The sequence below is a fragment of the Protopterus annectens genome, chromosome 5.part0 (genome assembly GCF_019279795.1).
Source record: "Protopterus annectens isolate FY-2018-M chromosome 5.part0, PAN1.0, whole genome shotgun sequence".
Lineage (NCBI taxonomy): Eukaryota > Metazoa > Chordata > Ceratodontiformes > Protopteridae > Protopterus > Protopterus annectens.
The window spans coordinates 1,726,540,940-1,726,613,028 of NC_056735.1; positions in this window are offsets into that span (position 1 = coordinate 1,726,540,940).

The following is a 72,089-nucleotide window of genomic DNA, read 5'->3' on the forward strand; positions in this document are numbered from 1 at the left end:
TCAGTTTAAACCTAGAACCTAAAAACTACTACCACTGTAAAAATAGTTTGTGCTGAAGAGTTTGCCATTTATACTTCTTTCATAACCTCTGTGGTTCCAGAAATATGAACATTTGTTTGAAATTTGAGGACATAATTTGATTCTGTCAAAAGGCTTAGGCTCCGGCCATTGGAAACTACAGTGCAACCTTCCTGAGCTCCATTGGAGTGAATGAATTAAGGCACACAAAGTGCAGGGTAACGATATATACCTTGCATTCCTTAACGACTTTCTAATGGATTTATTTCATCTTTCTTACATAGAGTTTGATGGCAGGAAAAGATGATTAGGACCCTTGCAGCTACTGCTTGGTTTATCTAATAGACTTTAGAATCAAGATAAACAGCAGTTTAGTGTTGTTAGCTTTCACAACAATGCTCTTGTTTCTGACTGTTCCATGTGTTGTTGGCTAATGTCCCTGTTCTGACAACAGTACCTTTTCAGCAAGGTTCTTTTAGATGTCTGCCATTGTTTCTTTAAAATAAAACTTCATTGTAGCCACATTAGATATCCACATGACTTTCAACTTCCCATTTCCAAAATGAGGAATGTCACCTTCATAATGTCGAAAAAATGGGCAAAATGTGGAACACTTTCTAACAGCTTACAAACAACTTCAACTAGGAAGCTCACAGAATGATCAAAACTGTTACTTTATACTTTATTATTTTAATGAAATAATATGATTCAGTGTTATTTACCACAGAAAGTTTAAAAAAAATCTAACACTGAATAAATGTCATAACTTTTCAATATGGAACTGTGAGGGGCATCCACTTTTTAGGATTCAAATTGAGGAACATTCCTCTTAATGAGGTACACTTGAGATGTTTGTCCGTCCACCTTATAGCTTCAAATTATGTACTTCTTTTCTTGAAAAATAGTCCTCACTTGGATATTACATTCTCATGAGTTACCTAAAAGTGGTTTCTGGTTCATGCCTTAACACAATGACAAAAACTCATTGGTACTCACTTTTAATCTCACATCGGAAAAAGACAAACCCCTGGATTCTCAAAAGCTTGCATGGCATGCATGATTAGTGTAAGAGGTAATGTTAGCAATATGGCGGCCGAGCGATCCACGTACGTGCTCGTTTGACATGTGCGAGTGCTCTTGCACTAGTGCTGCACGTTCACAGCCCCCCATATGCAAATTACCCCATTTGCAAGTGAAAACTATGCAAATGAGGTAAATATGCTATCCAGGAAGCTGGAATCAGGGCGTGCAGGACTAGCATAATATGCAGAAATGTACTCGGTTAGTAACCAAGGATAGTTCTGCAAAATCCAAAACGGGGACATGACAGCTCCAAACAAAGGCTGTGTATCATTGAGGAAGCATGCCAATGGCCAAGTATAAGGCCATTGACTTTGCAAACAATGCAAAATGTAAAAAAAATACAACTTTTATGTTATTACCGCCGATCACGCCAGTTTAAGCATAGGGCAGTGGCGCGCAAATGGGATAGTTGGGAAAATAAGAAAATAAACCTAAAACAAGCATTCCAACTAAAATCAGTATTCTGCCATGCAAGTCAATGGAAGGCAAAAGACAACCTGGCCAGTGAATAGTGGTTGCTAAGGGGGGAGGCTCAGTGTGACACATGTAACCATGCATTAGCGGCAATCCTATGCAAATGAGGGGAAGGATAGTGAATCCCAGTTTTGTCCAGCATGTGAGGCAGGTCCCAACAGTGTAAGAGTATGACTAGCTGAGTGCAAGACTAGGAGGTAGGTGACATCATGGGTGGGTGTGTCAGGCATACTGCAAGTGGATTGGAGCCCTGTGGCTGGGGTATGCTCCTAGCTTAGCACAGCTAAGCTAGGGGGTGTGTCTAAACCTGCCTTGCACTCTTTACAAAGTGTAAGCGGGTGTGCGCGCCGCACACTGGGTTTTACAGGAAGAAAAAATAAGTTAAACCAGTGTGCACATCCGAATACTCTGTTTGCGCGGTACAACCCTGGGCCCAAACAGAAGGGCAATGGGAAGAGAAAACAGCAGTAGGAAGGTAATCAAAGAGAACTAGCATATATGGCAGGTGAAATGTATCAGAAGCAGCCAATTACACAAGCAGCAGCCCAGCCCAGCCCAGAACACTATTATAAACTAAGCAAACACCTTTCCTACTGTTTTTTCCCGCACTCTACACCACCGGTGTATACAAGTGGGGAAATATTAACAAACAAACCTACAAAATGAGAAGGGCTGCATCAGGCAGCATAGAACAACATGTGAAAGAGGTTGAGGGTGGTGAGGATGTGCATGCTGCTGAACAACCCACAGTGAGGAGACGGAGAAGAGTGTACAGACCCAGGGTAACCTACCAAGGGCTACATGAGCTGGAGATAGTGGAGTGCTATAGGGTGGACAGAGACCTCCTACAGCAAGTAGTTGAGCTGTGCTGGCCACACCTGACATACCAAACTGACCGAGGGGAACTCATCCCAGTGGATACCAAGGTATGTGTAGGTCTAGGTATACTAGCCACAGGAACCTCCCAAAGCACAACTAGGGATAACATGGGGATATAACAGGCACCAACAGTTCCTGGATGCCATGTCAGCATGCCAGTGAGCACGTATATTTCCTCAACACCTGTGAGGTGTTGACCAGCAATATGCATCTCTTCCACCAAATAACAGAATGCCCTGGGGTAGTGGGTGCTATAGACTGCACAAACATATGCATCAAAGAACCACCCAGTGAGCAGGGCAGGGCCTACATCAACTGCAGGGGCATCCCCTCCATCAACTGCCAGGTCGTATGTGAAACCCAGGGCATTATATGAATGCGTGTGCTTGCTGCCCTGGAAGCTATGATGATTCCCACATATGGCATCTGATGCAGCTGTACCAGAGATTTGCCAATGGGGACATCCCCCTACGGTCACCTAGTGGGGGATACTGGGTACACACTGGAGCCGTGGCTGATGACACCCATCAGAAATGCACACACACCTGAACAAGAACGCCATAATGAGGCACATGCACAGGCCAGACATATAATACAGCGTGTGTTTGGGATGCTCAGGTCACAGTTCCAGTGTCTGGACACATCCGGTGGAGCCTTGCAGTATTCACCAGCTACATGTACCCAAATTGTTATGGTATGTGCTATGCTACACAATATGATCCTGTGGAAACACCTGCAGCAAGAACAGCATGGGGCAGGGCCACACAGCCTCCCATCAATGCCAAGGCCTGCACAGGCACAGAGTGACCCAGAGGAGGAAGAACCTGAGCCTGCCCCAAGTATGCAGAAGGAGGCATGCCTAGTATGCCCTGGCCTTGGCAAAGAGGCAACACATAGCATATGCACTGACACAGTAGGGTCCCAGGGAATGACACCTCTCTCTGACTCACACATACAGTAAAATGGATGCCAAACATGACACCACCTATGCTCAACCATGTATAGGAAGTGTATTATGTGTTTCCAACATAGGCAGCCCTCCAGCACCATCCGCATGTCTGGCACACCCACAAGGTAAGTCAATCAACCTACCAATTGCCAGATGGAGTAGAATGTTATTTTCACCTGTAGCTATGGTATGGATGTGAGCATGGAATTAGGTGGCTGAATGTTATGGCAGCAGATAGTAGACACCCATAGTGGCACCCTGACATCTGTAACACATACTGGAGTCACCATAGTAGCCAGTACTACACAGGGTGAAAAAAGCCACTGCAAGAAATGTGCTGAGCAAAATGTGTGTCCATATGCCCCACACATGCCAGTCAGGATGGTTCACATACCCAACAACAGTTGCAGCCAGCAGGATAGGTGGACACAAACCCAAACAAGGTCTGTGCCATGGCCCCAGAATGATAGCTATGGTTAACCCCACCCCCAGGCCTGCACAGACAGACCACAGCAGGGCAGACAGTGGGATGTCTGTTCTGAAGGGTAGGACGTCAGACAATAAAATGTATGGAAACCAAAACCACTATGTGTAGTACATTGGTGTGCCTCTAGACAGCATGATAGTTAACAATACAGAATGCAATGGAGTACATGACATACCAGTACAGTCATAGCAAATGTGTACAAGTGTCACTTGTGCCCCCCCCCATCCTACATAGCAATGTAATAACAGTCAGGTGTGCCCCCCCACTCCCATGTAGACATATAGAAATAGTCAGGTGTGCCCCTACCCCCAATCCAGCGTAGAAATGCAGCAACAGTCAGGTGTGCCCCCCCCCCCATCATGTGTAGACATGTAGAAACAGTCAAGTGTGTCCCCCCACAATCCTATGTAGAAATGTAGTAACAGTCAGGTGTGTCCCCCCCACTCATATGTAGACATGTAGAAACAGACAGGTGTGCCCCTCCCCCAATCCAGTGTAGAAATGTAGTAACAGTCAGGTGTGTTCCCCCAGTCCTGTGTAGAAATGTAGTAACATGCATGAGTGGTAAAATACAAGTGGAGCAGAGATGTCAGAGATGTCCAAGGCAGCAGGATAGGTTGTAGCATTTGCACAATATGCAGGTCTGTGTGTGTTAGGATGGTGTGTGCTTCATATTGTGTGAGAGTGGTCAGTATGTATGCATGCCGATGTAAGACATGGTGGCCATTGCCCACTACTGCTGATGACAGGGACAAGCCCTCACAACTGCAGTGCCAAGGACAATCCCCACCAGTATAACACTTGCTAGCAGTAAACCATTGTAAATGTATGATGGTAATATGTGTCACCATCTGAAAGACTGACATGGCATGGCTGTTGGGCTAGATATACAAGCAGTACACAGCGGAAAGTACCCCAGACATGCAGTATATATTGTATCACTGTGAAATGGAGACACCCTTGGAATTGTACATACAGGTATGCATCACAGCAACAGGTCCTGTAATAGGGGATACCGGTGATGTCTGCCCGAACACCTGCAGATCACAAAGGAGGTAGGACTGATGTATTGGGAAACAGCTGATGTACCTGCACATGCCAGCATACCTAGAATGCCCCATGCATAACTGTGTGTTAGATGCAAGTAGTGTCCATAGCACACATGCACTCAGCCCACACAAACACCACCCACAGGTACCTCTCTGGCCATATCCCTGCTGTGGGGAATGGGTACAGTATGACCCCACTGTATATGGCAATAATGGAAGAATGCAGCATGCAGTGCAGGTGTCCCATGCAGGTGTGTCCGTAGCTGTACATAGCACCCTGCCAGTATCCACACCACCTGATCAAGACTGATAGAAGGTATTTGCATGATCACCTATCACACCTAACCTGTCACCCCAGGGGAATATACTGTATGGTGGTCTGCAACTGTAGGCCTGACAGAATGCAATGGTCTGCCACATGTGGCCTGCAGCAACACCTAATGCCCCACAGGCTTCTGCCAAAGGCCTGTGTCTCACACGTACTGCCAATGCATGTTAAGTCATGAACACCCAAATAACAACATAACACACTCCACATAAGCCATATGCAAGGCCATATAAACAAACCACAGTAACATGTCCACCATGTCCCACTGCATGAACTGTGGACCAACACTAACATACACCTGTGATGGGATGATACCCTTATGGAAAGTATCAGAGAATGTATGCATAATGTATGGAAGAGGTTAGAATAACAGAGGGGGGGGTGGGGAGCATGGGCAGCATGGAATGTGCAGGGTCTGACACCAAGCTGTGTGCCCACACTATCCCTGGCCGTAAACACATAAATGGGTGGCTACACACCTGCATGTACACCACAATAGGGTTAATGTCCTGACCCATGGCCCCTGCCTCTGGGCAACCTGTGTGAATCTGAACAGCTGTGAGGCATTGCCACAGCAAGATAAGCCCATACTGGCATGTCAATGGGTGTACAAGTATAGGATCCCCTGCCAGCACTCTACCATAGTGCTGAACCGGATACACAGACCCAGCAACAAGTGTCTGCAGCTCCCCCTCCAGAATGGCATAACTTACCATGAATATGTAGGTGTCTGCCTCCAATACTGGACACAGCTGCAGTCACCCTTGTCCCCAAGACAGCACTGTGAGCAAGAATGTCCCCCGGCAGTACATGAAGACAGAAAACATCACTGTGTATAACAGTACACATGTCTGAATATCTCTGATAACAGCAATACCATGCAGCTGAAGCAGCACAGACACAATCACCTACAGTACACACTACCCCCTGCACAGTTTATCCCCATATTGCCAAATGATCGACGGATACCCTGCAGAAACATTTTGCTACCTGTAGGTGTACAACACAAAGGTCTGCACTGGAGTACAAACTACCTGGAATTGATCCACACATTCTATACAGAAGGGCCTACTGGACATGCTCCCACACTTAGAGAAATGAAGGCAATGTCAGTCAACAACATACTGAAAGGTCATACTGGGCATGCTCACACACGTAATCAAATGAAGCCCATGTCTGCAAACAACAGTGGACCAGACAATTCCAGCAGTCGCAGATGTTAGTGCAGACACTCCTCAGTATGCACAACTCATGCTTTGCACACACAGTGGATAGGAATACAGGCATATATCCAAGGACAATACACTATAATAAGCCAAACATACATGTACATAGATGTGTAGAAGTGAATGACTGTGACAAGGAGCCAACCATTATTTCCCACCCAACACACAGCCAAATGACTACAACCACATGATGCTCAGATGACACTCACTGTAGACATTAGACACCAGTATCTGTCAGCATTACGGACTATGTGGTGCAAGTGCTAGCTGTGCAACATGACTGTACAAGGAAGTTGTCATCTAGCAGCTGTATACACGTACATGTGGAATATAACCCTGCATGTGCCCGCATGTGGTGTGTCAACCTTTAGATGAATGGGTTATGGCCCATGCACACACACTGCCCTCCCCATAGACCTACTATGACAAACCTATTGAGGTCATCCAATTTGAAATACAGCCTTGGGAAAAGTGTAGCCCAGTAATCTCCGCAGTGCATCCCGTAACTGCACACTGCTGTAGTGTGATAAAGTAGCTAAGCAGGTGTCCTAACCCCAGACATGGCAACTGTGCATGTGTGTGTGTGTGTGTGTGTGTGTGTGTGTGTGTGTGTGTGTGTGTGTGTGTGTGTGTGTGTGTGTGTGTGTGTGTGTGTGTGTGTTAGTGTGCATGTCTGTCTGTTTGTCTGTCTAGAGAACAATGCTTTTTAGGGTAGCCACATTCCTTACAATTCCCATACTCGACTTTGGCAAGGCTGCTGATGTCACCCACCTAGAAATACACCTCTGGGAAGGTTGTAGCCCAGTAATCACCATAATGTGTCCCGTAACTGCGTACTGCTGTAGAGTGATAAAGTAGCTAGGTAGGTGTTCTAACCCCAGACGTGGCAACTGTGTGTGTGTGTGTGTGTGTGTGTGTGTGTGTGTGTGTGTGTGTGTGTGTGTGTGTGTGTGTGTGTTAGTGTGCGTGTTTGTCTGTCTCTGCCTATGTTGTGAGCAATGCTTTTTAGGGTAGCCACACTCCTTACAGTTCCCATACTCAACTTTGGCAAGGCTGCTGATGTCACCCACCTAGAAATACAGCTGTGGGAAGGTTGTAGCCCAGTAATCTCCATAGCATGTCCCGCAACTGTGTACTGCTGTAGGGTGATAAAGTAGCTAGGTAGGTGTTCTAACCCCAGACATGGCAAGTGTGTGTGAGTGTGTGTGTGTGTGTGTGTGTGTTAGTGTGCATGTCTGTGTAGAGAGTAATGCTTTTTAGGGTAGCCACACTCCTTACAATTCCCATGCTCAACTTTGGCAAGGCTGCTGATGTCACCCACCTAGAAATACACCTCTGGGAAGGTTGTGGCCCAGTAGCCACCGTAGTGCTTCCCGTAACTGCGTACTGCTGTAGAGTGATAAAGCACCTAGGTAGGTGCTCTAACCCCAGACGTGGCAAGTGTGTGTGTGTGTGTGTGTGTGTGTGTGTGTGTGTGTGTGTGTGTGTGTGTGTGTGTGTGTGTGTGTCTGTCTGTCTCTGACTATGTAGAGAGCAATGCTTTTTAGGGTAGCCACACTCCTTACAATTCCTATACTCAACTTTGTCAAGGCTGTTGATGTCATCCACCTAGAAATACACCTCTGGGAAGGTAGTAGCCCAGTAATCTCCACTGCACGTCCTGTAATTGTGTACTGCTGGACTGTGATTTAGAACTGTGGCAGGGTTCCATCCCCACCCATGGCAGTTCTGAATGTTTTGCATGTGTCCATGTCTGTATACGGAGCAATGCATTATAGTCTAGTCACACGCAGTCCATTTCACATGGCCCACTTTGGCAATCCAGCTGATGTCAGTCATTGTGAAATACAGCTTTGGGGAAGGAGTTCTCTAGTAATCCCCGTGGTGCATGCTATAATAGCTCCATGCTGTAGTGCGGTATAGACTTCTGTCAGGGGTTCTACACCCATACATGTCAGTTGTCAATGTTTTGTGTGTGTCACATTATCTGTGTAGGGAGCAATGTATTTTAGGGTAGTCACCCACAGTACATTTCCAATGGCCTACTTTGGCAATCCTGCTGATGTCATTCATTGTGAAATATACCCTTGGGGAAGGAGTACTTCAATAATGTGCATGGCACGTACTGTAACTGCGTAGTGCTGAAGTGTAATAAACTAGTTAGGTAGGGGTTCTACTCCCAGACATGACAGGTGTGCACATGTGTTCATATCTGGTATCCTGTGTAGAGCTGGTTGTGAGTGTCTGACACCTGTGGCTAATGTGAAGCAGGTTTTGCATATGTTTTATATGGCGGCCCTACTATATAGCACAATGTCCACTGTACAGGCATAAGAGATGTGAAATAACTGAGAGGCTGGGGTGCAAAGCCATACCCATACATGTGACATCAAGGCCAGGCAATCACATTTAGCACAGTATTACCCAGAGCATACTCTCAACCCATGTCTCATATGTGCACACATGCCTAGGCAACAGCCAATATGTGGGTAGTATGCTGCATATTGGCCACTGATAGTAACTATGGAGTAATAGTGGGCTTCAGAGGGCATGTACCCTGTCCATCTGTCCAATATGCATGTACATGCTGACAGTGCACCTCCCCAATGTTCCCCAATGGACACCTGCACCACCTGTGGTGCCATCACATGTGTCCCACAATGGACATACCATGCATGACAACATGCCCTGTATGGACAGATGCCACTGACACCAGGGAATGATGTCAGCATGCTATCAATGTAGGTGCAGAGTAAACCTGGTGTCCATTACCGGTCCCCACCACAAGTGGGCAAGACTGGCACACATAATGGTAATCTGTGTTCACAACATGGGCCTGACACCCCAGGTACAGTACATGCATGTGGGAGGTGTGCACATCCCAGACACCATCCATGTCATGGAGTAAGGAACACATACATGGCAAGCGATGCACAGCACTGGCCACAGACAATAGTCACCCAGGTAACTGGATGGGGGATACAATACCCACCTGTGTGGGCAAGTGTGGAAACTACAGCCCTGAGACACAATGCAAACCATTGTCATATGGCCTGATGCCAAGGTATAGCCATCACCTACCCTTGTATAGCCTGCTGCCACAGTCAACCACTACACACCTGTGCAGACATGCACCCATGCATGTCAGTACTGGCACCCTGTGTGTTTGTCTGTGTGTTGTATGGTGCATATTTTCACAGCCACACTCACTACAACCCCCATGGGCATACAGAAGCATGCTGTCTGATGTTAGACAACTCCTCATAACCTTTGCCCATACAACCTCCATATGACCCGTGTGGTGCATGTGGTACCTGCACAGTGATGTGTTGTGGCAATCCCGCTACTGATGAGTTGTACCCCTGGCCCTGACAAGTGTGTCGATGTGTGCATGTCCCTGTGAGAGTGTGGCTATGTTGACACTGGCACCTGTTCATGCTGACAGGCACTTGTTCGGCACCTACCGTATAGCTACTATATCCCTGTTGCAGATGTCACGCACCGTCACAGATATGTTCTGAGGGCTACACAACAGGTAACCCATGTGGCGCATCCAATAACTGCATCGAACTGTGAAAGCAGTACATAGTTATACCCTGTGCTGTTAGGTGTGTGACACAAACAAGCTGTAGCTTTACTCTCCCACCCCTCACTAACATGTCTTTGCCTCTGACTGCCTCTCCCACTCCCTCTCTGGTGGATGTGGAGACCAACACCAGCTTTGCTTAGGCAGCAGCATGTGTATTTTAAGTGATGCTCATGATCAGCTGATGGCCTGTGCATGAATCGCAGCCCTCTCATAGCTGATTGCATGTGGAACAGCTGTGGTAGCATTCCCATAGCCACTTGCATAGAAACACACTCTGATATCTAGGAACATCATGTTGGTATTGGCCCTTGTCATTCACTGTGAGCAGGAACTAGTTCAGTTGGTTGGCAACCAGCATCTGCGATGAAGTGGGAATTTACCTCTAACAACATACACTGTGGAAACAAGGCAACACACAGGAGGGGGATGTGCCTGACCTGCCTACAGACTGTAAGTGCTGCTATACTGTATGTGGCATACTGTTGGTTTAACAGTGTGTGTGTGGATATGTCGTTCCTACATGTCTCCATACCTGCCATGTCAGTTCCATGTTTATGTGGCATCCCCATCTGCAGGGTCATCTGCAGACAGGGCAGTGTGTTGTGCCTTTGGTTTCATGTGTTACCAATGGAGCATCTATCTGTGGACTGCAGACGGTAGTGTGAGGATTGCAGTCTGTAGATGGTGAAAGCCATGACAAATACTGGCGTCTTATCCCTCATAGGACATATGTTGCCACAAACCCTGTTACAACAGTAAATGTATGAGGTTATCACAGCAACATGTAATTATTGGCCCAGTGTATTTGCTGCCAGCCACAACTCTGCTGACCTGTGTACATATGTCGTGCATGACATGGTGCATATGTGCTGTACACCATAATTAGTGTTGTCATATCTGCTAACAAAACAATGAGATATCAGACTGTCCCACATATTATGTACAGTAGGAGTTATATTTGATGACATAACCTGGACATTCTGTGGATGTTTGTACAGTCCTATGTGTGTGTGTGGGAATCAGTGTTACAAACAGCAGGTATCAATACCTTCTACAGGAGAACCAGACACTCAGGGCAGCTACATATTTGTAGGAGGTTCTGGAACTACAGACAAGAGTGTGAATAGAGCAGTGTTATGCTTTGTATAGTACTGGTGTTACAGGGTGTGTGTGTACATACTACTTTACCTTGGAATGCAGTCTGTCTGCATAGCCCTCAACTGTGGGCCTATCCTCTTGGTGGCCAGAGGTGTGCTGAACATGTGTTTTCTGTCCACCACACAGGTCCTGTGTCTGATATTCCACTGGCAGTGTGTGCAGTGAGTGATATCAGTACATGACCTACATATCAAGCTTTGCACATATGACATGCTGTGGGGGGGGGGTGTTCCATAGTGGCTTGTGAGTGTATTACACTGCCTTTGCTGCCATCAGTCCATGTCTGTTGTATCCCCCACACATATGGTGAGGCTGCGGCCATATATGTGTGGGTGTCACCTACACAATATATGTGTGTTCGTATGCACTCCAGAGGCCAGTGTATGTAACAGTGGTATATGGCCCTGTATTATTGAGTCTGGGGGGGAGCACCATAAATGACCTAGGCTGTTAAATATGTGGGGGTATCAGGGGTGAGCTGCCATAAGGTATCTGGATGGAAAGTGCCATATACTTCATCTATATTTATATCACTTACATATATTCAGTTACTGCAAGCCTACTGCCTTCTGCCAGACAGACTGTTCTGTTTGTCAGTGTGCATGTGATGGTGTCAGTTATGCCATGTTATGTCACAGTTACAACCCATGTGGTCAAATGATGTCTTTACCACCCACTGCTGTTGTACAGAGTGTAGATAGAGGCTGCTGAACTATACACCAGCATTATATACAGTTGATCATTTGGTATCCTGTGGCCCAGTCAGCCCTCACTACTGTACAAATCTAAGGGCTTGGCCTGGACAGCAATGGTTGTGAACCTTTCCAGACTACTGTATTAGTATAACCGTTTCACGGTTGCATTCCTGTGTTTTTATGGATGTCAGTGTCTGAGCAATTATATGACATGGAATGTAGAACTGCAATAGTACACAATGAAAGTATTCCATTTCTGCATACCTGTGTGTGGAGTTTTCCTAATGACCTCTCTGTGGGTATATGTTACAGGCAACTATCTTCATTTGTATGGGTGGCCCATAAAGTGTCCAGTTGTTCAGGGGTTAGCTGTAGGCATAGTGGCTCTTTCATACTGTGTGTACCGACTACATATGTATCTTACTGTACATATATGTGCATATGTGTAGTCACATGTATATCCATATGTATGTATATATATATATATATATATATATATATATATATATATATATATATATATATATATATATATATATATATATATATATATATATATATATATATATATATATATATATATATACATACATATATATATATATATATATATATATGTATTTGCATATCTGTGTCTGTGAATCTGTATCCTGGGGATGTTGATGGCTACCACAGTTTACATTACCTATGGGAGGCAGACTGTACTGCATGATATGTCAACAATACCAGCCTGACATCTTACAGGTGGGATGTTGTACTTGTAACTTCCTGTGCCCATGTCGTGTCAGGTCCTGGTTACGGGATCTGCAACACTTGGTAGTGTATTTCGGGGCGGATGTGTTTGGCTGTGGTGGGGGAATGCCTAGTTGTACAGGATGTATAGTGTGTGGGGCCCCCCCAACTCCAGTAATGGTGCATGTGGACATATGTGTGTTTGTTAATCTGCCATTGCTCTCTACAGATGTATGGCCATATGTACCGATATAGATATATATATATATATATCTGAGGACATATATGTAACTATGTCCGTATATACCTACATAGCTGTATATCTGCATACACATATGTAACGTGCTGTGTATATGTAGATATATAGGTGTAGACACATATATGTGTCGTTGTAGCCATTAGCATGTATATATGTTCATATATAGTAATATATATGTATATAGTGTTAGAAAACTATATATATATATATATATATATATATATATATATATATATATATATATACATATACAGATATGTTGTAGCAGTGTAGATATTAATATATTTACATGCAGATACATCTAGATGATGGTATACATTCTCTGTACATTTGCATGACTGGACTGGATGATATGTTTCAGATATTGCCCTGACTTTATACAGTTGTAGTGGCTTACTGTTAGACCATTGTAGCTGTGTTGAGGAGGGTCCTGGGGTCAAGAACTGCATGTGCTGGATATTGCATTGCACAGCATATCTGTTACGGCTGTGGTGGGGTGGGCATAGCAGTCATCACCAGGTACCCCTCATTTGAGCCCTCAACCCCATCAACTGTGCATAAGGACAGTTATTTTGTGGTGGGGGTTCTGGTTGTTATTCCTATCTGGTGCTGCAATTCACACACACACATATATATATATATATATATATATATATATATATATATATATATATAAATACATGTGGACATATTTATCCATCCACCTATATACCATTGATGTGATACGATGTATGTGTGAGTAATACATTTATATGTACCTGTGTATCTCTCTACATTTACAGATCTATAACTGTCCATATGTCCATGCATGATTGGCTCACAATATTGGCCTGTCCCACATTCGTCTGGCCAATTGACGTGGATGATGTCAGGCATGTGGTCAGTCAGGAATGCCGATACATTACAGTTGCAGACATCATGCTGTTCAGTTTATGTGTATTACCACAGATCACTGTTTAACTAGCAACGTTTTACATGCATATGAACAATATTTCACATTTGTCCAAATATGTACCCCACTTTTGTCACACTGTGTCCACAATGTTTGCAATAAGAGGTTGAGTGTTGTGATAGTAGTACAATTCCCCTTGTGCAGATTGACTGTGCTGCATGATATATCTGGGAATACATGGGAGGTATGTATATCCAACATGGTGTAGTGTTAATTCACAATGATTGTGGTATGCAGGGTCCTGGGTTCGGGCCATGCAGTGGCTGTCAATTATGTTGCAGGGTTGAACAAGGGTGGTGGGATGCAGGGTGATTAAGGCACTTGTAAGCAGTTGTGAGCATGTTTGCGCAATGGTAAGCATTGCCAACTGCAGGTAACAGCCAGTTACACCAAGTTAGCCTCGACATTGCTTATATTGTGTATACAGTGCTCACAGTCACTCAAACACAGACCTCCGGTTACATATGTCTACAGATAGTTTGTATCAGACTTGCTGAGCCTGTAAACATTAACTCGCTTACTAGTGCTGACATATGCTTACAACAGCTTATTGCTGCTTAACCTAACTACTGCTGTATGCATTATGATACTGATACCTCACATGTGCATTGTCTGCAGTACTCCTGTTCATATATATATGTTATTTCATGGCTGCAGTACTCCAGTTCATGTATATATGTTATTCCGTGGGTTATGCAACATACATATTACCCATAACTTGTTTTGCCATGGGAAATGGTATGTCCCAGTACCTTCCCTGTATCCCCCCTCCTTTCTCACTGACATCCATGGGATGGTCCCAGTAGAACGGGTTCATGCAACTCTGGCACGCCTCGGTCCATAATGTTGTACCCATCATTATCTCCCCCCGTTCCCCCTCCACATCAGTCATCCTTCCTACAGGTTCCAGCCTAATCTAACCACACCACTACACATTGCCCACTCTCCACTTCTTGGGACCCTTCGAGTATGTTGTCTCAACCCATTGATCTTCAGCCTTCCCACACATTTAGTCCGCGAACATACGTTACCATCTTTGCTTACCTTTGAGGCATGGTATGTCATCCCAAGGACTCTTTTTGGCAGACGTTGGAGGTCGTCCCGTCAGGGACAGACATAAATGTGTTTAAGAGTAGACTTAGCAGGTTGACATGGTTTCTCCTACTGGTAGTATCCTGCCAGTAGTCTGGGAGCTAGTGCTGTGCTACGCGTAGTGGTGCATATTATTAGATTTGCATGATATTTGCCTTTTGGCATTGATTTCCCCTTTACCACTTGTTATATATATGTCATGTATCCTTGACACATGTGTACATACACTGTATGGGGTCCTGGGTACTTCTACACTTTATTACATTAACACCTCACATCTGGGCTTACTGCTGTACTCCAGTTCACATATGTATGCTTTGAAGTCAGTTATGGCACATATGACTGTATATTGATGCCTTTCACAGGTTCAGTTTGGTTATGCTATGGTGAGGATATGTTTACTACTACCCCATTCGTCTGTATGTCTGTTATGGCTTGGTGGATAGCTACTGGGACTATGGTGTATAGGGTCCTGGGTTTGTGACCTGGATGGCTGTTTATTTTGTTGCCGGGCTGACAAAGGCCCATTGGATACAGAGTGATTAAGGCTCTCTAAAGCAGTTAGGCCTTACAGCTGCTTACTAGTGTGTACATATGCCTACTATTGCCTATTTGTGCTTACACCTGCTTACTAGTGCCTTATTCCGTCTGACACTGATACATCACATGTGCATTTCTTGCAGTATTCCAGTTCATATATATAAGCTATTTAGTGGGGTTTGCAAAGAAATATTGGTTATAACATGCTTTGCCATGTAAAATAGACTGTGCTACAGTGGGAATTGAACCAGGAATGCTCTACCCACTACACTATTGCTATTCTACTTCATTTGCATATTTCAACCATAATGTAATACACATGTTTCCTTCCCCTGGCCCCCAAGCTCCATGTACACAGCATTCATCCTTTCTCCAGTTGCTAGCCCAACCATACCACACCTCCACACATTTCCCTTTCTGCAGGTGTCGGTACTCCTCCATTATACTATCTCAACCCAGGCTTCTGCAGGCTCTTCATTCATGTAGTCCATGTACCTATGGGCCTTCCCTTGGTCCTCCTCCAATACTGGTGGAAGCATCTATGTGACTCACAAAGTTTGGTTTGTCCCACCAGGGACGGACCTGTTGTTGTGTTACAAGTAGACTTTGCTGGTCTACACTGTTTCTCCCACTGGTAGCATCCTGCCAGGGGTTTGAAAAGCAGCTGTTTTCTCACATACCAGGCCAGCCTCATCTCCCGGCTCCACGGAACCAATGCCCCAGGTGTGACATTCTGTGCTTGACGCATTCCCACACGCCCCCACGGCGTGCACTGTGTTTCATTCTTCTCTTCAGTATTATGCAAGACTACTGTTCTCACAGTATGTTTGGACAGACACTGTTCATTTATACACATAGACTGCACGGAATACTGTGATATATATATCTATCTATATATATATATATATATATATATATATATATATATATATATATATATATTGCTGTATATATATCTAACGACATGTGGATGTATGGGTCACTGCATGTGTATATATCTATATGTGGGTATTTGTATATATGTCTGTCTATGTATGCATACATTTGTACTACAGAGAGGGAGAGGTGTATATCTATTTAGTTATGGGTATGTATACACACACATACCTCTACATATTTAGCTACATATCCTGTAATGTAGACTGGTATTGCTGGATACTGTGTTTCGTGTGAGTACCGGCCAACCTTGTGTGCCACGTATACTTTGCGATACCTACAACTAAATCCGTTAGTGTACACAGAGTCACATGTGAAATCTGTTGTTAGTACCAGGGAAACATTTGTCCCATGCAGGACAACCCAAACATTGGGTATTCAACTTTCATCTACACCCCGAGTTACAAAGGTACCCATATCTATGTGCATGGACTATGGTGTGTGCCAGACCTAGGATACTTGGGTTGGGACAACATAAGGGATGGATCCCAAGGGGTGGGGGAGTGGAGGGTGGCCAATGTGTGGTGGTGTGGGTCGCTACGGGCCAGGAACCAGGGTAGGGATGGTGGCTGCATGTGTGCAACGGGTGGGGAGAAGCAGAACTGTGGGTGATGAATGTATGGGTCGAGGATGGCCTGGGTTGGATGGGCCTGTACTGCTCGGCCCACCTAGTGGGTGGGGGAGAGGGGAATGTGATGTCAACATGTGAAACATGACAGAGGGCTAATTTAAATCCCTATTTAAATGATCCACGTATAATACAATGAGGTTGGTAGTGTATTGCAGGGCAGACATGTTTGGCTGGGTGTGGGGTATGCCAATTCGTACGAGACATATATTGTTTGGGGCCTCTCAAGCCCATTAATGGTGCATGTGGGCATATATGTTTCTGTTAATCTACCATTGCTATCTACAGATATCTGGCCATATATACCTCTGTGGGTATATATATTTGCTTACATATTTCTAACTATGTCCATATATACCTACAGAGACATATATATCTGCGTACATATATGTAACTTGCTGTGTATATGTGGACATATAGATGCTGACATATATATGTGTAGATGTCAGCCTTTGCATGCATACATGTTCATATATTTGTATAAATATGTATATATTCCTGGATATTTATATATATCTATGTATATATATTTATATATATATATATATATATATATATATATATATATATATATATATATATATATATGACTACATCTATAGATATGTTGTATCCATTTAGATAGTAATATATTTGCACACACACATTCATCTAGATGTAGGTATACATTCTCTGTACTGTTGCATGACTGGGCTGGAGTTATATTTCTGACAACATATGATTTACGCATATCTGGCATGGCTTAGTGGTAAATCATTCTGTGTATGGTGTGCATGATCCTGGGTTCCAGCCTTACAGATGCTGTTTGTTTTGTTGCTGGGCAATACACCAACCATTGGGTACAGTGTGATTAAGGCACTTTAAAGCGGTTGCAAGTGGGTTTGCGTGGAGGTAAGCACTGCTAGTTCCGGTTACAGTTTCTTACACCCAGTTACCATCTCCTTTGCTTAATCTGTGTCAGCAGTGCTTACCCCTGCACAATCTCACTTGCACACGCATACTAGTGCTTACATAAGCTTACTACTGCTTATCTGTGCTTACACCTGCTTACTGCTGCCTTATTCATTATGATACTGACTTTTCACATGTACATTTCCTGCAGTATTCCAATTCATAAAATGTATGTTATTTAGTGGGTTTTGCAATACAAATATTGCTTATGCCATGCTTTGCTGTGTAAAATAGACTGTGCTTCACTGGGACTCGAACTGGCAATGCCTGCTCGTTAGGCGAACACTCTGCCCACTACACTATTGCTGAGATGCTTCATTTGCATATGTCATCCTTGTTATCCTCTTCAGCCTTTTAGGCTACTTTAACCATAGCTAAACAATGGGCACACCCGTACAGCTATTGTTAGCTGTACTCGGAGTTTTAGACAACAATACAGGAGTTTCTTCTTTTGATTTTTATGTTCTGTTGCTGTTGTACACATGGGGGATTGTTGGTGGGGCTATGTGGATACCTATGGGTGGTCTCACTCATTTATTTCCACTTTCTGCTGTTCAACATTTCAGGGGCGTGTTTATTCTGAGAGCTCTGCTCTCAGACACGCCCCCTGCAGTCACACATGCTCTGTGCAAGCCTGGGAGCTCGGGCAGTGTTCCTTCATTACTATGCATGGCACACTGCCGTTCTGCTCCTAAGTGGCCACTTCCATGCAGGACTAGTCTAGTCCTGCACGAAAGATTAGTAAATCCGGGGGAAAGTGTGTTCAGTCCTGCTGCTGATCAACTTAAACATACAGAAACATAATGACTGGATGGATGGATAGTCAGGTATCTTTTACTATAAAGCTAGTGAAATGTGATCATTTATAATATCTTCTTACAAAACCTGTGCTGCACATCTGTAAATCAAACGGGACTACAGTTACCCATTCCAGGGACCTAAATATGGTCTGCGACTTGAATAGGACATGCTGGAGGGACAGATATGCCTCTCAACAACTACCGCATCTTTGGAATAGACTCTCAATTCATGTGAAGAAGAGCACCTCTATGACACTTTTCAAAAGGAACCTGGACAAGTGGATGGGGCACCATAACTTCTTACTGAGCATAGTGCTCACAACCCTCCTGGACATTGGCAGTCATTACTAAATACAGTCCTGGGTATTGACTAGAGTATCATTGGTATTACATTGGGATAAAACGCTAGGCTTGAAATGATCTCTGAGTCGATAGCCGAGTAACTCCCTATGATACTATGATCCAATGAATAATCTAATCTACATAGACATTAAATAGTATATTATTATTTTAGATGAAATATGACTTTTTGATGAAAGATAGAAAAAAAGAGCAACGAGAATAAAAAGAAAAAGTATCTAAATTATTTAATTTGTGCAGTAGACAAGAAGACAGGTCCATGGGTAGCATAAACATATATATGTCTTTATTTACTACTCTTTTTTCTAGGTGAGAACTGAAGTGCCTTTTATAGAAACTAGAGGAAATTTGACCAAAATACTATACAAATTACCCTTTTCATTAGAGTCCAAGTGTGTTCCCATAAAAGTAATGCAGTGATATTGTGATGTGAAGCCATACTTATGTGGTAGAGGTAGAACCAGGAAGTGGATTTATGAGTGCAAGTACAACTAAAAGAAGCAGTGCAGCAGTGGTAAATAGTGTGGCTTAGTATGAAAAAGTACATTTGAAGACAACTGCAATGCCCCAGAGATGATGGTCATCTTGAAAAACAATTTTTGTAAACAGGTAAAAGAAATAAAGCAAAGTATGGGACAGTAAAGTAGTGCTGCTGCTATTAGTAAATGGTTATCTACTAGTTAGAGCTGGATCCAGTACTAGGCAACCTAGGCAGTTGCCTAGGGCCCACTGGCTGGGAGGGGGCCACCAGCAGGCTGGGACTTGGCCTACTGGCTGTCGCATTTACTTTTTTAATTAAAATAAAAAATACATGCATTTTAAGGGCATTCTTCTTTATGAATGCCCTCTGCATTGTTGTCATACACACCCGTTGTGTCCGTCCATACCTGTGTGCAACAATGTGCTTGGATGTGTCATTGTCACACAGATGTTTTTCTTGCTTCAGTTCTGCATGTGAAATTTAAATAAAAGAATACATTTCTGTGCTTCTTCCACACAAACTGAATGTAAACTGCCTAGACCTGACCCTTCCACAACAATATCGGACAGAGGTAAGAGGTGTGTGCGTGTTTGTGTGTGTATGTGTGTGTGTGTGTGTGTGTGTGTGTGTGTGTGTGTGTGTGTGTGTGTGTGTGTGTGTGTGTGTGAGCACAAGCAGACAGAGGCAAAAGATATGTGTGTGAGCATGATTGGACAAAGGTAAGAGGTGTGTGTGTGTGTGTGTGTGTGTGTGTGTGTGTGTGTGTGTGTGTGTGTGTGTGTGTGTGTGTGTGTGAGATTGTGCATGCGTGTGTGTGCGTGTGTGCATGTACACATGTCCACATGTGCGTGTGCATGTGTGTGCATTTGTGTGTGTGTGTGTGTGTGTGTGTGTGTGTGTGTGTGTGTGTGTGTGTGTGTGTGTGTGTGTGTGTGTGTGTGTGTGTGTGTGTGTGTGTGTGTGAGCATGATCAGACAGAGGTAAGAGATGTGTGTGTGTGTGTGTGTGTGTGTGTGTGTGTGTGTGTGTGTGTGTGTGTGTGTGTGTGTGTGAGCATGATTGGACAGAGGTAAGAGGTGTGTGTGTGAGTGTGTGTGTGTGAGCATGATTGGACAGAGATAAGAGATGTGTGTGAGTACAATCGGACAGTGATAAGAAGTATATGTGTGGGTTTACTGTCATTTTGTCAATCGTAACTTGTGCGATTTTCATTTGTGAGAAAACGTTGATTTGCACTATGTAAACATGAATACCATAATGTTGAACCGTACAATACTGAATGCAATACAGCATCAGCTGTTGTAATGTTTGACATTGTGGTACAGATCACACTATAGTGGGGATCGAGAAATGTACCCTTTTCCTCACTCTAGTGCGATCCTGGAGTTTGTATATTAAAGTAGCAGGGGGTGTGGGGTGTGCAGGGGGGCTTGCCCCCCTGCAAACATGTTATTTACTGTGCAACACACAGTAATGTTGTTCCCAGAAGTGTGTTGACTCTTCAAAAATGTCAAAGTTGACATTTGCAGTTTCCACACTTTGACTTTATTTCTGTTCGTTCTTTTGATTTTCACAGTTGTGGTTTGATGTAACCACAATTCACTGTTGTGTGATCCGGTGAATTGATAATAAACGTGTGTGAGTGTGTGTGTGTGTGTATGTGTGTGTGTGTGTGTGTGTGTGTGTGTGTGTGTGTGTGTATGTGTGTGTGTCTGTTAGGGATGGCAGGTTAGTTAATTTGCTTAGGCACAAACCCTGTAGCTTAGCTACAGGAGACAAAAGCCTGACATTCCACACCAACTACCAAGCTGCTAAAAAACTGAGTTTCAGTGTTTTTTTAAGGAATTGAGTTTCGAGTGCATTTTCAAGGAATCATGAGCTTCAAGGAAACAGAAGTTTACTTCTGTTCATGTTGTCTTTTTACAATGTGAACATTTTGTTTAGCAAATGGTCATCACTATTGTACTAGAGAATTTAAAAGCATTGTTAGTAGCACAAAAGTAGCATACTTGTTTTGATGCAGAAGGCGGTGGGTTCTACCCCCACAGCATGTAGATGGATTGCTGATATTGTGTTGCACTTTAAGGGGGTGAGGTGCTGCACTCCTTAGTATGTCCTCCTTTGTATGAGATGCCTAGTAGCTATGAACCTGTTGTTGGTTTTCCATCCATTCCCTATTAGCTTACTAATTTTTGTAATGTAACATAGGCAATTTATTCTTCAAGGACAGCAGGCACTGAATTTATATATGACACACAGAAATATAAAGTTGTTTGCTAGCAACAACCTTTTAATTAGCTACAGATCTCTGTCTCTAATGTGGAATTATTGCTGATGGATTGCTGATATTGTGTTGCACTTTAAGGGGGTGAGGTGCTGCACTCCTTAGTATGTCCTCCTTTGTATGAGATGCCTAGTAGCTATGAACCTGTTGTTGGTTTTCCATCCATTCCCTATTAGCTTACTCATTTTTGTAATGTAACATAGGCAATTTATTCTTCAAGGACAGCAGGCACTGAATTTATATATGACACACAGAAATATAAAGTTGTTTGCTAGCAACAACCTTTTAATTAGCTACAGATCTCTGTCTCTAATGTGGAATTATTGAGATGACTTTTACCTCTGCAGAGATTGTGCATATTGACCGATAATTGTGATCTGTAACTTTAATGACAGACGTTTGAAAGGTCTTTTATGTTTGAAATGTTCTGAATTGTGCAGTTTTTGTCACTATTTTTACATAGGTTTTGTTTTGTTGCTTACTGGAAAAATGTTCAAACCTACAAATTTAAAACACACTCTTAACAAGTGGTGCTGTATTTATACAAGGAATATAATTTAATACAACCAGGAAGGTAAATCAAAGAACACATGCATGCATGCATGCATGGTCCTAAAAATGTATTGCAAGGGGCCTATGGTTTGAAAACAGCTCAAGGGTAAACTTTATCTGCCACTGGCCTGATGTATTTTCTTTGAATGTTGGTTTCAATGCCATTTTAATGAATGCAAGTTTCAAGGGCAGATACATTTGCTGTTAATGCAAAATCTATTTTCATTGTGAGACTGTATTTGTTTGTTTATCAAATATCTATCAGTATTTGTGTTATAAAATTTGAAATGAAAGTTTTAACACAAATATCTTTAGTCATTGTAGAAGTAAAGCAGAAAACAGTATGCTCATTGAGAAGTTTGAACAGTGTTTCTGGAATCTGGGGAGAAATAGCCAAGTAATGGGACACTGGAATGGCTGGGGGGGGGGGGGTTGGAGGGCTCTGTATGGTGGGCCCCAATACATTACCCTTGCTAGTGCACCATTTGACCATGATATGGCTCTAATAGTTAGTAAAGCAGGGTAGTCCAAAATGAGTGATGTTAGTAAGAACATGGCACTTGAATACTAGGCTCTGTATTTAAACTAATTAGCAAAAATAATTCAGAGTCATGTATTTACAAATAAAACATTTACAGAGTATTTTAAAAAGTTACCTGATGTGAAACCTGCAAGCATGACAAATCAATAGAATGTTCTATATTTTTCTTTTTTTTATACCACTGGTTTTCCAGACGAGTCATAGGATTCAGAAACATTTTTTCACATCATGGTAGCCAACTTTAAGTGAAAAGTGGTACATGCTGGGTGTGGAAAATTCAGAGACACACTGAAAGCAATTACAGAAAACCAAGACATGTTGTGGCCTGCAAACTATGTGAATGGCTGCATAATGACATAGAAATAAGTTATATTATTAAAATTAGGGGAGTGGTAAATACAAACGTGGGTAAACAATATGGTGTAGGAATTCAGAAGTACATATATGTAGTAAAATCCTAGAATTTCAGGGAAAAGACCACAAAAACATGTATGGTGTAGCTGCTGAGTTCGTGAATATATTTGTGAAAAAGCTGTTGTTGCTACTGCTAGTAGTCACAGAGGTGTACATCACCATCTTCTGCACTGTCTAGTCACCTGCCTATGTCTAACATACCATTCCCTCCAGGACACAGAAATAATAGACCACTACCATGTGGACAGAGATACAATGCAGGTGCTGTTTGTCATGTGTAGCACTCATATGTAGCCTCATGTGAGAGTTAGAGTACAAATCCATGTTGACACTAAAATATACGTAGCTTTCAAAATATTAGCTACAGGGACTTTCAGCAAGTGAGTGTATTCCAGGCATCATCATCAAGGATACTCCACCATTTCCTAGATGCCACACTTAGCATGTGGGGGAGCATATGTGTTTCCATACACCATAAAGCAGAGAGAAAACATCATGTGGGAATCTTATGACATAGCCTGGTTCTTGGAGGTACTGGGAGCCATAGACTGTACCCTTAGTACAATAAAGGTACTACTGCAGGAATAAGGACAATGGGCTATCAATCATAAGGGGCTCCACTCTGTCAGTTCTCATGTTGCCTATAATGCAACGCTATAGTACACAGTTTGTCAGGAGGTCAACCAGGAAGTGCCCATGACTCCTACATCTGGCATATATACGACTTATAACAGTGGCTTGTGAGGAAAGATGTTTCAAAGAGCCATCTTATTGGCAGTGCCAGATATGCCATGACACCAATAAGAAACATGCAGACCATGGCAGAGAATGCATAAAACACCATTATAGTACAGACCCGAGTTATTATTGAATGTGTGTTCAAACAACTAAAGGCTTACATTCATTGTCAAGATGTTTCTGGTAGTGCACTTTGGTGTGACACTGGAACATGCAGTAAAAATCTTTACAGTGAATTCAGTATATTACACAACATGTTGCTATGCAAACAGTTACAGCAGGACTGAGTCATTCAGGAAGAGGAAGTCCCAGAATCAGCTGCCAAAGAGGTACCTAATGAAGAGCCTGTGGAGGACACAGTTGCAGGGAACAACTATTCAAGATGAAAGTGGTCACAGTACACCATGGCATTAGCTGAGAGGCAGCATGTAGTTCACAGCTATCAGCCAGTATAACCATAACACATAACAGTAAAAACAATGCATGGAGTATTAATACCAGACCATGCTGTACCATGACCAGGCTGCCCACAATGTGCATCATAAACAGGTTATCCGGGGAACAGAGTACTGATGGCAGAGCAAAGCTGTCATTATATAAACTGATGCAGAGAGCCCCAGTATGACAATTGTCAGCAATGAGCAGTATGTGGGGTGTGGGTGAAGGTTAACCCTCTGAGAGTGAGGAGGGGGGTGGGGAGACTGCCCAGGGAGAAGGCAGGTTTCTCCATTATCTTGTGAGTGGGGCATGGTACAAAAATAGATATGTGTGTGTGTGTGTGTGTGTGTGTGTGTGTGTGTGTGTGTGTGTGTGTGTGTGTGTGTGTGTGTGTGTGCGCGCATATGTGTGTGTGCATATGTGTGTGTCTGTGAATGTGCATGCACACAGCTCCAACAAGAACTGCAGCACTGTACTGGAGTCTGGTGGACAAGTCTAGGGTACTTGCAGAAGATGTATGCATTGACAAAACATGTACCTGTCTATGGGGGCACCCTCTCCTGGGAAGGTTACATGCAAGGTCCACAGTACACAGAAAGGATGAAATTCTCTGTGAGCATGAATGATGCAACGTGCCAGTGGTGGTCTCTGCAGGAACACCCCATTTTCATGTCCATCAGTGCTGCCCTACAAAGCCATGAACAATGTATGGTGGTGTGGAGGTCATGGTGTTAAAGCTCTGAGACCATGCCCTCCCCCCTTAAGTTGTGCTTTTCTGTACTGGAGGGGAGGTGTACTGGTCAAACAAAAAGTGGTGGTCATAATGGGTGGTTGTAAAGTGACACCTGTGACCTACAGAGACCCTATGCCGCCTATTCATAATGGTGCATATATATCTAGGCACAATTTAAGGTCTTCAAACTGATAACATGCTACCCTGAACAGCTCAGTTATGGCAATATTGGTCTCTGCCTGTCCCTGTATTATGACCCTCCACAAAAGTGACTCAATAAATGGCACAAAGAAACTCTATCAGGTTGCAAGGTAAAGACAGAAAGATAAAGAAGATATTTCTACATGTTTTGCTAGGGATGCCAGAAACAACTTGCTCACTGGTCCACAGGACATTAAAGGCAAATGGAAGGAGTACTTCCAGCAGTTCATGAATGAGAAAGACCTCACAAAAGCAATACTGCACCAGACACAGCCTAAGATGAAAGAAGAAGTGTACACCACCCTAGAAAAAGTAAGAGCAGCACTAAGGAAAATAAAGTCAGGGAAAGCAGAAGGTTCAGCTGAGGTCACAGCAGATATGATCAAAATGTTGGGAGAGAAATGGCTCCTGAGGGTACTCACAGAAGTAAGAAGAGAAAGATGTACCCAAGATGACTGAAGAATACGCATGCTAGTGCCTCTGTACAAAAACAAAGGGGGACACCTGCAAATGTGAACCATACAGAGGTATCAAACTCCTGTCATACTGCATGAAAGTTCTGGAGAGGGTGAGTGATAAAGGAATATCAGAGTAATAGAAAGTAAGATGAGAGGTGAGCAGCTCAGATTCAGATTGGGATGCAGCACAAAGAACCCAGTGTTTGCATTGAGACTGATAGTAGAGAAGAAGCTAGAGATGAGGAAAAAGTCCCAAAAACATTCTTACAATTAGTGCAGGCTCTGTACAAGGACCCAATAACTCAAGTATTAACAGCATTCAGACTCACAGAGGGGTTCCCAGTGGGAGTGGGTGTGCATCAGGGTTCATGTCTGAGCCTACTGCTGTTCATACTGGTGATGGACTACAATTACAAAAAGGTCAGAAGTGTCAGATCAACAAAGTTGCTGTAAGCAGATGATGTGGCATTGCAGGCAGACTCAGCAATAACTTCAGCAATGGCTAGGGGAATGGAATGCAACACTGAAGGCACAAGGGATGAAACTGATTAAAATAAGACAGCTGTAATGTTAGCAGATGGGGGAAATCAGACGAAGCTGAGAATAGAGATAGAAAGGAAGACAGTGGAACAGGTTATCAGCTTCAAGTATCTGGAAGGGAACATTGAAGAGAAGGGAAGACTGAATGAGAGGGTCAAAGCTAGAATCACAGGGGCTTCAGCCAACTGTCACAGTGTGTCAGGGGTAGTGAATGACAAGAAGAATTTCAAAGAAATTTAAAAGTAAGTTGTATAAAATAGTGGTACAACCAGTTCTACTTTATGGTACAGAAACCTGAATAGTAAAGTCAGAGCAGTTGAGGAAGCCTGAGGTGATGCAAAAGAAGTGTCTGAGATGGGAGGTAGGATGCACACTACAGGACAGATAAAGAAATGAGTACATAAGCGCATTAGCCAAAATAGCTCCATTTGCAGGGAAAGTCAAAGAGAACAGATTAAGGTGATTTGGGGATGTGTGGTGAAATTGATTTGGGATATACAGGAAAGGCAAGAGGAAACAATGATGTCCAGCAAAGAAATGGATGGAGGGATTGTGTGAGAGATTTGTGACACTTAAGCATGACTGTCGAAGAAAGTAGAAGAGTGGCATTGAATTGAAAGAGATGGCAACAGATGACATGACACTCCAACTTCCATGTAAAAAATGGGAAAAAGGGGATTGATGATGATGGTAATGATGATGTAGGATTGGAATGATTAAAAATGCCAAAAACCTTACAGTGACCCTGAAGCAGGCAAGACAGGTTTGCTTGTTGCAAAACCCTGTGCATCAATATCCTGCAACCAGAATTAATCAATGCCACTGTATGCTCCCTGCCCTCACACTTCGACTACCACCGCAAACTCACTTTCTCTACATATACTGTACATAAGAGAGGGGTAATGCTAAAAGTATTAGGACATACCAATCAAACAATAATACATAAATGAATATGTATGTATGACCATGGCCTCAAGCTCAATGCCAACAAGTGCAGTGTCATCCCCTTTGGTAAAAACTCTGTACCCATGAAATACCACATAGGCAGCAATCGACTTAACACCGAATGCGTGATAAAAGACCTTGGGACCCAGGTGGACAGTAGTTTCTCCTTTGATAGTCACATCGCCACAGTAGTCAGGACATCCTTCTACGTGGCACACCTTATCATAAAAGAGTTCTCATCCAGGAAAAAAGAGATCATTGTTCCCCTCTACTCAACACTCATTAGACCTATTATAGAGTACAATGCCCCTTTTGGACTGTACTTCACAAGACATCTGCAGCAGCTGGAAAGGCCACAGAAGTACCTCAGAAAGAGGATTAATGGCCTCAAACAAATGCCCTACACTGACCACCTCAAAAAACTCCAGCTTTACTCCATAGCATATCGCCTACTCCTAGGTGATCTCTGCCTAACATATAAAGCTATGTCAAACCCAGAGCTGTTGGACATGCTACACCTAAAGAAATCCCAATCTCTCTGAGCTACATGCTCTAGGGACCTAAACCTTGTCACCACAATAAACAGGACATGCTGGAGGGATAGATTCCTGTCCCAGAGACTTCCCATACTCTGGAACAGGCTACCCATCTCTGTCAAGCAAAGTTCTTCATTAGCACTCTTCAAGAAAAATCTTGATGAGTGGATGGGAAATAGAAAATACACCCCGGGGATCACTTCTGTGTCTCTGCTCGACAGTGGCACAGGAAAATAACTTTCTTGGGTGGCATAAGCCAGGGAACCTTGTTGGCTAGGCTTATGTAGGCTCTTGGGCCAATAGCCTAGTACCTACCTATGAACTTATGAACATATGTAAAATGAGGCCATTCCATGCAAACCTATGGACTGTGTATGTCAGCCTCTCAAACTCACCCTGCAGTGCCACACTCACAGCTACTGTATCAATAGTGTCAACAGACAGACATAGCACTTACAGGACTCAAGAAGTACACTACATACTTGACAAAGGTGACCCTTCAATAAAGGGCACCACAGTATTACTGCAACTGTGAGGTAATTATCAACAATCAAAGCATCTCTGTAGGATTGCATGTTAACATTATAGGGCACGCACACAATCCGCAGTTTACATATAGGACTATTTTTGCTGCATAGTATATAAAGAAATGAATCATAAAACTGTTTTTTAGTGAACTTTCCTCATCACATCACCACCACCACTTTCCCTGCCTTGGCAGCAGATGCTACCCATGTTTACAGTCCCCACACAGTATGCTCCATTTTTGTCATTTACACACATATTAACTTACCTCCTTACCATATCAAACTTTTACATAGCTCCTCTAACAACACACAAATAAAGCATTAGTAGAACATCAAAATTGAAAATAAATGTAGTAATATAGCATTAAAAGTGAAAATGATACTGGTTCCCTTTCACTCAGCTTTAGTTAAGCTTGTTTCACTTGTAGTAAATCAAGTTTGCCTTGTAGATAGCAGCTCTACAGTTTGTTGTTCAGCAATGTTCCATGGAACAGTGAGTCTGCCAATGGTCACGGCTGCTTTTATTAGACAATTTCAAGGCTTTTAGTGTCTTCATTATGCTATTAAGCCTGTTTCAGCTGTATATTTTGAATCACACTTCTATATCATCGTGCAATTCATGTGTGTTGAAAGAGACTCAGTCAACTGCATGCACTTGTATGAGTACCTGCAAATTGTAGTTATCATGTCTGAATGGGGCAATAACTCTGATGGGGACACAGAGAAAAAATATTATACTATTATGGCCTATGAAGATGTTTAAGAGCAAAACCACTAATGCTTCCAAACTCTTTCCATATTGTTGTTTTCACCTTACTGCCATGATGTCATCAATACATCTTTGCACTGTTTAATGGTGGCATTGTGACTGGACACGCTAATTAGTTGCTTGAGAATGCTTGTCATGTGCCTACAATAACCACATGTGAGCACTGCATAGCTACCATATTTCTTTGGCTTGTGACCTAGGGAATGGACATGGCTTCCAAGGGCACTGAAAGTGGCATTTCTTCCACATGGTGCAGTAAAGAAAGTAAGATCTTTCTGTACTCACAGATACCACCAGGTGTTTCTGCTTGTGGACTCCTGTAAAGTTATAAAGCATAAAACAGATGCCTGGCACAGCCTTGTCAAGGCAATGAATACAGCAGCTATTGGCATCATCCACTCACAGTGACCAGAGCAATGCCATCCTGACCTTCTAAGTCTGTGTAAAGTAGATGTCAGCCAGAGTGCTTTTGAGATGTATTATAATTATGCATAGTTGTTCAATGCTCTGTTATTTTCCTTTTATTTAAATGGTCGTGAATTGATGTGTGTTGTTTTTTTTGTTCTTGTTTTTCAGCTTGGGAGGAAATAACAGAGAATGTGCTTTTGTGCTGGATGAAAATGGAGCATCTCTTCAGACACAGGAATGAGTATGATTACTTTCATTTTGTTGAATACTTCGGTATTTCAGAGCAATATAGAAGCACTCACTGTTATAGCATGTATATTTATCTGTCATACACCTATGTCTCAATGTAATTTACAGTCTGACATCTACTGTTCAGTAGCTGCACACATTCCTTATTTGCAGGAAGCTGCCTGTCTCTGTGTACCTGAGCAGCTTAACCACTACCTCATGATGCCTGACATGCAGGGATATTTCATTAGTGCTACACAGTGGACACTGCCCCAGACCTGGTGGAAATAAAGGATCTCACATTAGCATATTACCCATCCATGATCCCATTATATGCCCGTGTCAGTATAACCTCCACCTGCTATACTGCTGGCAGTTGTGCTATATCCTTTTTTGATCCCTACCAAGCACATGCAGGAAGTTTCAGTTGTTGTTAGCAATTGCTTGTCTGCCTTTGTTACACCAAAGTGGCACTGTAGCCATGTTGGGTTGTATATATGGTAACACTGTCCAAATCCACATGGCATGTCTTTGGTCATTTTCCAAACAAAATGCCAGCAAGACCATTCCTTCACATGCCTTCCCTGAACTACCATGACAACATCACTCCTTTACCAGTAGATTCACACCCTGAACACCTTTGCCATGGATACACCATAATTGCACAACTGAATATATATCATTCAACACAGACATTTCAGTTTATGTACTTAGCAGTATTGGCCCTGGCACTGGAGCACACATTGCTGCTGTGTAGTACACAAGTAGGTATCTCTAAGTTCGATCAAATAAAACAGTCCCAGCAGTTTTGTGTGTGTGTGTGTGTGTGTGCGTGTGTGCGTGTGTGTGTGTGTGTGTGTGTGTGTGTGTGTGTGTGTGTGTGTGTGTGTGTGTGTGTGTGTGTGTGTGTGTGTGTGTGTGTGTGTGTGTGTGTGTGTGTGTGTGTGTGTGTGTGTATGTTTGTGTGTGTGTGTGTGTGTGTGTGTGTGTGTGTGTGTGTGTGTGTGTGTGTGTGTGTGTGTGTGTGTGTCTCTCTCTCTCTCTCTCTCTCTCTCTCTCTCTTTGTCACTATACCTTTTTTACATGTTTTGGATGTTTGTTTTATTACTATCCATTTACTTTTGCCATTGTTTGCAGCATCTGCCAATGCTATGCCAGTGAGTCGCTACTGGTGGTCACCCTGTATGGCTCTTTCCTTCTTCTGCAGATAGACTATTTGCCTCCATGCCTGCCTTGACATCGAGTGGCATAGGTCCTGGGACATGGGACAGTGTAGTGGTGTTCTCAGTTGTCTGTAGTGGTTGATGACCAGAAGTGAGTGTTATTGTTCCCTCTAGTGATGCTGGCAGGGGGTTATAATTTATGACCTGGCAGGAGTTGGAGAAGGTGATGGGACAGTTAGTGGACCAGGGCTTGAAGATAACATTGGGATGCCTGGTGGTGGCTCTTTTCTGGCTCACAGAGACACCTCTGCCTGGTGCTATCATCTACACCATATGAGGCATGGCCCAGTGGGGAGGACAGTCAAGGTGGTGAATAACATCTTTCTGGGTCTAGCCCAGGCTGCACTGTCGGGAAGGGGGACCCACCCTGTCCCAAATCCTAGTGTTTCCATACCTTGTGTGTCACCTCCCTGTCTTGTTTGTTGTCCAGTCTTCCTCATCATTACTGATCATCCTTATGTTTGTATGTCACTTCATCCATTGTGGCCCCCCACATCCTTTGTGTCATCACTACCCATGTTGAACTTTGTGTTTTATGTTTATTTGTGTGTCCTTGCTTCTATAGCTGTACCCTCTTTCCATCTTCTGCCTTACCCTTATATCCTTTCCCATCCACTCTCCTTAAAAAGGACATCTGTCCCCATAAAAACATATATCCTTCTTCCTCCTCCCCACCCCCATTCTTATGTTTCCTGTGTCATTTGTCTCACCTTACTCATGCATGCTAGCCCTTCCCCAGACCCTAACCCTGCACACTAACTTACAAAAAGCATTTTGCCTGATATTTCCACTACACAAGAACCTCAGACACAGATACATGCAACAGCAAACACATACACAACACACACACACACTCACACACACACACACACACACACACACACACACACACACACACACACACACACACACACACACAAGCACACATACACACAGTCACACACACAACAACAAATATGCACAATACTAAGTCTATTCTCTTACTTATGAACTCTCACAAGTACGTTCTCATCCTGATTTAACTCTACCACATGGACATTTATTTAATAAAAGTAACAGTTTATTATTTATTTATTTATTTAACATTCGTTGACTGGGAGTGTCTGACTATGCAAAAGGCCTTTTTCAGTGGAGGCCTGGGGAGAAAAGCTCCACAATTCCATAGAAAATTAATAACTTACAAACATTATTGAAATAGCACATGTACATCAGTAAAAATACAGTAAACAAGACAATAGCATGAAAAATTAATAACATACAAACAATAATGAAATAGTACATATAGGTGAATATAAAAATACAGTACGTAACACAGTATGTGTTAGCTTGAAGCAAATAATAAGCATATGTATAGTGTGGACAAGCAATGTCCATGATATTTTGAGACAGGCTATGTTACAGAGTAGTTGCTTGAAACAATGGATCTGTTGCTGACTACACAATATATATATGAAGTAGTGAAAAGCAATTGTCCCTAAGAGAGAGGGATTTTTTATAAGGTATACAGTAGAGAGTCTGCAGCAGAAGGTTAAAGAATAATTGGCAATGAGCAGCCTCAGTATGGTGCATGTAGGCAAAGTCAGAGATAATTAGAGATTGGCTAGGAGTTACAGTTACATGTTGGGGTGTTGAGTAGATAGAGTTTTAGAGCCTTTTTGAATTTGTGTGTTGTTCTTATTTTTCTGATGTCGGAGGAAGCTTGTTCCAAGTTTGGGCAGGAGAGTAGCTATATAAGTTTTGGCCAATTTTTTTTTTGGGCTTAGAGATTTCCATGTGTTGTAGGTTAGAGCTTCTAATTGTTCTAGCAGGAGTATAGAGAGTGACCAGAGAAGATATGCTGGGGCAAGCAGTTGGTTTGTGGAGAATGGAATGAATGATTGATAGTTGAGAGAGTTGAAGCTGTTGGGGAGTTCAAACCAGTTTAAGGCAGAGAGTGAAAGACAGTGATGTGAGTTTGGGGACTGACTTGCAGCAAATCAAGCAATTTTGTTGTACATGCTTTCGAGTTTGGCTCATAGAGAGGTCTGTAGATTAGTTAAGATTTGTGAACCATAGAGGAGGCAGGAGAGAAGGTAAGCATGAGCTAGTGAGACACTAGAATATTTAGTGAGGAACTTTATGTTTCTGTAGAGTAGTCCTAGTTTTCGGTGGGTTTTCTGAATGCAGTGGTGGACATGGAGGTCAAATTTAAGTTGGTCATCAATGATTACACCTAGGAGTTTAGTTTGTGATTCTACATTGATTGTAGTGCTGTTGGATGAGGTGATAGAGTAGTTAGATTTATGAGGGGAGAGTTTTGGGGAGGAATAGTAGACATTTGATCTTTCTGGGGTTAAGGATAACTTGGTTATTAGTGAGCCACTTTTCGATAGAGTTAAAGGAGGTTTAGGTGAGGGAGTGTAGATCAGAGCTGGTATCAGCAGTAGAGATGATGGTAGAGTTGTTGGCATATTGTATGAGAATAGAGGACAGGATGTGGAGACATGGTTTATGAAGATGTTGAAGAGCAGGGGGCCAAGGATAGATCCTTGAGGGACTCCCATTTAGATGCATAAGAATGGAGATAGAGGGGAGAGCCATTTTACTGATTGTTGCCAGTTGGAGTGGTAGCTGGTGAACCAGGAGATGATTGAGGGAGAGTGGTTGAGGTTGGATAGTTTGCAGAGAAGGATGGGGTGAGAGAAAGTGTCAAAGGCTTTACACAAGTCAAGGAAGAGGCAGGAGACCAGTTTGTTGTTATTTCTAGCAAGGGAGATGGAGTGTGAAAAGGAGATAAGGGCTGTAGAGTTACTGTGGTTACAACAAAATCCATGATCCATGTTTGGTAGGGGTAAGTTTTCAAGTAGCAGATAGTCTATGATTTGTTTGTGAGCACATTTTTCCAGTATCATTGACAGGTTGGATAACATAGTTAGCAAAGTCAGTAGAGCTACCTCCTTTGTGGATAGGTATAATAAAGAATTGTTTCTATAGTGAGGGTACCGTGGATTCAGATAGAGAGCAGTTGATTAGTATGGATGTGGGGCGAGCTATTGAATTAGCAGCAAGTTTGAGAAAAAGTGAAGGTAGGTTTTCCACAGATGGAGAGCAAGGTTTGAGTTTATGGAGAAGGTATTTAATGTAATTTGTAGATATGGGTTTGAGTGAGAAGGAGTTGTCAGAGTTAGAACAGGAGCCGTGGGGTTGGTGAAGTTAGTGGAGTTAGCATTTGGAATTAGTTTGCTAACAGTATCAATAAAGTAGGCATTGAGTATGGTGGCTGTTTCAGGAGGTGAGTTGTCTTGCACAAGGGTTAGGATATTGGGGTTACCAGGGTGGAGGATTTGTCTGTTAGTGCTCAAGAATTTTTTGAGGTTATTTTGGTAAGATGTTTGTGGTTTAAGGTAGAAGTTTTTCTTGTCAAGTTAGACTTGTTTTTTGGAGAGGTTATGAAAGTCTTTGTAAGTTTGGAGGTGGGTGGAGGATTTGGTCTTTATCCAGAGATTCCAGGCTTTGTCCCTTTTGTGCATGAGAGTACGTGTGGCCTAGGATAGCTATAGGAAATAGTAGAATTTAACTGACTTTTCTAAGGTGGGCAAATGAGTTGAGTAAGTTAAGGAATATAGAATTAAATGTGAGTACAACTTCATCTAGGGGAAGATGAGATAGGAAAACCAGTTAATAACAGAGAGCATATTATTAGAAGCTTCAGGGAGAAAGTGAGAGAGACTTCATCATTCTTTAATTTTTGTGGTCTTTTGAGGTGGGGGAGTATCTCTCGACACAAATTGTGGAGTCATCACTGATGAAGTTGGGTAGAATTTCTGGGTGATGGTAGAGGTCAGGAATGGAGACTAGTATACATTCAATTATAGAGGATGAGTTGGTAGGCTTCTTAAGGTGTGTGGGCATAGTGATAAGTTGAGTAAAACCATGTAGGTCAATGAAAGAGCAGGGTGTTTTGGAGGATAGAGATATCCAATTAATTTTAATGTCACCTAGCAGAGCAGTTTCATTAGTTACATTATGCGAAAGCCATGCAAGTGTTTGTTCTAATAATGGGATGTTGTTTCCAGAGGGTTTGTAGATTCCTGTAATTGTTATGGTTTTATAGTCACTAAGCTTACAATTTGCTGTTAGGAGCTCAACTGGATGGAAGGAAGGGGTGGGTTAGGTAAAGGATACAGATTAAGATGGTCAACATGCAGAATGGCAATGCCTCCACCTTTTTTACTGGCACAGTCAAGGTGAAGGATGTTATATCCGGGGGGGGGTGAATTCAGGGTTAGTGATGTGGGGTTTCAGCCAGGTTTCAGTTATAGTGATTTTTGTCAAATGAATGGTAAGCCATCCAGATATGGAATTTACTTATTTTGTAAATTATGCTATGAATATTGAGAGAGAAAAAGGTTAGGTGTGTATTGGGAGAGCGAGGGAGATGGGATAGAGGCTGTGTGCTAGTGGTGGTATTGGAGGAGTTAGAGAAAGGTCCAGGGTTAGGGTGAATGTCACCTGAAAAGAGAAGAGAATTGAAGGGATAGAGTACAGATTGTACAGAAGAAGTGATATTTATGTTTACAGTTTCGGAGATAGCATGTATGAGGGGATGTTTTGAGTTTATGAAGTAGCCAGTTAGAGGGAATAAAGAGGGAGGGAGATGTGAGGAAGTAGCATTGGGTTTGCTTTTTGAAGGTAGTGTAGGTGGAGGTAGGTGGAAAGTGCAGGGGTTTGATTTGTAGGTAATAGGAGGAGAGGTAGGATAGTAGAAGAAGGAGAGTAAGAAAGTAAGTAAGAAGCAAACTGAAGACTAGATAGGAAGTATGGGCGAGAATGTTTGAATAGAGTAAGCAGAGGGGAAAGATTGAGAATAGAAGTAGAATTGAGAAGCTGTTGAAGTTTGAGGGGGGAGATTAAGTATATAAGGTTATGAAGGCAGTAGGGGAGATGGGAGAGGAAGGAATTAAGAAGTGGGGTATAGTGTGAAGAGGGAGATTTGGAGAGGAAGGGTGGTAGAAGAGGTATAGAGAGGAGTAATAAGGTGTGGTGGTAGAAGTGAGGTGGCAGAGTGTGTCGGAGTATAATGAACAAACAGAGGGGAGGAGTAAGACTTAGAAGGTGGGGTTAGAGCAGTTTTATTGAATAGGAAAGAAGTTAAGTTAAGATAGCTGTTAGAGTATAGGGAGGAGATTGAAGAGTGATATGTAGAGATAGGTGGGAGGAGTGGTGAAGGGGATTTAGTTTGGGGGGGTGGGTGAGTGATAGGTGAATGGTGGTATAGAAGGTAATGGGGAGAGAGTTATTTATTTCAGGAATTAGGGAGGGAAGGTGCTTTTGTTGGTGTAGAAATGTAAGTAACTATAAAAGAAATGAGGGGGGTAGGAATGGGGGTAGAGGAGGGGAGTAAGCCCAAGCAAAGTAAGGATGAATGGAGCAGGTAAATCCAGTATGGTGTGAAGCTGAGATCAGAATAAAAACATCAGCCAGTGTGTGTGATATTAAAGGTAAGTTACTTTGCACATGTTAGCACCAAAAATAAAGTGAGCTAACAAAAATAATAAATTAAAGGCAGAATATTATACTCATCACGTTTGTTCCATTTTTTGTGAGGTCTAATCTATAATATAAGCTGTGGATTTATGCCAGAGGGTGGCACTTTTAGCTGTAAAGTAAACCGCTAAACTAAATTTGTCAGTTCCAATGAGAATAACTTGGGTTTAAAACTACTGATAATTATGTGAAGGCATAATTAGTAAAGGGTAAGGGGAATTAGGCAGCTGTGTTCCCAGGCAGAATGCTCACCGATTGCAATACAAGTTACATAGAGAGAGGGCTAAACACTAACTTAGCTCAATGTTAAATTTTATGTAACAGACAGTAAGACACCTACATTGCTTAAAAACTATAGTTGCAACTTTTTTCCCCAGTCTGTGGGTATTTCCTTTGGCCAGACAGTTAAAAGACACAAGCCATGTTCTCAGTGTGGAGTGGGGTGGGTCACTCTACAGACTCAGCAGACTGTGTAGGTGATTGCTCAAAAACTACAGTTAGAACTACTTTTCCACTCTGTGGGTATTTCTTTTGGCCAGACAGTTAAAACAAACAAGCTGTGTTCTCAGTGTTGGGCTTTTCCAATAAATCCTTCATTTGACCACTGACAGATGCGACCATGGGTGACAGCACAAAAACAGCTCCTGACTCCCTGTGCATTCAAACAAAAGCATTTATACCATAGTTCTTGAAAAGAAGTTAGCATCTTTCATGCAATGGTTGAAAAATAGTCCAGAGCAGCAAACTGTCCTGGAGGTGGAGTCCACACACCCCTTTCTGGACAGGTGCAGTTTATTACTTATGTACTGCCAGAGAACCTTCACTGGAAAAGTGGGCTCTGAGGTGTCCTCTCCTACAAAAATGTTGCAGATTAAACCAGTTCTGTGTCATGTCAATATTAACAGATGAGGATATAAAATGGAGACTTCATCTTTGAAGACACAGGTCTTCTTTTGTAAGGGGGTGCTCTAGAGGGACACATACTGCTAGTTTGCACCAGAGAGGAAGACTTGTGTTGACTGTGGCTCTACTGGACCAGGGATTGCAGCTTCCTGGATCTGTGGTGTTTAGCTTGAAGTACTGGATGCAGCTAGTGATAAAGAGAAGGTGAAGAGGGGGCTATTGGTTTAAGGAAGTCCTTTTGCCTCTGTATAGTTTTGTTAACAAGGGTCAATCATTTATTAACAGAGAAAATGGTGGTAGTCTTAAGTTTCATGGAAAATATTTTCAAAAGTTTTTGAGTGGATAAAACACACATCTCAGATCCAGATGATAATGAATGGAGCTTTAATTGAAAACTTTTGGAGATTAAATCCCAGAGACAGCATCTGTATATAAATTGTTACTGTCTAGAGAACACGGATTGCAGAAAATTGATGAAGAAAAGCCCTACACATATGAGGAGGAAAGGTAGATACAGACATGAAAGAGCATCTCAAAATGGTCAAGAAATGCTTCAGTGAAGGCATAATGAGTTGTAGCTACAGTGGAAATTTTACAACACAATTTAAAGTGCTGCTCAGTGTGTGGTCTACAAATAAATTTAAATAAAAAAACGGATAAAATGGGCAAAATGGATTCAAAGATTGTTACTGGGAAGTTAGGAAAGCTGACACTGAGAAAACTACCATATTACATTTCACCACCAAAGACCAATGAGTCCTTCATCATAGTGTGCTCTACCAGCCATGATGCTGATCACAGAGGACACATTGAATCTGAATGTATTATTTGTCTTTGCTCACAGCAGCCATGGCCATGTGGTCTTAATGAAAGACTCATTATTAACTAATCTCTCTCTGGCAACCCTGCTTCTCTGTTCTTTCTGAAAAAAGACTTCTACTCCAAGCATCAGTTTTATCCTTTATTTTTTACAGTGTATATTTAATATGAAATAGCACTGTATTCTGGATGTCCTTCAATAAATGAACTATTGCAGAGCTATTATGAGTTTGCATACTACATCATTCTATAAATTCATACAACAGTTTGGTGTGGCCACTGAGAACAGCAGATGGACCAAGAAGATTTACTCTAGAATAACATAGGTTAAGAAATTTGCACCAACCTTAATATCAGCTGTTAAAGACATTGTAACAGTAACCAAATATTTAATTACTGCAGTTGGACAGTGTCATACAGCAAATTACTTGGTACATGCTTTCTTTTGGGTTCACTGGGCGGCGCAGTGGTGCAGCGGTTAATGCTGTCGCCTCACAGCAAGAGGTTCTCCGGTTCGATTCTCGGCTGGGGTGCCTTCTGTGTGGAGTTTGCATGTTCTCCCTGCGTTCGCGTGGGTTTCCTCCAGGTACTCCGGTTTCCTCCCACATTCTAAAAACATGCTTCTGGAGCATTTCTCCCCGGGCCTCCGCTGAAAACAGGATCTGTGGAACCTAGTCAGACTTTCCTGGTCAACAAATGTTAAATAAATAAATACATTTCTTGGTCACAGAAAAAGTCTAGACAACAATTTTCATTTACATGGAATGTAAGACAGTATACATTCCAACTGCCCCCACTAGAACAGGACACTTAAAGGACTGCCTTGTCAGAGGTGAGTGTATTTAATTATATTAATATCATTATGCAACCTTGAAAATGAGGCACTTCTAAGGAAGCCTTGTTTGAGCCCATCTTACACACAAAAAAGAGACAGTGGGCAGTAATTAAAGACAAAGTGCAAAAAAATCATCTAAATTCCTAGACATGATTCAGAGTGGATCCACAAGTAAAATATCAGAAGTAGCTATACAGAGTATCTGGAGAATAGAAACAACTCAAACAAAAGAGAAAGCCTAGGCAGTTCTGAGAGTGATGAGGTTTTGGAAAAGTTTTGAGCCTATTCGTCTACTGAAATTGAGACAAAATCTGTAATGTTACCAGAAAGAAAACAGGATTTGATTGTAAAACTACAGTGGTAAACTTCTTTTAAAGAAGTTAAGACTGTACTAAAGCAAAGTGTATAGCTCAGACAAATAGACCTTAACTTGCCCTTCTGTTCAAAAGTGACATCTTGTGACAAAGTCAAGTCATGGGGGTCCTGACAATAATACTTACTTACCAAATAAAATATACTTCTGATATTCTGGTTAAATATCCCAATCGGCTCTCATACACATTACTGCCTATTAATTAGCAACATGAGTTAGATGTTTATACAGTCTTACTATATGTTAGATGATGCAGTAAATAAATTCAACACAACTTCCCTAAATATCCTAAATAGCCTTGCACCTCCTAGAAGGAAGAGACTAGACACAAATAATGCAATTTGGTTATCCAAAAATTAATAGAATGGTAATGCAGGATACCAAAAAATGCGTGGAAAGAATGGCAAAACTAAAAAATACCACAATATCACAGAAACTTCAGAATGCTTCATAACTGTACACAAAACAAATAAATGAAGCTTTACTGGAAAAGCTCACCAAGACTCTGACACAACTTGCTGTTAGGGAAAGGTTAGTTTGCTTTTGATTTCTTTGATTACTTTATTGCCTTCTTCTATTTTGAATAATGTGATTTATTTTCTTTACACTGTGTTATACTTGTATTCTGCTTTAAAATGCATATTAACACATGGAAAGAAACCACAGCTGCGTCTCTTGTGAGTCACACAGAATTTTGTTAAACTCTCCCACCCTGTTGCTGTTGTGTTCTTAAACACAACTGTCTTTCTAGTTGCCTGACACTTGTGTTAATTTCACCACATATCTCCTTCCCTCTCCCCTTTCACTGGCTGTTGTGAATAAGCACAAAATTATAATTTTGTTAAATCACTCCCCTTCAACTATTTAAATTTATTGGCCATCCCACTGTATTCCATAGTGCCAGAAAACAAAAATGCCCATCCCATTTCAGTCTATCTTGCTATTTTAAAATTGGGGCTCTTCACTTAGACAGCTGAAACTTTAGTTACCCCCCTTTATATCTAAACTGCTTGCTGTACACTGTGGTGCTTGTAATATTAATCCATTTTCACCTTACCTTTAAATATCTATTGTAAGATCACCAGTTATTATAGAGTCCTCATTCTGCCTCTCATTAGTCATCTTGGGATTAGTGCTTCTGTTTACTTCTGGAAAGAGAAGGAGCTCAGAGACATTTTATTCCTGGAGACTGCTGATCTCCAGAAACCCTAATAACTGCTTCATAGGTGACAGCTTGGAATTTGTGCTTATATTCTCCTCCTGGTGAGAGAAGGAGCAGAGTGCATTAATTCCTGACTGTTTCTGGTTGGACAGTGAGTGTCTGTGCTTAACATTTCCGATTGGTCTAATTGCTATTCAAGACATCTACCAGGAAAAGGCTACAACTAGCCTACAGACCCTTGAATCATCTGGGACAATATTGTAGATCAGCAAACAGGCTGTGGTCTGCTTCTCATTTTGGGACTGGTGCTAACATTTTGCTTCTGGTGAGAGAAGAAGCAAAGGAGCATTGTATCCCAGCAGAGTGAAGCTGTGGTGAGACCAGCACTAGTAGTAGCCAAGCAGTAGCAATTCATGCGACTCCCATCTTTTCATCATTTTTGACAAGCTACTTCTTTGCTTTCAGTAAGTGCTGCTTGATTTGTTTCCAACTTCAGAATATCTGCCTAAGTACTTCGTCCTTAAATTTTTAAGGTCTGTGTATTAGTTTCCCCTCAAGTGTTTGGCCGTGCCCTTTACAGACTCAGACATCTTGAGTGAAATTTTTCCTGTAAAAGTATGACTGAAATTTCTCCGATACCTAGTTGCACACAGGACAACTAGTTTACGGTGACAAGCACTGTCCCCAGAGTTGCAAACTGAATAATCCTGACATTGTTTTATAATCTCACTCCATCTATCTAATCAATAAAAAAGGGTCTGTTGCCATGGATATGAACTTTCCCACTATCTCTGTTACGAGCTTGGTGGATATGGGCATCCTGAGACAATGTAGAAATTGCCTCATGTTTACTGACAACCAGTTAATTCTCAATCAAACTGATAATTTATGTTAGAGATGTATTTACAAAATGCCACTGGAGGGTAAAGTGCTCACATAAAATTACTCCTAATGTCAATAAGGTTGTCAGTAGTACACATGCTACACCCACCACACACAATTCAAAGCAGACATATAGACCTACATATGTTTAGGCACTTAAATGTAAGCTTCCTAAACCACAAAGACCTAATAGATGAAGTACACATAACAAATACCCTCAGCAGCCCCAAATGCACTCTTTTGAAACAACACCCACATCAACACATAGAGCCACATCTCATGGAGCCTCTACCTTTAAGCTCATAATGCAAGCCACCACACAATCCCACATTCTAGTCATTGGAGACTCCATCATGAGACACATTGATGCCCCTCTCACCAGGCTGAGTAAGGAGAAAGTTATGGTCAGTTGCTTATCAGGGGCTAGGATCTGCCACATTACGCATGGACTCAGGTCATTGGACCACACAGTATGAATCAGTGATAGTCCATGTGGGAGTAAATGACCTGCAATGTACCTCTGTAGACTATATGAAGAGAGACGTCATGGAACTCTCTGAATATATGTCTCAGGCTGGTATGAGCCTAGCACTGAGCAGCATTTTAGCTTCTCCAAGGATGATGTCACAATACAAACAAAAGATGACTGACTTTAACAATTGGCTTAGTTTCTGGTGTCATAATAAGGGGATGCAATATTTGTCAGCATGGAAGGAGTTGGTCAACAGATCATGCTGCCTTGCCAGGGATGGTCTGCACCTCTACCCACTAGGATTTCGAATATTAGCTAAAACATTGTCTTCCCCCATAGTGCCTTTTTAGACAATGCCAAACTGAAAGTATTTCCGACATAGAAAATTAAAACCAAGAAAATCTAAAGGTATTACTGCTCAATGCTAGCAGTCTAAACAAACAACTCCACTCCCTAGAAACTGTCTTCACCCTAGAGAATGCTGATGTCTGTGTGGTTACTGATACATGGTTTAAAGCCATGGAAAGCACACCAGTGGTGCAAGGTTATAAAACCTTCCACACATTTAGACCAGCTACTACACAGACAAGGACTGAAGGTGGAGGTGTTTCTATTTACATCAGAAATAAATATACCTCAAGGCTGGTCAAATCACCATAGGTAAGATACAATATCACTTCTTTGCCAGCAATAGGTCCCCCACTATGACCCAGGAAACCCATACCATGTATTTAAACTTATTAGAAACACTAACCATCCAACCCTATACTATATTTATGGGTGACTTAATTGCCCCACTGTTAACTGGAAATTCTATATGACACCAAATGTACAGGCATAAAGATTCCTGGATTTTGTAAACACAAACTCCCTGAACCAGATAGTCAATACACCAACTAGGGCTGCAGCCATACTGGATCTGGTCCTCACAAATATGGGAGAATGCTGCACACATCCTAATGTAATGTCATTCTTGGTATGGTCAGACAACAAAATGGTCTCCTTTGAAGTAAAAATAAAGCCTGGAGCCCTATCTAAACCTGGAATATTCATTAACTACTCTAAGGCTAACTTCCTGCTATTAAGTGATAACCTGGCAAAATTTCAGGCCCTCATAAACCCTGATAACACTGCCGCCTATGCAGAACTGTTCACAGAAACCCTGTACAAGCATGTTAATAGCTGCATAGAGGCAGCTGCACCCACTAGGAAGAAGTACAGAACTAACTCAATAAACAAGTCACCCTGGCGGAATCACAAAATCAATAGGCTGTATAACAGAAGGAAGAAAATCATGACAAAAATTAGGAGGTGCAATACCCAGAAGGATAAAAGCACTCTCATCAAACTAAACAAACAACTCAGAGGACAAATAAATTCCACTAAAGCCAAATTTCAGGTGAATTTGGCCTCCCAGCCAAGGACAACTACAAGACATTCTTTAGCTTTGTCCACAGTCTCAAAGGCAATACACAGTTGTGTGCAGAGCTCATTGCAAATGGAGCCAGCTATACTAGCCAGAAGATATAGCAAACCTACTGGCCAATAATTTTAGCTCCAACTTTACCTCTTTCTCCCGCTCAACCTTCCCTCAGGAAATACCATCAAATGTAACTCACCCTGCTATCAGTAGGGAACAGGTCCTTAATGTTCTCTCTAAGGCCAAGAACACTGCATCAATGGACGTAGGCAATATCCCAGGATGCCTTCTAAATAGCATGAAACATGACCTATCAGGGCCTACGTAATTACTATTTAACTATAGCCTCCAAACACGCTTTGTGCTTCATGAATGGAAAACAGCAACAGTCATCCCTCTGCACAAAGGTGGACCATCTACATACCCTGGAAACTACAGACTCATAAGTCTCAGTAGTCTTATATGTAAAGCCATGGAAAAAATGATCTTTATTTATTTATTTATTTATTTATTTTACATTTGTTGACCGGGATAGTCCGACTGGATGCATGCCCATTTTCAGCGGAGGCCTGGGGAGAAAAGCTCCAAGGGTAAGCAGATACAGCATTACATAATACCAGCATTACATATTACAAACAGACTATTTACAGAGATTACATAAGTAAACAAGTTAAACAACTTCCACAGGTTACAGTTAATCCTGAACACAAGTCAGGATTAAATTAAATTACACAGTAAACTGGTTAACAGATTTTTTTTTTCATTCCATTTTTTTCCATTATCATGGAAATGATCAGTAGTGACATAGTAAACCTCCAGATACTGGACCCAACCCAGTTTGGTTTCATCAAGGGCAGATTATGCCTACTCAACCTGGTGGACTTCTTTGAGAAGGTCAACCAAAGCAATGGATGAGGGCAAAATGGTTCACACTGCCTACTTTGACCTGGCCAAGGCATTTAACACAATACCTTACTCAGGCATTATTGACAAACTCAGGAGGTTAGGTACAAACTCATATGTCACCTGGTGGATAGCCAACTGGCTCACAGACATGACCCAGGAAGTTAGAATTTGAGAGTACACATCTACAAAGAACCCAGTCACAAGTGGAGTCCCACAGGGATCAGCCCTTGGACCGCTCCTTTTTGGCATTTACTTCTCTGAAGTCAAGGCCAATATCAGTGGTCTCTGGATGACTAAATTTGCAGATGATTGCAAATTAGGAGCTGTAATTGAATCCCACACTGACACAAATGTTCTCCAGGAGGGGCTGATACAGACAAACAACTGGTGTCAGAGCCATGGATTAAAATTAAATGCCAAGAAGTGCATAATAGTATCCTTTGGGAAGTCATCTACTCATGGTAACTATCATATTGACAACACACCCCTTAGAGCTGACCCAGTAGTCAGGGACTTAGGGACACATATAGATAGTAATGTAGCCTTTGACTATCATGTGTCTGCAGCAGTGAGGAAATCATTCTATATTGCACAACTTATAAACAAAGGTTGGCATCTAAGTCCAAGGAAGTCATTGTTCCACTGTATTTGAGTACGATGACCCCTTTGGTATGTACCTAACCAGCCATATCCAACAACTGGAATGTCCACAGAGGTTCTTTACTAAAAGAATACAGGACTTAAGTAAAATGTCCTATGCAGACTACCTCAAGGCTCTATCCCTGTATTCTGTTTCCTGCAGGCTTTAAGCGGAGATCTATGCCTGACATACAGGACATTGCCAGACCCCACTCTGATGGATGTTCTGCATATCCGCAAAACAAACAGCACCAGAATAATCCACTCTAATGATCTGAACCTTGCCTATGATATAAATAGGACCTGCTGGACAGACAGGTATGTATCCCAGAGATTATTCCATCTCTGAAATAGGCTTCCCATCCTTGTAAAGCAGAGTTCCTCCCTAACCCAATTCAAGTGTAACTTAAACAGTTGGATGGGGAATGGGAAATTCATCCCTGGTTTGGCACCTATGTCTCTAATGGACAGAGCCAACCTGTAAATGGCTCATCTCCCAGGCCCTAGCTTACACTTGTAAAGGGTATCAGAACTTGTCAGAGATTTGGGATACATGGCTAGGCTTAAAAAGGCCCTGGTGGTCATTAGCCCAGTAAACACCTTTGAAAATATGAACAAAAAATATACTATAACAATTTTCAGAACAATAGTAAACCATTCCTGAAAAATTCTGGTGAGCCATTAAAGAAATCTTACATTCCAAGAGAGTGAAAGAAAATAATTGCAAACTAGACACTTGAACAAAATAGGCACTCAAAGCATGACTGTAATCATTAAGGGCTCTATGGCTAATCCTTGATGCACACTCTATTGAAACTTAATGAATGTGAAAAAGCACACTAACTAGAATGGTTATCAAATGCAAATATGATCAAACTCAACATACCATCAGACCCATTGCTGACTCAAACAAGAGACCTACAGACATTGAAACGTTTATATATATATATATATATATATATATATATATATATATATATATATATATACATCTAATAAAACTCATGTACCTCATCAATTAAGAACAGATATAAATGCATATATGACTATAACATATCATAGATGCATTTATGCAGCTTCCCTACTACACAAATTATATTTCACAAACAACCATTGCCAAATAAAACTATAAATCTAAAAACAAATTATAATCAAGTTGTAATTATGCTGTATGCATGTATTAAACACTAAAATGTATCATCAATGCACTCAGGCTGGTTCTGTACTTATAAACACAGCTATATTTATATGGGATCATAAAAATATAACAAAAATGTAAATATGTAGCCTCTGATCTACAAAAAGGCCCAATACCAGATAAGTAAACTGCATTTGCCATGTGTATGAAATCATTCTTTGCAAATTAGAATATATGCACAGTGGTGTGTACAGAACATGTCTGACAATGCAAGGCTTTTTGCTGTAACCTAGATTTGCTAGATATTTACTGATAGCTACTTAAAAATGTAACTTATGCAAGTTAACAAATAAAAAATAGTTCAAGTTACCACACTTGTTAAAGCCTCTAAACTATTCTTGTTAATAAAGATATGTGTATTGCAGAGTCTATATTACCATATCAAATGGTAAGAATGTCCAACGCTCATATGAGTGAAAACGCATGAGAACGAACTTGTTTTTTTGGGGTCATGGTACAATGAGGATTGGAATATTTGCCCTTTCCTCACTGTAATGTTACCTCGGAGTTGGAATATATATATATATATATATATATATATATATATATATATATATATATATATATATATAGTGGGGGGTGTGGGGGGCTGCAAGTTCATTGTCATGCGTTTTCGCTCATATGAGCATTCAATATTCTTACCATTCGATATGGTAATATAGACCCATATTGCACAATTTAATTATGTAAAGTAGCATGTCAGTTTGTAGTAGAATGTCTGCTAAATATCAGGCTCTGCTTCAGTGGAACAGAAATATCAGAACTGTTGTATTAAGTTAACTCTCTTGTTTTTCTAAAAATACCTATTGAATTTAGTGAGACTTTAAGGAAGCTTCTCCTACTCCCCAATCTCAATAGTTAGTGTATTTAGGCATGCAGGGGTCTGTGGTGCAGCTCTTTATGTGAGGTGTGCATGAGGGCCTGCCTTCTTGTAAAAACTTTTTTTTTGTTAAATATACATTTTTGATTGTTGAATTTATATCTCTGCCTGTATTAGTTTATTTTTTGGGGGGTGTTCTTTGTTTAAGCATAGATCCTTCATAATACTAAATTCTTAATTCATGAATAACTGGTGGTGATCCCAAATAAATGAACAGTAAATTGATAACTAGCTAAACTTTAAACATTGTGGGATGCATACAAATGGCCATGTATATTAGTCTGAACTTTAGCAAGCAATCACCACATCCCTGTTTGCATAAAAATGAGAGTGTATTTGATACTGTTCTGTAATTAATTAAGCAGATGTGTATCAGATTAATTCTAATGCATTGCACAGAGTTGTCTGATGCCAAATTTTATGAATTATTGGATGTTTAAAGAAAAAAAAATAAATGTTGAAAAATGTGTAATATAGTACTCCAAAAAAGGGACAAAAGGTGTTTTATTTATCACATCAAGCATTGTACCAAGCTGACCAGACAAGCATTGATAAAGGAAAGATTATGACAACAACTGATAAAGTAAAATAAATACCTGTATCACATTGTTATAAGATTTGTATGTGATAACACATAAAATGAAAAACAACCTACTATTGCAATGACTACTATAATGTTATTGAATGTGTTCTACTTTATTTTATGTTGTTTTTATTAAAAAATATGTGTATTGCATAAAGAGTTATAGTAAGTAATGCATTTAGCAAGAGCTACACTCTATTATGGAGATTCATTAATAGCCCTAGCGTGAGCCATATGGCTCATGCTAAAAAAGACCATGCTCCCAAGATGTGGTATTTTGTGATTCAGAGACAAATTAGCTACAACAAGGAAATACATCTTTATGGGCTAATTTACATGTCTCTGAATCGTGCTATCCATCACAAAGCGCAGATCAGTACTTCACATGGAAGATAACATGTTGGCAACCACATTGTGGAAACAAAGTCACCCCCACCACCACTCATTCTTGCACATACAAGCACAGTAAAACTTACACACTCACACATACCATGTAATGCAGACCTGTCCATGTTGTCAGCTCATCCTTGATGTCTCCTTTTCCCCTGCCCTGGTAAGTCTTGCTGCCCATATCCATGATAGTGTATGTCATTGCCCTCAACATCACAGAGGGAATCCACTGTGCCTAACATACAATAATCTCCACGAAACAGTGAAGTGTTATCATGTAGACAGAATCACAATATAAGATCTAGAAAAGATGTGCCATCCTCATGTGAAATGAGCCCTTTAGACACTAAGTATATGCAGTATTGCTATGAGGAACTTCCAGTGGCAAGTAAGGGACACAGTGGAAGTATCACAGACATCCACCTCATGAATACTACACCAGTACCTTGATGCTATGCTACAGCATGTAGAGGAGCATATGTAGTTCTCATGGATTGCAGAGGAATGAAACATTGCTACACAGGTGTTCTAGAAAAGAGTGTGTTTCTCTGAGGTTCATGGGGATATTGATCATATCCATATTACCATTAAGGACATTGATGTATCAACTGGAAGGGCTTCTGTCAATAAATAGACGGTATGCAATGCACAAAGAATTATATATGATGTGTCTATACAACACACAGATATGATTCTCATATCTAGGACATGTGAGATCTATACCAGAAAAGTGTGCTAGGTGACTTCACACTGGAACATTGCATTGGCAATCCAGATTTTCCCTGGAGGTAAGGCTAATGACACCAGTTTTACAACCCATGCAGTATAACTGAGATGCAATACAACACTACACTATATGCATACTTGGTTCAACCAGCAGCAAACTTTCTCAGACCCACAGCATAGGTAAGTGTGTGTTCAGATTGTTGAAGGCCCACATCCACTACCTAGTGCCCTCCAGAGGCATGTTGCATATGCACCAAGAGACCTGCAGCAAGATGTTTGCTGCCTATGCAGTTTTGCACAACATGGTGTTGTTTTTCACAGCACACCAGAGCACCAGACAGGTGACAGACAGCAGTGGAGCAGGTGTCAGTTGAAGATCTGTTAGGAGACCCAGCTGGATGGAAAGATTATGGGAGGCAGACATATGCCCAGTAATCTATGGCAATGGCCAAGATGCAACATCTGATCTACAACTAAGGGCCAGATTAGACACAACAAGTTTAAAACTTATGCATGCAGTACTACACCCATCCTATGCTGTACAGTGCATTGACTGGTCATGCTGTGCATCAGACATTAAGGGAATCAGCAAAGCCTAATGCATATTACAGATGTCATGTTAAACAGCATATGGTGGCTGACTGTAAATTCTAGCCAGACCAATGCCATGATTGTGGAAAAAATGACTACATAACAGAAGTGTTTAGAATAAGAAAAGAGAAAATTGCAGAAGATATGCTGAAAGAGCTGAAAGGGAGTTTGTTACTGATTGCTCATATGATTTCCACCACACTTTTGATATAGTATGTTTGAAATGCATTCTTCCTACTTATCTGAAGAACTTTGTTAAATAAAAGCAGAGCTTTCTTATTTGGAAACAACAAGAATACACTTTGGTTTCAGTTAAGACCTACTAGACTGTCTAGTCATTCCTACAAATTTAGTTTATACACACAGAGCAGAGTGGAGGAGGAGCATTGACTACAACTCTGATCTGAGATACATAACAATAAGTATCCTGTTTTTTGGCTTATTTATACTGGTTATTGCTTCTAGCAATTTATATATAGCACTTTTTACTGTATTTTATTGCTATTAACTAATCTGCATGGGTAACTAATTTGTTTGCAGTTAAAAGCACTTTGTAGAGTCTCCTTGCTCCTTTATCTGTTTAAACACTTTCATTTTGAGGCTCACTGCTGTGATAAAGATTTCTGTAGTGTTTACTGTCTAAAAGAGTGTAGGCTAATAGCTTTAGTATTGTTCCCCACCTTCCCTCCCTGTTGGTGTGTTGTTGTTGTTATTATTATACTTAGTGGCTTTGCAGTTACCCACCCCTACTGTAAATTTGATCTGGGACACTCCTCCCAGTCTAGTGTCATTAGCCCATTCTACCTAATACAGAGAGAACATCTGAGAAGGACAACCCACTTAGTTTCTTTCCTTCTGTTCCTCCTTTCTCCCTTTCTTTAAAAAAATGCCTGAATCTCCTTGTGTTCTGACTGTGCTTCTCAAACATTTTGGAAATATAGAGTATATTTTAGTGCATTTATTAAAACTGTATTTGCCTTAATATTGCTATAATTCAAGTGCTCTAGGTTGCACTGCATCTGAATTGTTTGTGTGTTTTAGCTGCTTTTCTGTATATATAGACTTCTCTGTATATGTAGACTAGCTACTTATTCTACTGTATTACTGCCTCAAATCGTTTTTCAGTTGTGCACTTGCCTTGCTTCATTTAAAAAGTTTTAAATTGCTAATTTTGTAGTGTTTTAATTGCATTTACTGTTTAGGGCTACACACTCAAGGGTGTTAGCCTTTTCTGTGTTTATTTACTGTATTATTGCATTGTTTAGCCTGTTTTAACCAAAGAAAAAAACAAAAAAATACTATCTTGTTTGCTCGTTTCCCACCTTTCCTAGCTAGTATAGTCCAGATCCCAGGCTTTGCTTGTCTCAGGACTTTATTTTCTGTGTTCAGAGCTATCCAGACCTTGCTGTGGTAGAGGGAAGTCCTACTGCTTACCAGTGGGAGTGGTGAGCATTGTACTGCCTATCTAACACTAGAGGAGTGGTTTCCAGCTCTGAAATTGTAATTTTATTAGCCTTTTTGTGCTGACTTCTATTTCTTTCAACTTTCTGGCGTGTTTGCACATTTTTCACATCGTACAACACTGCTGGGCTACAGTTAAAGTATTCCAGGTGCCAGAAAGTCTGCTCTTCAAATTTTACCTTAGACCTAGCTGGTTTCTCAGTAGTCGCACTAAATTCTGAACCCCTGTGACTAGCACTTGCTCTAGATCCTGCTGGAAAGCACTAGGAAGCCTTAAACTGATACAAGCACTTAATTCTCCTTGTCAATAAGGAGAAATTAATTGTAGGCACTAAACAACCTATAACTGCAAAGTACCTTGCAAAGGTAAGGGAAAACAGCTCTTGTACTTTACAAAAAGTACCTAAACAGGCATGTCCAAGGTTCAGCTTCCGGTGATTTCTCCTGTCCACCTTGTGAATCTAGGCATAGTGGGGTAATGCAGCAACTGCCTCATGTACATAGACAACCCTCTCCTTCTACCACCCAACACTACAACCTGCGAGAGATGCACTTACATAGCCAAACTGGAAGCAACGCTCTTTCCAGCCAAGATTATGCTAGACAGTCAAGAGGAGAAGGTTAACACCTGCATTGCACCTCAAGCAACACATAGCCCTTCAAAACCCACACCATCAACACCCACACATAGCAACACTAAACCCACATATGCGGAGGCCCTTAACATTAACCTGGCCAAGCAACAAGGACCTCCGAAGCTGAAACGCAAACAAACACCAGTCATAACCAAAGTGACATACAGCTCACAACACCAGTGTACCACCCAACAATAGCCCCAAGGCAAGACAATGTACACAACACTTTAGTCATAGGTGACTCTATAGTCAGGCACACTAATGCCCCACTCACCAGGCTGAACAAGGAGTAAATTACACTCAGGTGCCTGTCGGGTGCCAGGATCCGCCACATAATGCATGCACTCAAGTCACTCCACAACAAGTACAAATATGACTCTGTCATTGTCCATGTTGGAGTGAATGACTTGAGATGTACCTCCCTGGGCTATATGAAAAAAGACATGGAAGAGCTCTCAGATCATGTGGCCCAGGCAGGTATGACCCTAGCCCTGAGTAGCATCCTGCCTTTGCTCAGAATTATACCACAGTATAAGGACAAAATGATTGACTTCAACAATTGGCTAAGCCTCTGGTGTCATTCAATCGGGATCCAGTATCTGTCTGCCTGGGAAGACATGATTGACAAACCATGATGCTTTGCCAGAGATGGTCTTCACCTGTCACCCCTGGGATTCAAAAACTTACTGGTTGGATTCAAGACGCTCTCCACAAGATGCTGGGATTCAGGTTACTGGCTAAAGCACTTGCCACCCCTATAGTGCCTTTTTTAGGCAAGGTTCAAAGGACAAAACCACTACCATAACAGATACACGCATGCAAAATCTGAAGGTAATACTACTCAGTGCTAGAAGTCTAAACCTCAAAATGCACTTTCTCGAGGCACTCCCAAAAATGGGGAACATCGATATATGTGCAGTAACTGAAACCTAGTTCAAGGCTCCAGAGAGCACCCCTGCAATACCAGGCTACAACTCTTACCACAATTTCCGGCCACCAAACCAAGACCGAAACACTAAAGGTGGAGGAGTGTCCATATTCACCAAGGATATTCACACTTCCAGGCTAGTTGCCTAACACAATGCATATGAAAACAGTTGGTAAGACTGCAATCCAAATTGTAGCTTGCTACAGATCCCCCACCATGCCCCAAGATTCTCATTACATCTTTCTAAACATACTGGAAAATATTAAGATACAACCAAACACCCTAATACTGGGTGTTTTCAACTACCCTGCCATTAACTGGGAAAACTACTCAGGTACCAACACCTTTTCCCAGTGGTTCTTGGAATTCATAAATTCCAATGCCCTGGATTAACTAATCCATTGTCCCACTAAGTGCTCCAATATCCTAGACCTGGTCATTACCAACATGGGAGATAGATGCTCCACACCAGTGGTCACCCTCTCATTGGTCAAGTCTGACCATAAGCAAATCACCCTTGATATCCACATCCCACCCCACCCCCCAGTAAGGAGACCTCCATAAAAAACTTCTCCAAAGCCAACTTCATGCTACTCAAGTCAGAAGTGACAAGCTTCATGACACCCATGCAGACAGGATCTGAAAGTTCGACTGCTGAATCCTACACTAAGGCACTGCACGAGCACATCCACTCGTGCATGAATCGTGCCATCCCAAATAGAACCAAGACGCTCTCCTCCAAAAAAAGGAAGCCAATTTGGTGGTCCCCTGCCATAAACAAACTATACAACAGAAGGAAGAAACTGTTGCAGAAAAGAGGAAAATCCCCGGATGCAAAAAACTTCCTTACCAGCCTCAGTAAGAAGCTGAGATCCCTCATAAAATCCTCCAAAGCTTGTTATGAAAATAAAATTGCCAAAGATTCCAAAGACAACCACAAGGCATTCTATAGTTATGTCAAGACTCTAAATGGCAATGCTCAGATCTGTTCTGAGCTATAACAGAATGGCATTAAATATACTGATCCCAAGGATATTGCCAATATCCTGGCAGATCGATTTAGTGCCAACTTCACCCCCCCTCACCCCCCTAAAGGGCCCATCTCAGTACCAAAAGATTGCCAAATTCTGGTAATCATGGCCACACAGGTAGAAACCGCACTCTCCAAAGCTAAGAATACAGCATCCATGTGACCAGATGACATCCCGGGCTGTGTACTACATGAACTACAAAATGAACTGGCACCTCACCTAAGTGTCATGTTTAATCATAGCCTCACCTCAGTCTTCATGCCCACTGAGTGGCGCACAGCTACAGTTATCCCACTCCACAAGGGGGGATCCATCTTGGATCCCAGGAACTACTGTCCCATCAGTCTGATGAGCCTGATCTGCAAGGAGATGAAACACATTATCATGGAACTTATAAACAAAGACATTGGCAACCTTCAAACATTGGACCCCACGCACCTTGTGTTCGTGAAGGGCCGATCTTGTCTCCTGAACCTGATTGACTTCTTCGAATCAGTCTCCAGAGCTGTGGATGAGGGCAAGGCAGTCCACACAGCCTATCTGGACCTTGCCAAGGCCTTTGACACCATCCCCACTCTGGAATCATAGATAAACTTACTAAGCTGGGCATAAATCCCTACATCACTCGATGGGTTGCCAACTGACTTACTGACAGAACCCAGACTGTAAAAGTAGCCGACTTCAAATCCAGCTCCAAACAAGTGACAAGCGGAGTACCTCAGGGTTCAGTCCTGGGACCGCTCTTGTTTGGCATCTACTTCTCTGAAGTACAGGCCAACAGTAAGGGACTCTAGCTAACAAAGTTCACAGATGACTGCAAACTGTGAGCCATTACTGAATCCCCAAATGATGTGGATATTCTACAAAAGGGCCTTACAGAAACAGATGATTGGTGCCAGAGCCATGGGCTCAAGCTTAATGCCAAGAAATGTATAGTTTTCCCCTTTGGGAAAAACCATGTACCCATGAATTACCACACAGGTGGCAGTACACTAAACTCTGAAAGTGTGATGAAAGACTTAGGGACACAGGTAGACAGTGGTCTCACCTTCGATAACCACATTGCCACAACAGTCAGGAAATCCTTCTATGTGGTGCATCTCATCATTAAGGGCTTTTCATCCAGAAAAAAGGATGTCATTGTCCCACTGTACTCATCCCTCATTAGACGAATTATGGAGTACAACGCCCCATTTGGTATGTACCTCACAAGACATCTGCAACAGCTGGAAAGGCCGCAGAAATACCTCACTAAAAGAATCACAGGCCTAAAGCAAATGCCTAATGCTGACCGTCTAAAAAAACTCCAGCTATACTCTGTGGCATATCGTCTACTCAGAGGCAATCTCTGCTTAACATACAAAGCCATGTCAAACCCTGAGCTGTTGGACATGCTCCATTAAAAGAAATTCCAATCCCTCAGAGCCACACGCTCCAGGGATCTAAACCTTGTCATCACAACAAACAAAACATGCTGGAGGGATAGGTTCCTGACCCAGAGACTCCCCATACTCTGGAATAGGCTGCCCATACATGTCAAGCAGAGTGCCTCCTTGGCCTTCTTCAAAAGGAACCTTGACGATTGGATGGGAGATAGGAAATTCACCCTGGGGATCATGTCAGTCTCCCTGCTAGACAGTGGTCCAGGGAAATAAATATTTTGGGAAGAAATATCCAGTGAATTGTTATGTCTAGGCTTGTATAGGCCCTAGGGCCGATAGCCTAGTACCAACCTATGAACCTATGAACCTATGTCACTGAAGCCTTGATATTGTAAACTGTCATCATTAATGATGCTCATCATGAGTTCACAGTACAAGAAACAGAGTGTAGTTTCTTAAATCTGCCACTAGATGGTGATACACATGCAAATTATATATTCAGTTGTGATGCACATGTTAAGTATCACTAGTTCAAAGCAGGCAGATCTTGTTCTTGATATCAAAAATTGTATTATCTGTTGGTTGTTCAAGATGCTGATGCTGTTGCCATGGAGCTTAGATTACTTATTGATTATTTTGAGACATTAAAGGTGCATAGTCCAGAATACAATCAAGATATTCTGTTAGATAAACTGATGAGGTATTAGAAATGATCCTCCATATATGAAGTAGTATGTTCATAGGTTCATAGGTATATACTAGAGTAATGACCACCAGGGCCTTTAAAAGTCTAGTCATGCAACTGCACCCAACTGTGTCCTCATTTAACATGGACATCTATTTGGAGGGATACGTTAGTTAGGAGGTTGCTAAAGATTTAGTGGGGGTACTTTAATTAGGTAATAATTACTGTCAGCCTCTATCTATCAGAGACATGGGGGTTAGACCAGGGTTGAATTTTCAATTTCCCATCCAATGGTCAGTGTTATATTTGAATAGGGATAGGGATGGACTCTGCTTCACAGTGATGGAGAACCAATTTCAGAGTGTGGGGATCTTTTGTGACACAGATCTGTCTTGCCAGCATATTCCATTCATATCACAAGCAAAGTTTAAATCCTTGGACTTAATGTTTCTGGTGCTATTCATGTTGCAAATGTGCACAAGGTCCATCAGAGCTGGATCTGAGGATGCCGTATTTGCCAGGTATAGATCATCTCTCAGTAATCTGTAGGAGACTGAGTATAGAGATAGGGCTTTAAGGCAATCTGTATAGGTTATCAACTGACTAGTATAAAGTGAACAATTATAACTGTTATTTAAGTTTACAGCAAACATACAATGTGTCACACACCGAAAAGGTCCTTGATAAAGAATTACAGACTTTAATGAAGTATGGTATCTTAATATTGTTTTTTGGACCTTACTGTCCCAAAGCCACTTCATACTGACAATACAAGACATATTAATTTCTGAGATATTGTAAGCCACCTGCATATATAAAATATCACATTAGTTATTAAAACACATATTACAATGTTTTCGAATGTAATAGTCAAACTGTCTCTGTTCATGCTACTATGTAGCAGTAAAATTATTGCAACCTTAGAGGACATGTATAAGTTAAGAGTGGCACATTTAATCAAACTTATAGCTATTTTAAATGTTTATTTCAAAAGATGAAAAGACTGGTGTAATATATACTACTATTTTGCATTAGTATCACTTGGCATTTCATTCAAACACATGATTTTTTTTTATCTGTGGTATAATGATCCAGCAGATGTACAAGCCATAGGTATTATAGCAATAACCCATGGCTGGATGTGGGTAATGCTGGATTTACCCATGGTTGGAGTGGTTTGGTAGCCAACAGTGAATAAATCCAGCATTACCCAAACCCAGCCATGAATTATTGTTATTATACAATGACATTATTTAAGGAAAAAGTTATTTACTTTTCTTAAATAATGTCCTTGTATAAGGGTACCATCCTGCTCTTCAGCATTTCTCCCAGTATTCTGGTACTTTCTTGATGTACTGCACATGCATATGGGAGTTTCGTTCCCACGCTTATACAGTACATCCATGTTGCGTATATAAGCAATGGAGAAAGGAAAATTTCTGTTGCTTTTTTTGTTTGTTTTTAATTAAAAACCAAACCAACCACAGAGGTATATACAGCACACCAAAACAACCAAGAACTTAAAACTGAAAATAATGTGCACAGTTACCATACAAATAATTCATTTGCACATGTTTTTTCAAGCAAAATCCTTTATTATCCAACAACATCAGCCATATCAGTCTTTTTAGTATAATACAGTCTCCAAAACAATAACAGTGAATCACTTGATGATGCAATGGAATAACCAGTTACACAAGCTCTAATACGGAACAGATATTGGTCTGCAGAAAAGAAAGAGCATCTCTTGCATTGGTGGCAAGGGATAATCTGGAAACGTGTAGTTCTGCAATTTGAGGCAAATGTTATCTTCCCATAAAAATACTCTAATTCTCATAATATACTTCGAAGTAAAGTTGTCATTGAGACATCCTGAAATTAAAGCGAATTTCTGCCTGGAAGGGGACCGAATTGTCCCCCACAGACAGCTGACCTTGCAGCACACGGAATTAACGGCTCTGTCAGTTTGAACAAATTAGCTTTTTGTTGTTAAACTATGTGCCAACATCAGAAACACACTTAGAATTGTTTGGGTCAGGGTGTTTTCTAATTTCAGGATGTCTGAATGACAACTTTATTTCAGACTATATTCCATTGTATCACCAAGTAATTCACTGTTATTGTTTTGGAGACTGTATTGTACCGAAAAGACTGATATGGCTGATGTAGTTGGATAATAAAGGATTTTGCTTGAAAAAAACACCTGCGAACAGATTATTTGTACTACAACAGCGCACATTATTTTCAAGTCTAAAAAAAAATAAAATAAGTAAGAGTTTTCATAGTATATATATTAATAGAAGAAAGTCCGGGCAACTGGGCTTTTTTTCCATTGGTATATGCTCAATTTACAATGGGCACGCTGGTTGGCCTGACCAATCAGTGTGCTCGTTTTTGAATGTTAATGGCCAGTCATTGTATAATAATGAAGCCATTTAATTTGTTCCTTGATTGGTGCTGTTCCTTCTGCAGTGTTCCAGATTGATAGAAGCTGTTTACCCCTACTTACTACATCAGGTTTTATTCCGAGCACTAGAACACTGTTTTGAAATCAGAACTTTTGAGATCTGTAACTGACTGCAGCTAATAAGCAGATGTTTTTCAGTAACCTTGTATGCTTTTGCCAAGTTAAGAGTCCTATTTACTATTTTACATTGACTGCACATTTAAACAAAAGTCTGTATCTGCAGGGCTAGATTAACAAGGAGGCTATAGAAACTGCAGCTCCAGGCACACGTCTGAAGTAGGTCCTTCTGCTTCTGGTCCCAGTTTAATCTGAAATCTTAATTTATTGACACACTAGGTAACTAGACCCTTATTATTTTCAGCTTCAGGGTCATAAGGCCCATAATCCAGCACTGTATAGCTGAGAGAGTGTGTTTGTGTATCTACCTTTGTTCTGCTACCCCAAAGCCTGCAGTTTTATATACTAAATCACATAACATTACAGACTCTAGCTGCAGTGGCATAGTGCTGAGGGTTAAGGGAATGATCTGCTAATTAACTTCATCCTTGACCCAGAGTTTGATTCCCTTTTCCTCTATATGCATACTGTACAACATTGACCTCATCTTACCAGCCTAGTTTTTCTGGGCTTCTTTTCACTTGTGCCTACAGGGTTTTATCCTACTGACATATATATAAAATATAATATATACTTCCAGGACAGCTCACATCAGCAAACAATACCTTCACTCCCAAGCCATTATATCAGACAACATATTTTTTTTCTTCTCCCTTTGGCATCCACAATCAGTACAGACTTTTTTTAGCAGTGAGAAACTGAACACACACACACACACACACACACACACACACACACACACACACATTTGCATTTGTCTATGCAGTACTTCCAAGTGTTACTACAACATCTTTACTTCAGTCTGCATTTATCTGGCATTACAAATAAAGGTTGTTGTATACAATATTAATACAGAATTCTGTAATGGGTTACAAATATGTTAAAATGAATAAAATGACAGAAGCATTCTAAAGAAGTATTTTGTTAAGCACTCAGAATAATTTGCCTGTGTAATATATTTTTGTTAAGCTGATTCCTTCATTTGTTAGAGCTTTTCTACTTGTATAAGTGTCAATTTCTCTATGTAATATCATGCAAGGCTACTCGCTTTAAAGAGGTAATGCTGATCTTTCATTAAATGGTAGCACTGTATGAAAGTCACATTCTATTGCCTTTTAGTGTGTGGATGATAATTATAACAGTTTGATTTGCTGAATGCATATAAGGCTCAGTTAGTTTTGCCTCTATAATTAAATTCCTTTGTTGCTTTTATGTAATCATCTCCAGTAATGGAAGCATAGGTAAATGTTATCATACTCCCACCTTCCTTTCTGAGTCATTTCCAAACCATGCATCTGGCAGAAACAATGAATCATGTTTGACAAATAATGGTAAATGATCACATTTTTCTGTATCTCAATTTTTTGTAAAAGTCATTTCATTGACGTTAGATGGAAACTCTACTCATAATAGAAAATACTCTTTAATAATTACTTCAGTACCCATGCTGTACAATTTACATTATAGGCTTGTTGGCTCCATTCCTAACAACATGGAAACCCTGTTATCAGTAAAGACATGTTGGTATCTAGATAATAAATAATCAGTCCCTTGTTTTGAAAATAATACTCAAGTCATACTGAAATAATACATTGAATACTGCATCTCACAATATAGTAGTTCAAAAACAATGGGCTGGATTCATTTGTGCAGCTGCCGTGTTGGCAGCGTAGTGTGTTGCAAACAAAATAGCGTGCTATTTGCTGTTCATTAAGGAAAATGCAGAATATGCTATTCAGGAAACTATAAAGCAATCATGTCCACTCATTGTTGGCTTTTGCCCTGTACACCAAATCTCTTTGGAATTTATCACAATTACTTTTAGCAAAAATCATGTTAGAGGTTGCTGCTGATGTTATTATCCTGCATGTGCAGCAGACTTTAAATCAGCGTAACAATTCTGCTGTTGCCAGACCTTGGGAAAGAAGAAGGGTATTTAGATCCAGTCTTCTTATCGTGAACTGCATGACACAAAAATTGTTGAGAGGTACTGGGTGGATAGGGAAACATTGGAGGAAATAAGCAACCTCTGCTGCCACCCCCCCCTCCACCTCAGAACCAAGGGAAACCATGGAGAACCCATTCTAGTGGAAACAAAGATATGTTTAGCATTACATATACTAGCTAGTGATACTTTCCAGAGATGCATAGGAGATATATTAAGGGTGTCACAGGCATCAGCCTTTAGAATATTACATCACTTTTTATATGCAATGCTAATACATGCAAGGGAGCGTATCTGTTTCCTACACACCCCAAATGACAGAGCAAGATCCATGCAGGAATTCTATGCAGTAGTACACTTCCCTGAGTGGCTGGGGAAATAGACTGCACACATATAGAAATAAAAGCCCCACCTGGGGAATATAGAATGAGGTACATCAACAGAAAAAGGTTTCCACTCTATAAACTGTCAGGCTGTCTGCTATGGCCAAGGGATCTTCTACAATGTCTATGCAGATAATCTAGGCAGTTTTTACAACTCAAGCAGGAAGAAAAAGTCACAAACTACGGGATGCAGGCAATAAGAGCTGAAGAATTCACACCAAAAGAGGATTTCCAGTCAAAAAATGAAGTAGCAAGTACGCCAGGAACTCCAACAATCACTTTTAGTTTATTGCAACAGAAACAAGTGTAGATATAGACGCTTTCATCCCAAATAATAACAGGAACTTCATCAGATACAAACAAACTACAGAAATGCATTCTTTTAACCACTTTTTAACATGATGTCATTTCCTGATCTAGTAAAATGCATTCAATTAAGGCTTAAAGCAGCACAGGAATAAAAAAAGAAAAAAGACAAATGCAGCAGTAATATATAAAATTAACTGAATTACTGTAGCCACAGATGTAACCATCCCAAAATAAAACTAGATGTAAAGCACCTTACAGTACTGTTTATATAGTTTGCATGTGTGTGAAGTGGTATGGGAAAGTGACTTTTTTTCTATGTGCATGTCTGCCTGAACACAGTCAAGCACTATGCTAGCACTACATCCTGGAATCTAGGGCAGGTGTGTGTCAAACATGGTAGCATAGTCAGTTCGGTGTCATTGCTTTCAATCACCAGTACCACTTCTGTCAGGAGGTGTGCTGCTATTTCCAAGGCTCTGGCTAGAAGTCAGGGTACTACCTGAATGTGAGTGATGTCTGCTGGATGAGCTCTCCTTATGACTACATCCAGGACCATGACCCCATGACATACTATATCTGGGTGTGGACACTGCAATCACTGATGGAGCAGTGCATGTAGTGTCACTACTGGAGTGGGATCTTGCATGGCCACATCTGCTAACACAAGAAGATGTAGTGGCAATCTGGCCATGTGGATGCCCACCTTCCCCCAACAGATGTTCTGTCACAGACACTGCTCAGTCCAAATGTGTTGTTCATCCTCTCCAAGGAGTTGCCCACATGATTCAGGGAATCACTCATTTCAGAATGTCCAATGATTAGTAGCTGCACTATCTCTTCCAAGGCCCTGGTGGAATTGGAATGTATATGTACCTTCACTATGCCCATGCACATAGGTTTGAAGGCACCTAATGAAACACCAGCATCAGGAGGAGAGCAAACAATAGGCCTCTGGTGACCAGCCATATCAACTTGACTTTATGGCATCACAACCTCATGATGGCTACTTTGAGAAGCAACTAGTTATGCAACTGGAGTAACCACACTACCCCGATCAACTGTGTCACCCTCAACCTGTTCTGTGTCAGAGGTCTTCGTATCATGGGTATGTATAGGCATACTGACTGTGTCTGAAATATGGGTAGCGAATGTGTGAGCCATAACCTCATTGTCAGACTGATCCTCTGTATCTCCAGACTGTTCCTTATACTTCTCAGTTTTCTAAACACATTAAATCTGGACAAAGTCCAAAAAAATGGAATGACAAAGGCCAAAAAATAACTTAGAAAGTTTCTAGAATAATAGGATCTGTGTTAGCATACATTTTCTGAAGTATGTGAAGTCTGAACTTCAAATGCATGTGACTTCTGTTCTCAGTGATTTACCAGAAAACCACAAATTTTGTGAGGAACAGACCAAAAATATGAGGAAAAAACCTGGACATTATGTGAAAATATGAACAGTTGAGTGGTTCGCTTTGCCCTTTCATCGCCACCATCATCATCAGAGGCTACCGATACTCTGACATCAAGTAGTAGGAGTTCCACAGTGCCACTCTCAAGATCACCTATGATAGCAAGCAATAAACAAAACAAAAAAAGAAAGAATAAACTTCATCACATATTTCCCTTATATGAAAGGTATGTTAAACTGTAACAGATGCTAAAGTAACACAAACTTTAAGGACCTGAATCTACCCTATATACTGACAGCCTGCAATGCAGAAGTACCTGTATGTGAGGAATGAAAGGGAAATAAATCTGCTAAGTATCACAATGCAAATGAACAAGAAAAAGAGAATAGCCCCCTTCACAAGTACAGAATGAAAATGTTCTCATACAAAAATGTAGTAAACAGTTGGATTCCCCCCACCAAAACAACCTCCACTATTTCTCTTTGAGTGTAGCCTGACTCACAGTTACTGCTCAGTCTCTCTCTCTTTCTCTCTCTCTCTCTCTCTATATATATATATATATATCAGACATCTAAAATATACTCATATAATGATATGACAATGACAGTTGAACAGTTGAATTTTGCAGACCTGGAAGGTCTGCTTGTGGCACTCTGCGTCTGCTGTCCATATCTGCAGCAGTGTCAGGGATTCTGTAGGAACCCTTTACAGAGCTATCTGGATCTCTGACAGTGGACAGGAACTCTTATTTTTCAGTTTGTGGTGGTTCGGTAGCAAAAACTCTCATAGCAATTGTTCCCAGGCAACTGCAGCTTCCCTACGGAGGGCAGAAGTTATTATCTCACTTTCCTGGTGTCTGAAATAAGTTCCCCCATGCCATCCAACAGCATTAATGCCATCAATCACCTGCTGCCATATCCTTTCACAGGCAGATTGGTCACCTCTACCTTTCTCTAACAGAAAAGTCCATAGCAATGTTTGGCCTGGATAATTACCTCATTTTCTGCATCAGTGTATGAAAAGTCCATGGAAATATGAGGCCTGGATAATTACCTCATTTTGTGCATCAGTGTATGATGGCTTGCACGGTACAGATTTCTCCTTAGCTGCCATATCCCTGTATGAGATGAAACAGAAAACAGACACACATAATTACATATATAATGTGCAGACAGGATGGCTGTGAGCTCATTTATGTGTAACTGCAGGTATTCAACAAGCACACAGCAATTAAAAAGTTAACGCTTCCGATGACAACGCAGAAATTAGGATAACCTCCTCCCAAAATAACTTTTTAAATAAAATAACAATCTATAAAAATTATGTAATGCGGATAACAGAGGTTTAACTGTGTAATACATTGTAGAATTAACAATAACAATTAAAATGTAATATTACAAACATAAGACAAAACTATTATAACTGCAATCTCCACTGCTGTTCAGGGAAGTCAGGTAGAAATCTGCATAGAGAACACATTTTTCTTTTTTGGTTAACACAAACAAAATGCCAGACCTTCCTACAAAGTTAGAATATACTCATCTGCAATAACTATGCAAACATCAAATTAAACACAAACTAAAAAATTGTTCATGTGGTATATTTTTTGTAACTCAGACATGGCTATTCCAAAAGAAAGGGATAAAGAAAAAACAAGATAAAACATTCTTTTCAGCATTCAGTACAGTTCACCTTTTAATGTTAAACTAAAAGCATTATGTAAGAAATAGCAACATACCCTTTGAATACAGCAGTGTGGAAACTAATTCTCCAAAAGTTGTGCTTTTTTATTAGTATCAAGTCCTCTGGATCAAACAGTCTCCTAAGTAAGATATAAGGGCATTAGCTATACAATTACATTTTTATAGTGCAGAGTTAGTGCAGAGTTAGCCCTGTGAGTATTGTGAATATGCAAATGAGGTGTGAAATCATTAGCATTCCTGAATATCACAAGTCACAATAAATGTAGGTTATGTAAACATGGTGTAAGGGCCTACATGATTACATGCACATGCCCTAACAATGCAAGGATGAGCATTGAGAAGTGTTCCCTGCCAATGGCTTGCAGGTATCTATTATTACTCTGACTGTAGGAACACTTAAATTTCACAATCTCCCATCTTCAATGTACACCTGCTGAGGATATGTCAGGAAGAAAAGACTTACCAAAAAGTCTGAAAGTGCATTGACCAATTTAGGAGAGCAACATTCCTAACATTCAAATGCTGGTTTAATGACCACAGTTACTTCCCCTTAATAAGAAATGTTGTTCATATTCAAGGGAATGCATTAAGCATTGATAAAGATGACATTGCAATAACACTGAGATATAATTGCTATTAAGAAACATAGATAAGGGAATGAGGGACCACACAGAAAGAAAGGAATACACCAGCAGTGCATTATGTGAGCACTTGAGTGCCCTATATGTTTTAATATCCCACTCATCCAGACTTTTATTGTCAAAAGAGAAAGGACACATTTCATAACTTGTTTCTGTTGCATTTTCAATGTGACTTAATATAATGTCATATTATCATTACATCTAAACAGTTTTCCGCCTTGCTAATATATGTCTTTGTGGAAACTATGAGAAATACTCTTAAATGATTGTTCTTCTTTGTTTGTGGCAACTATAGGAAATACTGTTAAATGATTGTTCTGACTACCCTTGTTTGAGTGTTCAAATCCATACAGGTGCCTATTGCCAGATAGCAAAGTTGCTTTAACTTGTGAAATGTACTGTACATTTAAAGTGTTTGATCAACATGTTTTCTTTATTGTTTGCATGTCATTTGACATTGAGCACTGTTGACTAGCAGCAGTCAATAGCAGTGAACTGTATTTCACTGCCCAAGATGAAAACTGACAAATTTTATTGGACTGCCATCAATAGTGCAATGAAGTCTGGTATTGTTGCACTTTCCTCAACAGTCTGAACAGTACTGAGTGAAGAAATTCAGGTTGTCACACTCCTATCTCTGTGGCATAATGTGTAAAGGCATTGAGCTTGGAGAAACATTACAGGTGATACAGGGATGGAAACCTGCTCCCAGATTATTTTACTGAGGGAGTTCATAATAAATCTTGACACTCATTTTGTTGTTTGAATGTGTTGATGTGGGAAACTCAAGTAAAGTCGGTATTGACTAAAACTGACAGACAGAGAAGTCATTTAAAATTATGTCACTATTAATTGTGTGTGCTGTGTGAACAATAAAAGCATTTCTGATGTTCTCTGCTCTCTTCTCCATTCCCATGGCATTAGCTGAAATCCTGATATTGTGACACATACATGGTACTATGGATATGGAAATGAGATGTGAGTCAGCTGAATATACTAGTGTAACACAATACTAGCTGTGCTCATTGATACTTATACACTGTGATTCATTTCATGCAGCTTCAAGTTGTTATTCCCAAAAGAGTTGTTTGAATGCTTCTGATAAATATTGCCTTCAGTATTTGCACATCACTTGTCAGCACTGAATTCACTTTCATGCCTTAAGGAAAACAATGAAAATTTTAGTTTAGGCTGCCTTATATAGTGAACCCAACCTAGTGGTATTGCACAACCATCAGCACTCTGGATAGTACCTCATTCATTCAAATGGAGCTCAGGAAATTTGCACTGTAACTTCCAATGGGCAGAGCATAAGTCTTTTTAAAGAATCAAATTATGTCCTCACTTTTGAAACAAATGTTCATATATCTGGAGCTATAGGGGTTATGGAAGAAGTACAAATGTCAAACTCTTCAGCACAAGCACGAACTATTTTTGTAGTGGTAGTATTCTTTAGGTTCTTGGTCTTAAACTGAATTTTATAATTCCCAGTAAACACAGTCCCCAGGATTCAATAGCATTAAAATCCCATGTCAGAATAGTACAGCCAGTCCTGCACTGAATATGGCCACCGAGTAATCCAGTAAACAAGCCTTGGGACGTGCACAAGACTGCTAACACTATTCTGCCATGGACACAACTGGATTATGCTAATGGCATCATTTGCTGATGAAAACTATGCAAATTAGGTCAATTAGTGATCCAGTAAGCAGGCAGGCATCCATGGCAGAATAATGTAGCTTGCAGAAATGTATTTGGCAACTAGCCGAATACATTTCTGCAAAAATTAAAACAGAGGCATGACAGCTCATAATAAAGCATTTATTATAATCCTTAGGTATGCCAATGGCCAAATGTATTGCCATTGGCATGGAATAGTGTTGCAAAATTATAAAAATAAAAGTTTTTTTTTTTTTTTTTGGTCGATGTTTAAGCATAGGGCAGCAGCGTGCAAAAGGGATCATGCCAAAAATAAAAAAAATGTGAAAAGGCAATTTTAAGTGAAATCTGCATTTTGTCATTATAGTCTATGGCATGCAGAATCAAAACAATATCAGGGAACAGTGGTTGCTAAGGGGAAAGGCTCTGGTGTAGTGCTGCAACTAGGGACTAAGGCAGTGGGGTACGCTAATGAGGGAAATTTACTGAATCACAAAAAAGAGACAAGTGTCAAACTGCACCTAACAGTGTAAGAGCTATAAGGCAGTGGTTTAGGTAGGAGAAGCAGCTGACATGAAAAGGGGGTGTGTCATGCTAGGTGTAAGTATATTGGAGCTTCACGGCTCCAGTTGAGCTTACCTCAGCAAGTCCAGGGAGGACCATTTCTGCTTCAAAGTGTTTACTTTAGCTAAATGGGTTTGTGTGGTGCTCACTGGGTGCAAAAAAAAAAAAACCCAGAAATAGCAGGACTGTTTACATTTGGGCACTGGGTTTGTGCAGTGTGCCTTGGGGCTTAAAAGGGTTGGAAATGGGAAGGGGAAAAATAAAAAAAAGGAAAATAGCAGAATAAAAGCAATCAAGTACTAATAAAATAGCAAGTAGGTGGAATATATCATAGCCAGTCAATAATACAGACACCATTTGCAGCACAACAGTATAAACTGTGCAAACACCTTTAAGTCTGTTTTTTCCCACAAATCTTGCACCATGGGTGTACACATGTGGGGGAATTTTAACCAAAAAAAATGTTAGGGGCTGCTGTTGATTTGATCTATCAGTATGTGCTAGAGGCTAAATGCAGTGAGGAGGATAATACTGACAACCGCCCCAGACTGAGGAGGAGGAGAAGAGTGTTCTGACCCAAGGTAATATACCAGGAACTGCATGATCTGGAGATAGTAAAGCACTACAGGGTGGACAGAGACATACTTCAGCAAATCCTCGAGCTGTGCCAGCCTCAACTCAGACCCAGAGCCAACAGATGGGAGCCCATCCCAGTGGATACCAAGGTATGTGTAGCTTTAAGAACACTAGCTATAGGTACTTTCCAAAGACCTACTGGGGACATGATGGGAATATTACAGGCATCTGCATCCAGGATACTCCACCAGTTCCTGGATGCCATGTTACCACATGCTGGTGAGCACATTTACTTCCCCAAAACCAGTGAGGAGAGGACCAGCTACATGAGTATCTTCCACCATGTAGCAGAATACCAGGAGGTACTGGGTGTGATAGACTGCACGAACATCCACATCAAAGCACCACCTGGTAAACAGGGTAGGGTCTACATAAACCGCAAGGGATTCTCCTCCATCAGCTGCCCGGGGCATTATCATGAATGTGTGTTCTGGCAGCCCTGGAAGCTATCACAACTCCAACATCTGGCATTTGTCACAGCTGTAACAGGCATTTTCCAGTGGGGACATCCCGTATGGCCATCTGGTGGGGGATGCTGGCTATGCACTTGAGCAATGGATGATGATACCCATCAGAAATGTACACACACCCACTCAAGAATGCCATAATGAGGCACACGCAGAAACCAGGATCATTATAGAGTGTGTGTATTGGGATGCTCAAGTCATGGTTCCATTGCCTTGACATATCTGTTGGAGCCTTGCAGTACTCTCCAGCCACATGTGCACACATGTTCATAGTATGTGCCATGCTACACAACATGGTCCTGTGGAAACAGCTGCAGCAGGAACAGCATGGAGAAGGGCCACACAGCCCCCCACCATTGCCAAGGTCCCCACAGGCACAGAGGGACTCAGAGGAGGAAGCACCTGAGCCTGCTCCTGTAGGCAGACAGAGGCATGCCCAGTATGCCCAGGCCTTGGCAAAGAGGCAATGCATAGCACACATGCTGACACTGTAGGGACCCAGGGACTGACACCTCTCTCCAACTTGCACACACAATAAAATGGATACCACACTACCTGTAGCTTACCCTGTATAGGCAGTGTACTGTATGCATCCGACAGAGTCATCCCTCAACCACCATCCTCACAACTGCTGCAAGCACAAGGTAAGTCAGTCTTCTAAATAATAAATCAATGGAGTAGCATGTTCTGGTAGCATATCTATGGTATCGCTGCATGCATGCAAGGGAATGGGGTGGCCTACTGGGGTAGCAGCAGACAATTGACAGCTATGTGGGACACCAGGAAATGTCTGCCCAATACTGGCTTCCCCACACTATGCAGTATTATCTAAGGTGACAAATCCCACTGCAGTATATGCAGGGAGCCAGCTAAGGGGGGCATTGGTCACATGCATGGATGTCAATGTGGGGATCCCATACTCACCCCTCAAATCTACCCAGCAAGTCAGTCTTAGAAAACCATAAAGGAATGTCTGGCAAAAGCCCACAAAGGGCAACAATGATGGAATCCCCCCCCTACAGACTTACACAGTGATATCAAAGCAGGCCTTCCAGTTGCAATAAGGCTCTGAAGGGTAAGAAGTCTGAAATGCAATTGTATGCCATTACAATCTAACCTGTGGCCTCTAGTGATGTGCCTCATTTCTCCAAGACAGGGCACAATACTATGCTAAATTGAACTAAAATGTAAAGCCAATATCAACACAGTATGTGCAAATGTGTACAGTTGACAGGTGTGCCTCCTCCCACACCTATGGGAATATGGGTGTGACAGGTGTGCCCCCATCCACACCCCTATTCCCATAGAAATGCAGTAACATGTAGGTTTGAAGGGTAATAGCAGAAGAGCACATATTGCCAGGGTTGTCCCAATCAACATGATAACTTGTTGCATGTCCATAATATGCAGGGGTCAATGATCTATGCATATGCATGGGAAATAATGTCAGGATGTGGCCAGCACTTACTTCCACTTGTTGTGTCTTAGTGGCCTAGGTACAGTACTGTGGTAGACAGGGCCATGTTCCAAGAATCACAGTGCCAACTATTTTGCATGTCAGATACACCTACTGTGGGAGGTGGAGTTGTACACACTGTTCTGATATCAATATCCATTACTGCTGGTAAGCTGGACAGGTCATGGACAGGAGGCCACACGTATGAACAGTACACAGGTCAGAGTAACCTACCCAGTGACTACCATACCTCCCGACTGTACAGACCTTTTGCAGAATGTACAGAGGTTTTCATCATATTTATGGTGTCTCTATCATGAAATAGTGATTGTGTGGCAAATCACTGGCAAACCATGAAAGTCAAAAGTCAGAAAATAATGACGGATTGCAGTGTCCCAGACCTCACACCCTGTAGAAAACATATGTTAATGCAACATCTGTTATTGGATCACTCTTCTAGGTTTATAAAGGCAATAGTTAAAATGGTCCCTATATTTAGGCCTTTGTCAACTAATCACTTATGGTGTTGTCCAGATGTCTGGCTCTCATACGTAGAGAGGCATGGTGCCTAGTAGAACAGCAGGTACTTGAAGGTCAGTGTACTGGCAGGTCATAAAAGGCCTACACCTTACTGTGTCAGCACTGACAACATGTCACTGGCCAACAGCCATACCCCTGGAATGGCAGGTTGTCACAGAAGGAGCACAAGTATGCCTTGTATATCTGTTCTGCTTGTCCTAACATTGCATTTGCCTGCAAAGTATTTGCAAAACAAAAAAAGGTCATCTCTAAACATCAGTGGCAGACAGTGAAGAAGCAGATCTCACACCCATAACAGAAGGCAAGCAAGTAACAAACTGGTCCCCCAACTGTCTATGTATGGCAGAATAGTATCAATACCCTGTCACCATGTGTGGGCCTTCGTCTGACTGTATATGTGGGCCTGTCTAGATGTCTGACTGTCATATGCGGGCCTGTACAGATGTCTTACTCCATGACAGTTTGACAGCTATGCCAACATGTAGCCGCATAATAACATAGTAACACAAACTGTCTGAGGACCCCAGCAGATGTAGTGGTGCAATGATGGACAACCTGTCAAATAGGTATGCTCAGAGGTGTGCAGTCCATAACCTTGTGTGTGATGTTTTGGCATTTACCATGCTCACACCAGAATTAGAAATACATAGCAGCCACTGTGGGCAAAGCCTGTGACTGGACTACAGAAGGATAAAGAGACACACAGAAGGGGGAGGGGAACCACTGGCCAGACAAATGGAGAATGTGCACACCAGAGCACATTTTGTAGTAACATAGGTGGCCTGCAGTGTATGGAGTCAGTAAGCATCACCTGCAAATACACAACACACACCCACATACGTGTAGGTCCACAACAAATCAAATTCCAAGTAAAGGACACCTCAGAGGGAAAAACACATGAGAACTTCCCAAACCTACACACCACAGACCATGCACACACCACACACCAGGATTCTGCAAACACTAAGGCCCTACCATATACACAACATATTACTCATAGAAAACTCCACTGTGAGACACACAGATGTGCCACATACCAGGCAGGATAAGGAGAAAGTCACGATTTCTTGTTTGGCAAGTGCCATACACTGCCATATCACACATGCACTCAAGTCACCCCACAACAGGTACAGGTATCACACCATAATAGCAAAGAAATTAGCACCAGCTACCTGATAAAGAACTGGCTCACACAAAACAATCAGATATAAATCAGATATAAAGAAAAACAAGCTGAACCAGTCACCATGGCTGATATAAATCCACTTTAATTGTAGAGACAAAAAGTGATATAAATCCACTTTAATTGTAGAGACTTTTTGTCTCTACAATTAAAGTGGATTTATATCAGCCATGGTGACTGTCTCAGCTTGTTTTTCTTTATAACAGGTATCACACCAGCCTGGTAGTGTGAATGAAGTCAGAAGTACCTCACAGACTATAGAAAGACAGACATGATGCAGCGTGCCGAATATGTATCCCATGCAGGTATGTCCCTAGCTGGAAGCAGCATCCGGCTCTCACCCAGAGTGATGGATCAATACGAACAGAAAGTGATTGTCAGTAACACCTGACTCACTTACCATTGTCAGCCCAGGGGATCCACTGCCTGGCTGCCTGGGAAAATATGAGTCACCGAACGCACTGCCTTGCTACAGATGGCCAGCATCAGTCTCACATGACCTACAGGCTTCTGGCATAGGCCCATGCCTCACCCATAGTGCTGTTGTAGGGAATGTCATGGGGTCCATACTACCAACATAACACAGTCAACAAAATGCAAATGAAAGGCCATGCCGCTAAATGCTAGTAGCATACCTCTCAACCTCGGAGAGCAAGAAATCTGGACAAAGCAATACATAATGGTGGGATAAGTATCCAAGATGAAGACTTTCTTCCCCCAGGGTATAATACACTTAGATCTGATAGAACAAACAGGAAAGGAGGAGAAGTAGCCATTCTCTTTAAAAACACCCTTAACCTCCAGCTCCTGCACACCACACCACCCACTTTTCAAAATGCTGAACTCCTATTTTCTGTCCTGTCCATAAGAAACACCAAGAAGATCAATATAATATGCTGCTACATACCTCCAAGCAACAACTCGCTTATAATAGAAGACATCCTACACTGGACAAAGGACAATCTACCTCAGGAAAC